Source organism: Musa acuminata, chromosome BXJ2-1, assembly GCF_036884655.1.
Source record: "Musa acuminata AAA Group cultivar baxijiao chromosome BXJ2-1, Cavendish_Baxijiao_AAA, whole genome shotgun sequence".
NCBI lineage: Eukaryota > Viridiplantae > Streptophyta > Magnoliopsida > Zingiberales > Musaceae > Musa > Musa acuminata.
In genome coordinates, this window is record NC_088338.1 from 2,301,901 (window position 1) to 2,370,237 (window position 68,337).

At 37.2% G+C, this 68,337-nt stretch overlaps 12 protein-coding genes across 15 annotated transcripts in view; 6 read left to right on the plus strand and 6 right to left on the minus strand.

The window, feature by feature from the left end:
* The window catches only part of LOC135598397 (protein OBERON 4-like), a 6,497-nt gene extending 3,711 nt beyond the window's left edge, over positions 1–2,786 (plus strand). Inside the window, exons 1-2 of the mRNA XM_065092121.1 lie at positions 1–232; positions 2,024–2,786. The exon at positions 1–232 is cut by the window's left edge and continues 3,711 nt beyond it. Of these exons, the coding sequence (XP_064948193.1) occupies positions 1–232; positions 2,024–2,574 (783 nt within the window). The 3' untranslated portion in view covers positions 2,575–2,786. The remainder of the gene's footprint in view (positions 233–2,023) is intronic.
* Positions 2,787–8,284: 5,498 nt separating this feature from the next.
* On the plus strand, positions 8,285–16,742 carry LOC103987253 (anaphase-promoting complex subunit 13-like). 2 transcript variants are annotated; one of them, XR_010481555.1, is made up of 7 exons: positions 8,285–8,446; positions 8,577–8,630; positions 10,555–10,635; positions 13,069–15,219; positions 15,286–15,414; positions 16,073–16,167; positions 16,311–16,742. XR_010481555.1 is itself a non-coding variant. In XM_065092123.1 (3 exons), exons 1-3 carry the CDS (start codon positions 8,365–8,367, stop codon positions 10,614–10,616), a joined length of 198 nt encoding a protein of 65 aa, XP_064948195.1. In that variant the 5' UTR covers positions 8,286–8,364; the 3' UTR covers positions 10,617–10,870. The 2 variants fall into 2 exon arrangements, 1 of the variants encoding a protein (XP_064948195.1); XM_065092123.1 differs by lacking the exons at positions 13,069–15,219; positions 15,286–15,414; positions 16,073–16,167; positions 16,311–16,742 and having other exon boundaries at positions 8,286–8,446; positions 10,555–10,870.
* On the minus strand, positions 13,060–15,264 carry LOC135597906 (uncharacterized protein C24B11.05-like). Its single transcript, XM_065091409.1, has 8 exons — positions 15,094–15,264; positions 14,468–14,537; positions 14,290–14,355; positions 14,029–14,126; positions 13,819–13,944; positions 13,495–13,737; positions 13,351–13,416; positions 13,060–13,212 (listed from the first exon to the last, which is right to left on the minus strand). The coding sequence occupies exons 1-8, from the start codon at positions 15,262–15,264 to the stop codon at positions 13,060–13,062; spliced, it is 993 nt and encodes a 330-aa protein (XP_064947481.1).
* Positions 16,743–17,119: 377 nt separating the features above from the next.
* Positions 17,120–19,371, minus strand: LOC135598398 (S-adenosylmethionine synthase 1). Its single transcript, XM_065092122.1, has 2 exons — positions 19,226–19,371; positions 17,120–18,571 (listed from the first exon to the last, which is right to left on the minus strand). The coding sequence occupies exon 2, from the start codon at positions 18,559–18,561 to the stop codon at positions 17,371–17,373; it is 1,191 nt and encodes a 396-aa protein (XP_064948194.1). The 5' UTR covers positions 18,562–18,571; positions 19,226–19,371; the 3' UTR covers positions 17,120–17,370.
* A 4,728-nt stretch (positions 19,372–24,099) lies between these two features.
* LOC135598399 (shaggy-related protein kinase alpha-like) lies at positions 24,100–29,323 on the plus strand. The gene is made up of 13 exons (XM_065092124.1): positions 24,100–24,376; positions 25,820–26,005; positions 26,131–26,223; positions 26,473–26,532; positions 26,743–27,015; positions 27,419–27,493; positions 27,787–27,843; positions 27,933–28,073; positions 28,164–28,214; positions 28,324–28,419; positions 28,526–28,609; positions 28,715–28,817; positions 28,927–29,323. Exons 2-13 carry the CDS (start codon positions 25,892–25,894, stop codon positions 29,016–29,018), a joined length of 1,239 nt encoding a protein of 412 aa, XP_064948196.1. The 5' UTR covers positions 24,100–24,376; positions 25,820–25,891; the 3' UTR covers positions 29,019–29,323.
* A 757-nt stretch (positions 29,324–30,080) lies between these two features.
* LOC103987219 (uncharacterized) lies at positions 30,081–32,865 on the minus strand. Its single transcript, XM_009405461.3, has 3 exons — positions 32,701–32,865; positions 32,507–32,578; positions 30,081–30,357 (listed from the first exon to the last, which is right to left on the minus strand). Exons 1-3 carry the CDS (start codon positions 32,842–32,844, stop codon positions 30,193–30,195), a joined length of 381 nt encoding a protein of 126 aa, XP_009403736.2. The 5' UTR covers positions 32,845–32,865; the 3' UTR covers positions 30,081–30,192.
* Positions 32,866–33,212: 347 nt separating this feature from the next.
* On the plus strand, positions 33,213–40,162 carry LOC103987206 (nitrogen regulatory protein P-II homolog). Its single transcript, XM_009405450.3, has 9 exons — positions 33,213–33,468; positions 33,571–33,616; positions 33,716–33,743; positions 33,819–33,906; positions 37,010–37,077; positions 37,657–37,726; positions 39,257–39,292; positions 39,566–39,661; positions 39,869–40,162. The coding sequence occupies exons 1-8, from the start codon at positions 33,270–33,272 to the stop codon at positions 39,625–39,627; spliced, it is 597 nt and encodes a 198-aa protein (XP_009403725.2). The 5' UTR covers positions 33,213–33,269; the 3' UTR covers positions 39,628–39,661; positions 39,869–40,162.
* A 570-nt stretch (positions 40,163–40,732) lies between these two features.
* Positions 40,733–41,305, minus strand: LOC103989529 (uncharacterized). The gene has a single exon (XM_009408402.3). The coding sequence runs from the start codon at positions 41,303–41,305 to the stop codon at positions 40,733–40,735; it is 573 nt and encodes a 190-aa protein (XP_009406677.2).
* A 1,872-nt stretch (positions 41,306–43,177) lies between these two features.
* Positions 43,178–47,899, minus strand: LOC135598400 (DEAD-box ATP-dependent RNA helicase 24-like). Its single transcript, XM_065092125.1, has 5 exons — positions 47,062–47,899; positions 45,010–46,238; positions 44,262–44,304; positions 43,740–44,112; positions 43,178–43,371 (listed from the first exon to the last, which is right to left on the minus strand). Exons 1-5 carry the CDS (start codon positions 47,669–47,671, stop codon positions 43,320–43,322), a joined length of 2,307 nt encoding a protein of 768 aa, XP_064948197.1. The 5' UTR covers positions 47,672–47,899; the 3' UTR covers positions 43,178–43,319.
* A 158-nt stretch (positions 47,900–48,057) lies between these two features.
* Positions 48,058–48,710, plus strand: LOC103987191 (calvin cycle protein CP12-1, chloroplastic-like). The gene has a single exon (XM_009405421.3). It carries the CDS (start codon positions 48,098–48,100, stop codon positions 48,485–48,487), a length of 390 nt encoding a protein of 129 aa, XP_009403696.1. The 5' UTR covers positions 48,058–48,097; the 3' UTR covers positions 48,488–48,710.
* A 3,892-nt stretch (positions 48,711–52,602) lies between these two features.
* On the plus strand, positions 52,603–58,506 carry LOC135598401 (probable U6 snRNA-associated Sm-like protein LSm4). The gene is made up of 8 exons (XM_065092127.1): positions 52,603–52,746; positions 52,831–52,872; positions 52,973–53,071; positions 53,186–53,263; positions 56,681–56,723; positions 57,334–57,492; positions 57,649–57,704; positions 58,253–58,506. Exons 1-7 carry the CDS (start codon positions 52,744–52,746, stop codon positions 57,669–57,671), a joined length of 447 nt encoding a protein of 148 aa, XP_064948199.1. The 5' UTR covers positions 52,603–52,743; the 3' UTR covers positions 57,672–57,704; positions 58,253–58,506.
* Positions 58,507–61,642: 3,136 nt separating this feature from the next.
* Positions 61,643–68,337, minus strand: part of LOC135598402 (putative GTP diphosphokinase RSH1, chloroplastic) — a 16,451-nt gene continuing 9,756 nt past the window's right edge. For 2 of the 3 annotated variants that reach the window (XM_065092129.1, XM_065092128.1), the window contains exons 10-24: positions 67,423–67,530; positions 67,198–67,295; positions 65,355–65,415; positions 65,183–65,245; positions 65,053–65,109; positions 64,872–64,973; positions 64,576–64,731; positions 64,326–64,457; positions 64,156–64,242; positions 64,007–64,078; positions 63,052–63,138; positions 62,517–62,973; positions 62,301–62,362; positions 62,145–62,213; positions 61,643–62,072 (exon numbers count right to left, since the gene is read on the minus strand). In XM_065092129.1, the coding sequence (XP_064948201.1) occupies positions 61,974–62,072; positions 62,145–62,213; positions 62,301–62,362; positions 62,517–62,973; positions 63,052–63,138; positions 64,007–64,078; positions 64,156–64,242; positions 64,326–64,457; positions 64,576–64,731; positions 64,872–64,973; positions 65,053–65,109; positions 65,183–65,245; positions 65,355–65,415; positions 67,198–67,295; positions 67,423–67,530 (1,710 nt within the window). In that variant the 3' untranslated portion in view covers positions 61,643–61,973. The remainder of the gene's footprint in view (positions 62,073–62,144; positions 62,214–62,300; positions 62,363–62,516; positions 62,974–63,051; positions 63,139–64,006; positions 64,079–64,155; positions 64,243–64,325; positions 64,458–64,575; positions 64,732–64,871; positions 64,974–65,052; positions 65,110–65,182; positions 65,246–65,354; positions 65,416–67,197; positions 67,296–67,422; positions 67,531–68,337) is intronic. The other variant, XM_065092130.1, reaches the window with a different exon arrangement.

Sequence of the window (68,337 nt, forward strand, 5' to 3'; positions counted from 1 at the left end):
CACCATCCTTCGGAGATGTTTGGTTTTTTTAAGGAGGTTTTTCAAACCTGTGCCAAGGATTGGAAAGCAGAGACTCTTGCTAAGGAGCTTCAATATGTCAGAAGGATCTTTTCCACCAGTAATGATAGACGGGGTAAAAGATTACATGAATTGGTCCATAAGATGCTGCTGAATCTGGAGAAGAAAGTTAATCATTCTGAAGTTGTTATTCACATTTTGACATTCCTTTCTGGTAAATTGATTTTCAGTTACAATATTATAGTTCCAGTATTTTGTCTTTGATGGTGCAAATCCAATACACTTATATAACCTTCATATATTGTCCTAGGTCAATTTTAGTTTGTTGCCTACTAATGTACTTCACACATACTATAGTTAAAAATTTCAACATCTATGGCCTCAGTGTTGACCATACCTCCTGTAACTTAAGGATAACATTGTGATCTGTTGCAACACATGTGCATACTCATATTTATGAAGTTGTCTTTACCAGAAAAAGTTTGGCTTAGGCCAGGGATTTAAATAATTATTCCATGCTGGTTTTGGTAACCTGTGAGATTAGTATGGAACTCTTATTGTGACTTGTACCACTATATGGACAAAAGTAATTAAAAAAAATGATATTTGTACTGGTATCAAGGTATATGTTAAATATTGACACTTTGATGGATCCGTAAATATTGGTTAGTATGTACCATTCCAGGTGATATTTACCAACCAGTAAATTAATATCTGATCAAGAACATATAGCTTGGTATCATTTAGTACATCATTCATTTTTATTTTTATTATTTTTAAAAGTGATACTATATGGTACATTGGTATATTGCTCAATATTTTGGTAGCATCCCAGTCTGACAACTTTGCAATGCTGGTATTGGACAGTATTTAAAACCATGGTCACTGTTTTATGCCAATTCCACCTCTCTTTTTTTTCTTTGTTCAAGGTTGTAAAATCAGAGTTGGCCAAGATTGACTTATTGATTTTGGTGGATTCCAATTGATTTGTGGTGATAAGGTCAAAAGGGGACAAGATTAGATCAGCCAAGGATGATAGTATTACGAATTAGGCATATCACATCGGAATCAGGCCATACCGTGAATTCTGGATAGTCAGATGGTACCTTACAACCGGGCCTAAGAATTGGGTCATTCCTAACTTTGGGAGAGCTATAAGCTTATATGAGAATCATGGGCTGGGGCCAATGGTGTGCTTGGTACTGTATACCCGGAGATTTTCCCAGCTTGCCTCCTTCATCTACAGCTAAGGTACAAGTGTGGTCACATGAGGGAGCCGATGTGGAGGTGTGTGGGCAATGATATGGTGACCAGGCTGGCTATGCTATTAAAAGTAATATATTGTTTTATGGTCCTTCACAGGATACTCATCTTGACTGGTTGCTACTTTCTTGTTGCAACAAAATGGATTTGAAAGTTGGGTTTGTTACTCCTTCATGGTAAAGCGTTACCATTTTTATCATGGGTATTATATGGCCAATGATTGGCAATGTGGTAATTTCTTTGAGTGTAACATAGAAGTGTGCCTATTATAGAGATATCTTAACTCTGTATTTATACTGTTCTATATTTTTGTTAAACAATGGTTGAATCTTTTTAAACTTAATGTAGCATTAGGACCTTTAAATTTGGCCTAAGCAGTGATGCTGTTGTCTTCTCATTATTTTAGTTAAGCACTATTTATGTTAGTCTCAAACTCTTACACATGTTGGCCAACTGAATATCTGAGTGATAGGGCCCCTTTAGTTCCGGCAGTGTTGATCTAACTTATAGCTTCTGCAATTGAAGTCATTCTCCAGAATTATTGCTTATCTGAGCTATTTTTTTCTCTTTCCACACATATAAACCACATACCAATTTATACTTGATTTAATTTTGGAAATACATTTTATCTGCCATGTAGGTTTGCCAACATTTGTGTGGCAAACGTTATCTTTATGTATCCAAATCTGGCCGTTTCACTAATAGGCAGAATCTTTCTAATGCATTACAAATTTTATTTCAGATAGTGAATCTAACATTGGCAGCTTCCTCTGCACACCCAAGGAGCCATCCAAAAATAAGGCTGGCCATTGCAATGCTATAGCTTGCTCAAGCAAAGACTGCTTGCCATCTGTCTTGCCAGAGAAGGCCTCCCTTCTTGCAAATTCAGGTCTTGTTTTAAGCATGGACTGTGACCAGGTTGGTAAGAAAGCTAGGGACATTGAGCTACGTCTTGAGAAGAAACCAGTTAGTGATGAGCTGGAGAGTCTCATAATGTTCAAACAAGCAGAGGGCAAAATGTACCAAGAACGTGCTGATGATGCAAGGAGAGAAGCGGAGAGCCTAAAACACATAGCGATAGCAAAGAATATTAAGATCGATGAAGACTACGATGGTCGACTTAAAAAACTACGACTGGGTGTGTTAGAGGAAAGGCGTAGACAAAAGTTTGAAGATCTACAAGCTGCTGAAAAGGCACACCGGGAGTTTTTCAACATGAAGATGCGGATGGAAGTTGATATCAAAGATCTCTTATTAAAAATGGAAGCTACCAAACAGAGCCTAAATACATGATTGGAATTCAAAGGCCAACACTTTCGGATAGTTGGCTCTCTTGTTAGATTACTGCAGTGATAGGTCACCTGCATATGTAGGAATCTTCCACTAAAGTTGTAAGTTGTAGGAGCTTTTACATTTCTACTCGTTTTTCTTGCTATCCCTTTTCTTGTTTATCTATATGCTGTAAAATTACCTATTCAAATGGATAAACGAGTATCTTTATCATATGTCTGAATGAGTTTGCATCAAAGATGTTCTACTTCATATGTGATTCTTGGTCTTCTGTGAAAATCAGGCTTTGTTTAGCTTGTCATACATGTTCATTTGTCTTGGTTTTCTGATGTGTTATTGGTGTCTGATTTTCCCCAACCTTACTTCAGCAATCTCATTCGTTTGTTGCCATTCTGTTTCTTTTTTAATGCTTCCTTTCTACAAGGTTTGCAAAGCTTTGTTGATTTACAATAATATACTTCTTGTTCTTCCTCAGTAATGCTATAACAAGGCTATTCTGCTGCTTTTTCTCAGTATTCATATTCTTATGGCTATCTATTTGGTGCAACAATAATGGAGTAAAAAGAATAGAGGGTAATGCTTTTTGTAATAATTTTTTCCATTTTCCATGATTCTGCTTAACAATTAAAATTTTCATGCTTGGAAACTTAATATCAGTATTTGTGCATGACAAATGTCAGTTGTAGCCACCAGTTCTAATTATCTGTTTGGATAATTTCCTCCTATTGGAATATTGATAAAATATTAGTCTATGAATTGCGAAGTTACAGAGCTAGGTGACCTTGTTAGTTTGGATAACAAATGACAATTTTTAGCAGTTATGAAGTTATGTGATATATACAATCTTTTCTTTCTAGAGGCAACTATTAATAAGATTCCATTCTTAAAAGGTTTTCTGGATGGTTATGCAATCTTTTAAATCAGTCAGTAGAGAAATTACACTCTTAGGTGTTAACTTATAGATAAAAGAACCACATGATAAGTTGATGCTTCTGAAATTGGTAAATGCAATTCCTCTTAGTTTGCCTAGTTGTATTCCCTAATTTAAAGGTTGATGGTGGAAAAAATCCCAAAGGTTGCAATTCCATACTCTATTGTATTTGTCGATGCTACCTTTGTGATTGTATAGGTAGAACTCTTTGAAGTATACATGTCCTTTTCTTTAGTAATCATTTGCAGAAGTTTCAGATATATCTTTTTCCAAGTGCTGTTGTGAAAAATCCTGCATGGTTCTAAACTTTAAAATGTTTATCCAATACAAGAGCGAAGTATTATAGTTGCAGTTTAAAACTCGAAAAATCCGGCATAGTTGCATTTTAACGTATCTATCTAATACAAGAGTGAAGTGTTGTACTGTTGAAAACTTTTCTCCTACATTTTAAAGTATTAATCTTTTCAAATTTCAGAAGCAAGCAGGATTTATAAATAATCATGTCTCCTTTTAAGTTCTGATTGACCTAAAATAATGCATGAAAGAAATTTTTTCTTACTGAAGTGCAGTAAGGGAAACACTTGTCATTGAGGACAAATTGAAGGTGGTAGTACAATAAGTGTAGTTTCCTGTTTACCTCTTCCTAGCTTGCATTGTGATGTTGATCATTGTGGAAGTGAAGACAGCTATATTATACATGTCACCATGATTGGACTTGGACTATTTGTCAAAGGCAACATCAAGCAGTAAGCATTATAATGTAGTAAGCACTATAATCTCCACTTCATCTTCATGGATTATAGTATATCCTATAATCACATATTTTCTGCTTAATATTCTTTTAATTCGACATTTAATTTTTTGTAATTGACTTGATTTTGCAAAAAGGAAAAAGATATTAACTCCAAAGTTTATGAAGTGCAGATACCTTGAATTGCTTGTTATAGGGATGGAGATTGTTTGTGTATGTATTTTTTTTATTAAGCATCAGTTATTAATAATATTAATATTTAATAGAATGATCTTATTTTGTTTCTCAAATTTCTTGCTGTTCTTTTCTCTTTATTCTCGACTGATTAATTTGATAAAAAAAATATAATTTCATTATGAACAAGTTAGGTATGTTAGCTCATTAGTTATTATTGTTTATTATTAATCAATCAAAGCAACTATTTATTCAAACACTCGAAAAAAAAAATCTGACATTGTCATATATAATATCATATATGTTGTTTAGTTTTCATTTACCATAGTAACACCATATCTTATCTAAGCTTATTGACGGTGCTACTTAAAATAACAGCTTTAGACTTGGAAAAGGTCTCGTTATGGTTCTTTTAGCTGAACTCATTGGGCAATTAGGTCACTGTGAAACAATGGTTAAGATTTTCTAATACTTTCGGATCGGTGAGATCATTTAAGTTATTGAATTCTTCATACAATTTGTATATTTAATTATTTATTATTAATGAGGTGGGTCAAAATAAAATCAGTCATTATAATCAATATGTAGAGGACAGTTAGTAGGAAATTCTTCAACATCAAAAGGTTTTGACTTGCTAGATGCATCCATATGTTCTCTAATTATTAGCAATAGGCTTCTTAAAGGTCTTCGTTCTTGCTAATTAGAATCCTAATCATCTGTCTCTCAGTTCTTCAGAAATAGGCTTGTTCTGAAGGTCACATAATAAGTCATAAGCATGCCATATCTGAGAACTTGTTTTTGTCTTTCCAACTGTAAATTATCTTTTAGTTTGACTTGCACATGGTAGTCAGGGAGATGTAATTTTTTCTTTTAAATAGTCACAAATGGCCCAAAATGTGGTTGCACTCATTTTATTCCCTGTGTTAATGATTTCACCAATAATTACTTGATTAGGTTTGCCTTAGAATGGATTTGGTTTTGCAAGGCACTAACTTCTTTTTTCCTTGTGAAATTCTATATTTGGTATTCATAAAAAAAATGAAACTACTTGTGACATTTACCGCGGTCACAATTTTGTTATATATTTCAAGGAAAAGGTATCTTTACATATTTGTGCGTGATAATATGTCCTATAGAGTCTCCGAAACTAACTCATTCAGCCTCCTGGGTTCATTATGGTGGCCTGCAGTATCATAATCAAGGGGTTTGGAAGTCAAACATTCTGCACATACGAGTATTCTGAGGTTCCTCAGAGCTGTGTTCAAGCAGATGCACTGACTACTGCTATCTTTTGATCTCCCTAACATGTTCAGGTAACAATCCATTGTCTTCCAATCTGGATGTCCTTCAGCAATTAAATCTTAAGTTTCTGAGTCTGTTCAAGATTAATTTAGTCAAGAAGTTATATCATAATTTATTGTAAATCTGAGACTAGCTGAAGTTTCTCATGATCAGATTCCTTGGCATCCATTTCCAATATCCATCATAAGTTGTAGTCACCTGAAGGAATCACTATGCTAAAAGTATTTTGGTCCTATTAACATCAGATTGGCTGATCCTTGAAGCAAATACCTAGCATGTCACTGTTCTAGTTATTATGGAATTGTCATCAACCTGGCCACATAGCTAAATTGATGTGCCTGCAAAATGAGGTTGCAATAAATATTAGTATATTACCACAAGCATAAGCATTGTACTTCCACATTTTTGCTGCAAATAGTTGTTTTATGGATCAACTATCAAATGATTGGAAAAACCTTATGAATTCTTGTTCTTTATGAGTAGTGGTCGCAGTTTTATCACTGATTTGAAGCTTGTTCACAGATTTTTTCTTAGCCTTCCAAACCACATGTACATGCAGAGCTTGTTGTGCTGCTGGATCAGTTGAGGGCAGTCAATCATTCCTTCAACACATGGAACCCTTCAGGTAGATCCGTTCAACTCATACAACAAAGCTTTCGAGAATCACAGTCACCATCGTTCTCGTCAGCCCAACTTCTAGTTCTAACTAGATTTATCTGTACCAACTTGCAGTGAAACATGGCGGAACACGGATTTCACAGCTCACCAACATCACTGGGTTGGAGAACAACGTGCTGCAAATAAAGTAAGTTTGCATCATAGAATACGATTCAAGTCAGGTGCTGTCAAGACAATGTTAATATAGATTATGATAAGATGTTTGCTGGTTTAGCCAGTAAGACTTCTAACTATTGATAACAAGATTTGGCAGCAAATCCAGTTCTATATCTGCAAAAGGTGTATTGTTCCTGTTGTAGGTGTAGGTGACATACACGAGAACTCCTTATCCATGTCTTCAATATCATGATCCCATCCTAGGAATCGCCATCATCCACAGAGGAGGCCACTCTGAGGACTCCTCTTGAAGCCATGATGTATACAATAACAGTGCCTGACTTGCCATGTGTTTTGAGAACTTGTACTTTAACATTCTTAGAGCATATCTCTACAGAGAGAGCTGAGAAGGGATCGAGATCGGATCAAGTACAGTGTTGCGCCGCAGCCAGATCTTGACGTCGGCCACCAGTAAGCCCTCCTCCACCACCTGCACAGAGAGCATCTCTCACACAGTACGTGAGAGAGACAGGAGAAGCATCATGCCATCTCTACTATCGTGGAAGCCTGGTAGCTGTCGAAAGGGGCAGCCCCAAAGGGGAAGGTATGCATGTGTCTGTATTGGTAGAAACTATCTCAAATCAGATCATGCATGTATTTATATGTATATGTACATATATTTCCAAACTATGTTAGTTTGTGTATCTTGTGATGTGGTCAACTTGATTGCACGAGAAAAATTCAAGCTTTGTGTATGAATTTTGGTCACCAAATGCATTTACTTAATGGCTTATCCTTCTAGTCATATTGATGTCAAAATGCAACGAACATCTCATTCAGTATATATTAGTGTATGGTTAATTATTAATTATTTTTTGTATTTAGATCTCTTTACCATTACGGTCTATATATTTAAAAAATTATATTAAAATTTTTTATAATTATAAAAATAAAATATATAATTTTATTTATTTTAATGTCATTGATTTTATCGTAGAAGCACGAAATAATGGATAAAAATATAATTTTAATAATTTAGTTATATATTTTATGGTGACAAACAACGACATCGTTGGGGGTTGTGATGGTAAAAGATGAAACAAAAAGAGAAGAGGAAGAGGACGACGCGGATGTAATGCATGCAAAACAGCGTTGCTTTACATTTGCATCAACGTCGATGTAGATGCAAGAGTGTCGACATTTGTATCGTCCTTTTTCTCCTTTCCCTTTGCCACATCTAGTGTTATCGCTCTTCCTCCTCATCCACAACAGTCACCCGCGACTCTAACGATATCATTCTTCGTCACCACTAAAAACATAATTTTGATGTTGAAATTATCTTTTTGCTTATCGTTTGTGTTTCCGTAAAACTAATGACTTTAGGGTAAATGGAATTAGATATTTTATTTTTATAATTATAAAGATTCTAATATAATTTTTTAAAATTTAGCATCAAAATAATAAAAAGGTGTGGAAGTAATTTGTAATTAGCCCGTGCATGCATTAATTAATATAATAAGATACCAAATGTAGCCTATCAAACTCCATTTTGCATCGATTATTAGATAATTTTTATTTTAATAAAAAATATAAAATTATATAATACATATCCTTGAAAAGTCACTCATTTTCATATTTAACTTTCCAATTTATCTTAAACCGGTCGAATAATATAAATATCTAAATAATTCCTACCCGTATCGGATGGGATATAGTAAAGGTCCGTTTTAAAGGAGTCGGATCGGGTAGACTCGTCAATCCCAAAAAACCCGATCCGCTTGTATCCCCTGAACTCGAACTGTTCTAAATAGAAGGCGGAAGAAAGGAGGGCGGCGGCGGAGAGTGGAAGAAGGCCAAGGAGATGGCAGAGCAGCAGCTTAGCATGGGCATTCTCATCGACATTGTGGACGAGGAGTGGATGCGTGACACTCTCCCCGACGATGGTATCACCTCTCGCTCTATTCACCCCGCTTTTCCTTTTTCTCTTCGTTTAATTCTACTTGAATCGATCGATCTATCCCGTTGCCGATCGTTTCTTGTACTGACGTTTCTTTTGTTTGTTTGCGTTTTCAGATATCCCGCTGCCGCCTGTAATGGTCGCCAAGACCGACGACGCTGAAGAAGCGCGTAAGCGAACCCTAAACTACTCCCCTTTTTCGTATAGCGGAAGATGCCGTTCTGAGTATCCGATTGAACCCTAGTTGGATTCTGCTCTGATCCAATTATTTACCCGCATTAATATTTGCTTTGCTCTTTCCCAATTCATGGCTAATACCTCATGTTAGTTGTAGAAGGTAATTTTAGTTAGATCTAAGGTGTTCTGTGATTGTTAACTCAAACCTGCAATTGGTAAATAATTGTCAATAGCTACTCCCGATATTTAATATTCATTAAGAAGTCAAGTTTGATAAATCCTTTTTGGAAATTGATTATATAGTTGACACATCTTGCAATAATACTTAGTGGTAGAGTTCTCATGGTGGATAGTTGGTCATATGCTTGGCGGAACAAATCCAAAGTGGACCACTAGTACAGATCATCAATTACTTCATTAGAGAATCAAGTAATTATCATAACAAAAGGTGCAAAAAGTGGACAAACTAATACAGATCATCAATTACTTCATTAGAAAATCAAGTAATTTATCATAACAGAAGTTACAATCTCCATGTTCACTAACATGCTTAATATCAAAATGTCTTATTCTTTAACGAATAATCTTAACTAGAGTAGTGTCAGGGCCATACAATGGCAGAACCTAAGGTTAGGGTTTAACCATTTAAGATTTTAACATTTTTTTGGAAAAATAAAATTGATGATACTAAAATGGTTTTGAAGCAGTTGTTACAAACTTGCTGTAGTGAGTCTTGGAACCGTCCCCTCTCCCAGATCAAGCGGGATGTTGCTTGAACTACATTCCTACTTATTGTCATGAACAGTAATTTCACAACACTTGGATTTCCTGAGCTTGTCTCGATACCACCCAGGCGGTTGCAACCTAGAAATCACTTGTGGGATGAGAGAGGTTGCAACCTCCCATGCGACCCATGTGATGTGGGAAGTTTCAACATCCTGTTGCGCGACCCTGATTTCTCCTATCATAAGAGAGGAGAGAAAGTGTTGTGTTTCTCCTTGTATTAAGGAGAAGATTGTACTTGTATTTGTTTATAGTGAATTCCTTCTAGCTTGCCCGTGGATGTTTCCCTCAAGTAATTGAGGGTCTTACCATGTTAAATTCCAGTTGTTTTTTTATCTTTGGCTTTATTGTTTTAGCAAGAACCTGTTGCTTGCATCCAGATTTTGGTTCTCTCTTTCTAATACTATTATATACATATGGTAGCGGTTAACACTTTAAAGAACTATAGTATAGTGACCACCTTCTAGAACAACTATTTTTATTAAAACTGCATAGATGTACAAAAATAATAATGATTTTAAATCAAAATTAAGTTTGAATATATGTGTTACAATTTTGAACCAACAAGAAAAGAATTAGAATTATTGTGAATAAGTTCTAGAATGTAAAATCTTCGGCTATATTGAATCTATATTTTGAATGACAAAAGGAGATTGAAGAAAATATTGTTAACATGCAAGGTGTGTATGCAATGTTGCATGACATTGGCTATTGATGATGCAAATCTCCGGTACTATAATATGGGGTGTACACCCCAAATCATGATTTGTTACACCCAAAGAATATTATAGTACAACCTGATTTCTTGGATGATTCAGGGTGTACAGCAAATTTCCAAGAGGAGACACCCGTTTTTAAAGTTGCGATAAAAAAATCATGATTTGAGGTGTACATAAGTTCCTTAAGAATTATTTGAACAGTTAGATTACTTTGGTGCTTGAATTACATCGAGAGCCAATTTCATCCAATATGCTAGAATATTCTATTCTGCCTGGTGAGGTGAGCATGAACATAATAATTTTTTTTCTTAATTTTGTGCTATTGGAGATTGATTGTTTTCTTATATTGGTTAAATGTCAAAGTGACCTACTCGCAATAGCTAGTTATTTATTTATTTTGTTTCTAACCATCCAGATCAGGAAAGTCAACCAGTTGAAAGAGATGTTTGGCGCGACCTTGCCCTGGAAAATGTGTAAGCACTTCATGTGGGACAAGGTATGGCCAGTCACCAAGCTTGGTGCCTTGAAGCTGCTCGATGATAGTTGACCTGTTTAAAATTTCAAGTTTCTATGTCTGTGTTGTATTTGTGGAAACAGTTGATGCTAGCTGGATCATGTTCCATGTTATCTCTAGATTTGTACGATTTTCTTTGCGTGTACTTGATATATAGAAATCTGGTATTGGACTTTGTATAATGTTCAATGGCATAACAATTATCTGTTCTTGTTAATTATTTTATTAAATACTTCTACGTTAGCAATATGAATGACTCAGCAACATATAGTCATCAATAACGTAATATGTTATAGGTAAGAACCATAATGGAGTAGCAGACTCGATGCTCGGAGGCCTGACATGAGCAATAGGTTTAAATGAATTCAAGACGAAAGATAGCTTTTTCTAGGTTCTTCTAAAGTTGAAAGAGCACGTATGAACAGATGAAAAAGGCGCATCATTGTTCATTGTTATATTCCTTCCGGTGCCAGAACATAATTGCAATAAGCTTAGATCATTGTTTTAGGAATCTACTTAATAGAATATGTTATGATGCATCGTGCCATCACCTATCCACAATTTTGTTTCTATTCTTGTTAAGTGAGAGTTTCTGTTTCCTTTTTGAGAATATTTATTTGCTTATGATGCATGCTCTCCTGATTCTTTGCTTGCATCGACCGGGCAACATGTATGTTCTAAGAATTCTGCCAGTAAGAGTGACGATCTGTTAGACCTCCAGAAATGTTGGTTCTTTCTTCGGCATCCATTAAGAAAAGAAGAAACCGTAGCTATTGACCATAGAGTTAGATTATTGCCTCCAGGTTTGTTTCTTCAATAGTAAAATTGGATGTGTTCTTTGTCATTACTCTGATATTTCCTGTCTTGGTTAATCAGTTCATGGAAGTTCTTCGTTTATTGTAGGCAATATCAGAGCTGCTACATGATATGATAACATAATGCAACTTCTTGAGCATGTGATTTTTCGGGCATTTAGATTTTTTTTCTTTTACGGTTTAATGTTATCTACTATTGTGTACATTGGATTGGGACCATTTCATCTGTCATTGATTAATGCTCTGCTGTTTTCTATGAATCACCCTGACAGGATGTCTCTTGATGATTTCAGTAATTCATCTGAAACAATTAAGACTATTTGCCACTCATCTGTGTAGAAAAGCTTAGTAGGTTGCATCTCCCAACTCAATTTCTTGTTGCTATTGCATATAGAAAAGCATTGAGTGATGAAACCTTTATATGATGATGTTCTTCTCTTTTTCTTTAAGTTTATGGTGTATATGTTGTTCCATCTAAAGTAGATCAACCCACGGTTAGATAATTTTGAAGATCCACTAAGGATTGCTTTAGTGAAGAATTATATCATAAGGTGCTCGAATCCATTTACCTTTTGTAAAAAATAAATAATTTTTTTATGATTAATGTACATTTACAACTTGATTAATTGTTTCACTTGTGTGTCCCTTGAATCATGCATTAATCTTCTATCATAACAATATTAGCCAATAAGGCCTTAATATTTTTTGACCATCCGAGTCTCATAGGCATCAATGCAAGTTAATGAAGAGACTTGCAGGTAGGGCAATGTGATTGGTTGCTATCATTTTGGTTGATTAATTGTTTTGGTTTTTGCAAGCATTACTACATGAACTGCATGGAGAACATGTAAGAAACCTGTTTGAGAATCCAAATCCAAATTCGATTATGTATTTGGATATCTATGAAGCAATTATGGTATAAATGCATGCATTATGATTATAATTTTTTTCTAAAAGAATATTATTATCTATAATTTACTAATGTAAGAGCCTATCCTTACCTAACAATTTAAATTTTTATAACATGTAATATTTACAACATCCAATTAAGATGCCCATCATAATAATACTAAGTAGTTTTTGAGTTTAAATCTTGTTTTTGCCTTTTTCTATTCATTAGAGTAGTTTGTGAGTTTGTATTTACCTCTCTCTCTCTTCATTAGGTTTTTAATTAATATTTAAGTAAGATCTTCCTAGCATTAAATTTTATATATCAAGCTGAGTCCAACTTGTATGGGAGAGGAGAGATTAGAACTTAATATACATTGTGCTTGCCAAACATTTTAATTTTTAATATCATTGGTCGTCCAATCAAAATCTTTATTTGTTGTACAACATGGATGGTTTCTGAAGAATCATCTAAAATTAGTTATCAATAATCTTAATCAGTAGTGAGGGTGGGTTTTGACACCAGGATAAGATTGTTCATGAGAGCCTTAAGAAAAGTAAGAGAAGTTTACACTCTGGTCTCCCAAAATGGACCAAGAGCATATAAAGCATCCACAATGCTTATAACCCAAGTACAATGTTATATATCCATACTTGTCATATATGTTGAATGGCTGTCCATTGATTCCTCCAATGATGATGCTCATGCAAGGACTGTGGTTTCTTCCACTGCGGTGGCCGCAATAACTGGTTTCGTCTGCTTTCCATCCTGCCATATCTCAGGCAATGCTTCTTTTATGTTGTAAATGCTCTCCAGTGCAAGATCAGCCCCTGGTACCGGCACTGACCTCCCAACCTGCACAATCGCCCAACAGTGACATGATTCTTGTGAATCCTGTGGATCTTTAGATATATGCTTGCTTTGTTTGCTTTAGGAGAAGAAGCTGCATGATCCTTAAAAACTCTGGAGAAAGAGGGGGGAGTATTGACTTACAAGGACAGTATGAAGACCTGCTGCCTTTCCTGCTGCAATGTTTTTTGCGCTGTCGTCAAAGAATATCTGCATGCCGGAGACTATCAATCAGTTCATGTCCGATTGTGAATGGATATGGGAAGTGATCTGTAAATTGTGGCCTACTGTTTTCTTGGGATCGATGTTTGCGATCCTCATGGCGGTTTCGATGGCTTCCAAAGATGGCTTGCAGAGTATTCTTCCCTCGCAATTGGCCCTATCAGTGTTTGATACATTGTCTCTGAGAGTAGTAGTGACCTTTTCAGTTGGATTCAGTGTCTCGAAGCATATGATTCCTTCAAAGCAGTTTTCCAGGCCCAGCCTGCTTAGAACTCTTGCAGCATGAGCTTTGTCTGCATTTGTGAAGATCTGAGAAAAAGATGGCAGTTAATCACATCAAAGAGGAGTAAATTACCAGAATTCTTGTTCGAGTTCGCAGTTCTCGCTTACCATCTTTCTCTGTGGCATTGAAAGAAGCAGATTCCTCAACAAAGGATCAGGTTTCAGTGTATGGTATGGCAATTTTCCATGAACATATGCATGGAACTCATCGTTGTCAAATTTGTAACCCAGTGCCTGTCAACAAAAAGAGGAACAAAGAAGATTCAGTGGATCACACGGCTAATTTGACATGCTTCTTGATCAAGTAGAAGTTCACACCTTAAGACCAGCTATTGTTGTCCCATACTCTTTGTACAATTCCAGGGACATTTCTGGGATTTGGCTTTCTTCTATTTGGAGATGGTGCAGCATGTAATCTGTGGTTCAACACAATTCAACCCTGAGATCAGTGTGATAACTCATTGCCTGGCTATATATTTATCTTGAAAGACCAGGATAATTCATTTCAGATAAATGGAAGTAATCAGAAGAGACTGGATTTATGGAATCAGATGTAATGCTGCTGCAGCTAAATTTTACCTTCAATGTTCTTGCCACAAGCGACACAGATGCCTGAACTAAAAGGATATAAGGTATCATCCAAATCTGAAAATTAGTGAATAGGTATGTAAGGCTTCATTAAAGATCAGATCAAATATAACTGTGTCTGAAGTCTGAACTCACCAAAGAGCAGACACTCGTACTTGGATTCACTTACAGCAGCTTCCATTCTCAAATTTTGTTCCCTCAAAGACTGAAACATAAGCACAATAATCATTAGAGAGCCCCTGAAGAATCAGAAAGACCATCATGCTTCACTCAAGATAGGGGAATGAGATCAACAGATCAAATGCAACATGAAAAGCTGAAACAAAAATGAGAGAAGAAAAAGAGAGAAGTTAGAGAGAAGCATCAACAATACCACCTTCACAGGAAGACCCTAATTGAAGAAACAAAGAGTATGCCAGTATGGATGATTAGAGTGATTTCTCATGAGGATCGATTTATACTAATTAAGGAATCAAGATTGTTGGGTATGGGGGATGACACTTGCAATTATTCCAGTGGGATATGGTAAGAAAGCGTATATTACTTTTATACATTGAATAAAGCAGTGGATCTGCTTTTGTGCTTTCCTAAACAGATCCAAGCGTTCACTCATACAGACTGAAGCCAAGTGTGGGAAAGAATACCCTCAAGGAATTCACTGCTACAGAGTCGATTTGTCCATGCGATTTGAATAAAAATAAATATAGAAAGTTGACTTGACTTGAACGGTCATGGAGGAACCTTTACATATGTTCAATGCAAGCCTTCCATTTACTTGGCATATCCAGGTTCTACCTCTCTTCTCTGTTCTTTGCTATATGGCCACTGACTGCTAAATTCCAACTTGTATCTAGCATCAACTTCTGGAATCGGGGAGGAGCAGTTTGCTAGGATTCTACAGAATTTAGCGGAGGATGAGAGGTTTATTCTACTTGTGCCTTCTTCTTCTTCTTCTTTCAGTGGCATGCTCTGATAGGACACATGCAGTGTGGACAACTAGATATTGTGGAACGAATTGGAGAAAAGGCAGAAAAGAAGGTTGGTCTGAGTTAGATAAGCATGGAAAGGAGGATGATCTAATACAACGCAACCAGCCTTTAATTAGCGGATCATGAGGTGCCTGTCACAACTTGATCTTTTCTTTTTTGAATTCTTGTTTTTATCTTTTTCCTGCATATCATACCAATATTATTATTTTTTCCACTAGAATGTTCATACATTCAAAACGACAAAAGTACCCTTAATCACTCCTTTCTTTTTTTTGTTTCCTTCTTTCCCTTTTTTAAAACTCGTGAACCAGTTTTTCTGGAATGTGGTGGTGTAATAGAGTTTCTTTTGTGCTTAAAGAAAAAAGAACTCATTCAATGAACCTGTTTGACCAATGCAAAATATAAAATAAATAATATTAACATCCATCCATTTATATTAATAAAAATATAAAATAATTATAGAAAATAAAACTTAGATCGGTCTTCAGTTTAAAATTCTAATTTTCTCACCCGTCTACACTGGAAAGCAAAGAAATGTTATTCAACGCAAAGATGTAGAAGCTCGTTCTTTGCATGTGTCAAAAGATTAGTTTAGTTATCTGAGTCTGGAGAGGCCTATCATCAGAGCAAATAATCTACCTGTCTGAGTCACTTCCAATCCTCATCTAAGCATTTTTTTTAGGTAATTAAGCATAATAAATTATTTTGTGCTTATTTTTTGTTGAGAACTGACTGTTATCTTTCCTATGTATATTTGCATAAATGAATTTCAAAACGTGGATAAGGTTGAAGATCCTAATAGACTGTCTGAGCAATTGGAGGAGCTCAGTCGGAAGACGAGGGGATGTAAGCTGTAGGTGTCAATCCACATTCCTTTCTGGTAATTTTGAGCATATCTGACAGAAATTTGTGCATATCTTTCTTAGAATCAATTAATGATGAGTTGAAATTCAATTGCCCAAGTTGGATATGACTCGGAGCCAATCGAGATCTCATTTCATGTCTATCTCTTGTTGGTATCAGGAACAACCAAATTCAGGAGAAGTCGAATCCTACAAAACTAAGTCGGGGGTGTATTAGGTAAAATTTCTTTGATGCTTGAGTTAGTTTGGGAGTTAGGTGTCGATGAGGAGCCGAGAATGGTAAAGCCGAAGGCACTAATTGAATGAGACAATCTCGCACTTGAAACCTTCTGTAGTGTGACTTAGGATCATTATACTGATAGACGTGTATTGATGTTGGGGATGGTTTCACGTATTCCCCAACCCAAGTGAAATTGTGTTAAATCGAATCTAGAGAATATGTAACGGGTCAGTAACATTTGGAGAGTGTCATCATGTCAGCCACACATGATGGAAGTGAACATAACATTGAGATATTAGTTATTTGATACTAAGATGTCGGCCATGTAATACTGAAGTATTGGTCACATTATTATTTTTCTATCGTCTCTTAGTTCTGATGCAAATGGATGATGGTATTTCTATTTATCAGATCCTATTCTAAATCTCTGATGTAATGCTTTGGGCGACTGGTCGAGGCAATGAGACAATTGAGAGATAATAAACAAGTAGATGTTGCTCATATTTAATACTTTAGTAGATTACTTCGTGAATGATTACAGCTTGTTGAAAGCTAATGTGATGAACATTGGGAAGATGTATTTGACTGGTACGTAATAAATAGTTTCAGAGTTAATTTGTATAAGGATTATTCAGTTCGTTTAGTCTTCTTTTTCTCTTGATTTAAACTCATAATTGGCACAGGAATTAGCAAAATTTTATGAGCATAGAAGAGAAAAAAGAATGCTTATCCTTCATGGTAATAATGCATTGAGATAAACTGCAAGATCCATAAGCATCATTTCTCAACTTAATAGAGTACAATATCAATGCCCCCAACACCTCTAGAAAGAGTAACGCACACTTCCTCTTCTTTCATCAAACCAACGACAAGAGCACATCAAGAACAGGTGACAGGCAAAATAACATGGAACAATTGGAATCAGAACTACCAAAAAGATTGGGAGTTCTACAACAGCTAATAAGAACGATGTAGATGTAAAGACATGCATGGTAGGTTTTTAGGCAGCAGGCTTCTCCCATTTAAGAGGCTTGACCACCTCCCAGGTGAAGTCGGGGTCGTCCCTTCCAAAGTGTCCGTAAGCTGCAGTCTTGAGGTACCTGCCATTGCCTCCCCTCTTCAAGTCGAGGTTGATGGTGATCATTCCCGGCCTGAAGTCAAAGTTCTCCTTCACAATCTTCAGGATCTCCTTGTCCGGGATATTGCCAGTGCCGTAGGTGTCCACGAACACCGACAGAGGCTCAGGCACACCGATTGCGTACGACACCTGCACAATGCAGCGGCGAGCGAGGCCACTGGCGACAATGCTCTTCGCCGCCTGTCGGACTATATAGGCGCCGCTGCGGTCGACCTTGGTGGGATCTTTGCCTGAGAAGGCGCCACCACCGTGAGCTCCCCAGCCACCGTACGTGTCGATGATGATCTTGCGGCCGGTGAGCCCAGCATCTCCGTGGGGACCGCCGATGACGAAGCGCCCGGACGGGTTAAGGTGGAAGATGGTCTTCTCGTCCAGGTACTTTTCGGGGATGACAGGCTTGATGACATGTTCCTTGAGGTCGGCAGCAATCTCGTCGTTGGTGACGGTCTCGTCGTGCTGGGTGGAGATCAGCACGGTGTGGACGCGGATGGGCACCATGGCGCCGTGGTCATTCTGGTACTCCACCGTGACCTGGGTCTTCCCGTCGGGCCTCAGCCAAGGGCAGGTGCCGTTCTTGCGGACCTCCGTGAGGCGGGCACCGAGCTTGGTGGCAAGGACGTGGCTGAGGGGCATAAACTCGGGGGTCTCGTCGGTTGCGTACCCGAACATGTGGCCCTGGTCACCGGCACCGATCTCCTCAGGGCGTTTGGTGAAATGCCCATGGACGCCCTGCGCGATGTCAGGAGACTGCTGCTCGATGTTGACGAGCACCTTGCAGTGATCGGCGTCCAGGCCAACATCATCGGACACGAATCCGATCGAGCGGCACGTTTCGCGAACGATCTTTTCATAGTCGATGTTGCCCTTGGTCGTGATCTCCCCAAACACCATGACCATGTTGGTCTTGGTGCAGGTCTCACACGCAACCTTGCTGTCAGCGTCTTGCGCGAGGCAGGCATCAAGAATAGCATCGGAGATCTGGTCGCAGAGCTTGTCAGGGTGCCCCTCGTTCACGGATTCAGAGGTGAAAAGGAAGGTATCGTTGCTGGCCATCTCGTTCAATCTGGAAAATAGTGAGGATAGTATCAAATCACATGATAATGATCTACGAAGTAATTTAATGGCATGCTATTGTATATTGCCATCGTGCATCGCATCGATCTTAAAGTAAATCTTATGATTTCATCAAGAAATCCTCTAAATCGAGCAAGAAAGTTGGATCTGATCTTAGTGTAAGCCACTATTTCATCAATAAATCCTTTAAATCAAGCAAGAAAGTTAGATCTGATCTTAGTGTAAGCTACTATTGCAACGAGAACGACCAAGTTGGGTTTCGACGCATGAAAATGAATTAGAAACTCAAGAATCCCAGGGTCCCGAGTAGATCCAGCTAAAAGCAAATCAAAACCATAGCATCTCCATGCTTCCTAGCAGATCTCTGCCGCAATGCTCAACGAAACCTAAAACAGAGCGGGCGTGGTGGATTCTTCTCAAAAAAAAGAAGAGATCTAAAACCCGAAAGAACAACTAGAGACAGCAAATCTGCGCTTATCAAGAGGAGCCAGCCATCCCTCTCCAGATCAAAGATCCAAAGAACAACACCACGAGAAACAAGAGAAGAGCATCGAAACTAAACGAACTAACGAAGAAAAGAACAAAGCAGCCGGAGATCTAAAGGCGACCGAAACAGACTAGGAGGAGAAGCAGAAGTCCTCACCTTTGGACGCGGATTGCAAGCTGTAGTCCCTCGAGCAACCCCTTTCACGGCCTCTTCCTCTCCGATCGACCCCGATATTTATAGACGAATAAATACTTCTTTGCAAACCCTGTAGTATCCTCCTCTGGTTTGTACCCGGTGGTTGAATCGCGTTATGATCATGGGGCCCGCTATCAAACCGGTAGGGGGCTGCTGGAGTCTGTGATTATACGTATCTTTTCCAAACTTTTTAAGACCCACTCCTCTCACTTACACAAAATGTAATTGGCAACAACGTGGACTCACGTGCGGGCCCCATAAGATCCACTCTGCTTCTGGCAATCACAAGACAGGCAGGTGAGGCGAGGAAACCGAAAACGGGTAACAGGAGTTTCTCAGATCCAGATCTGATGGCTGGAGGAACCTTTTTCCACCGCGCCATCGCAGCCGTCGGATCAGTTCGGATCCTGCAGTTGAGTTTGGTTGCAGTCGGCGAGGAACAGAGACCCGCAGCTGGGGCCCACGGATTCGGTGACCAACCGCGCAGGGCCCCACTGGGGTCCGTCACAACAATTTTTTAATAAGGAGATTTTTTTGGGGCGATTTTCCGGAAAAAAAAAAACTCTTTTTTTGGTTTTTCAGTACCCCTATTTTTATTTATTTTTAATGATACCTTTTATTTTCTTTGATCACATAAAAGTCTCTCGTCATAGCTTCTTGCTCTGCCTCGTCACTAGGCCTCGTCATCTCGTGTTGCCTATAGAGGTCTCACCCACGAAGATCTCATCATAGATCCGATAAGAACGATCATCATCATCATCCTCATCCTCGTTGTTTTGTTTTCGTCATGCTATTATCATCCCTCATTCTTCAATACTTGAACCTACTACTTTTGTCTTGTGCCATCGTTTTCGTCACATAAGGCTTTCTCTCTCTCCTCGACTTGTCCCATTGTACTATGCATCGTCTGTACCTTCTTTTTAAATTGTTTTACTTTCCTAATCAAACGATGATAATGGAAAAAAATATCTTAGCAAAAGTAATAAAGAGTGAGAGATAATGAATAGAAGGATGAAAACGTCAAGGTTGATGACTACGAGAGGGCTCGAGCAGGACGAAGGCGATGACGAGACTTACATGATTAAAAAAAATAAGAACATCATTTAAAAAATTAAAAATAAAAATATCTTTAGTTCGAAATTGAATATGTCGGGATTGGTTAAAGTAAAAATTGAAGCATTTTAGTATTAGTTTTTAAGAATCCACGTATATCCAATCCAATTAAATTTGATCATTTGTGAAATATATATATATATATATATATATTTATTTAAATGTCAGATTCCAACAAATAATGCTTGAAAAAAGGTCAACAGGACATCCAATGAGACGACTCCCCGCAAGAAGATGGTGGTGAGCCACTACTTGGTGGGGCCGTTTGTTCCGGATTCACCATGGCGGGGGTAGGTGAAGGTTAGGTGTGTGTGTGTGTGTGTGTGACTTGTGGTTTTCAACCTGTTGACATCACGATGCGGATACATACACGTCCACTCTTCCAAGCCACCATCTGTGATGTCCGCACCCTCTTGGCTCATTCACTAGCATGCATTACACATGTTAGATCTGTTTTGCTTTTGGCTGTAATCCCAAAAGAATGATACAATCATATTGATAATTTTTGGAGAATGATATCGATAAATTTTAGTATATTAATTAATTAATTAAATTATCATAGATTTTAATGAAACATCATAAGATCATGGGATCATATCCCACATTCTCTGTCTATTATCCTTTCAAAAAAAGAAAAAAAGAGTGCAATTAGGAGAAACGAGCCACTAATTAGATATGTGACTAAGAACTTTTTGAAGTGCGGTGGTTGGTTGCCTACTTGGGGATTGAGTAGTTGGGGATCGCCAAATTGATGTGACTTTGGAGGTTTTTGATCTAATTTAGGGCCATATCATATTTGTTTAATTGGGTGGGGTTCGATTTATAATTCTTTAATCGTAAATATAATTGAACCAAATTTGATGAACTATTGGTGTGAAGGGTCGATTAATTAATTCATAAGGATTATTTAAATTTTATTTAAAATAATTATATGATATATTAAATATTAATTATAAATAGATATTTATTAGAGGAAGAATCAGTGGCATTATAATTAATCCGATATGATTTGAATCTGTATACAGCTCATCGGGGTTTGAGTTTAAAGGACTTATGACTCAAAGGGCGACTTGTGTAAAGATCAATTTCTGTATATGATTACTCCAACATTAAGTTACTCTGAAATTACGGATGTTAATAATAAAAGATATTCAACCTCAATTATCGTGTCAAAAATGACTTTTTTACGTCAGATAAAATGTGAGGGGATATGCTATATAATATTTCTCAAGGGATAATCTATAATTACCTTCTTTTGGATTATTGTCTATGTAGATAACGAAGAGAGATAACTTGTAATCGTCGACTTACATTCATATGGGTGGATAAAAGAGATAGCTTTTGTTTTCTGCATTGACTAAATTGTTATGTCTATAGTTACATCGGACGATGAATGATCGATGATATTTCTCATATCAATATTATAAAAATATGATAAAAATAAAGAAAAGACTGATAGAGATAGATTTATGCAACTTCATGTTAATGTTTAGTTCATAGATAAAATTTGTCTTGTCTCAGGAAAATATTAGTATAAATCGTGAATAGACTGTCCAAATCAGATGTTTGTGTTTTGACCGTCAAGGTTCAATAAATTGCCTTCTCCTTGGAAAAAAGAAAAATAAAAAGAAAAAAATTTGAATAGCAAACAATTACGTAATCCTCGGAAAAATTAAGAGCGTGTTTCTTTTTCTTCCATATTTTTTCCTCCCCACTCCTTCGGTACTTCTTCTCATCATCCGTGCCTTCTTCTTGATAAAATATATTTTAGATCCAAGACATGTCACAATTGATATCACGTCGTGCTATAGTCAAGTCAACAAGGGAAGTATTCCTACACGCTAAGTCAGAATTCGTACCGAGATGCTGTTTGGCATGTCTCATCCCGAAAGCATCGTCTCGAGGATCAATCGCAACGTCGAATCCGTATGTGACCGACCCTTCCTCGTGTCAAGATCAAACGAAGACGTTGATTTCTTGCACTGTCTCCATGCGCTGCTGCTACTATTTCACCAACCTTCCTCGGATCATGATCAAAGGAAGACGTTGACATCTGTCAAACCACGTTTAACTCGGTCCCTCCTCATACGTTTCATGTTGGATCAAACGATGGCTTCGTGCGAAAGAGTTGGGAACATCTCTTCCATTTGTTGCCACGCTTGCAGATGCATCGCCGCTATCTATCTCTCTTACGCAAACCCAAACAAAAAGCCTTGGGAGGACAAGTCTTCTTTTGCGAGGCGTCACCATCTTCAACAACCCATTCGATTCCTTCCCAAGTCAAGCTTTTCTTTTCTTTTCTTTTATGAGTCTCATGATATTGATATTTTTTTGTGGTGTATAAAATGATGCTTGTTTAGTTTGGCTAAAAAATATATTTGTTATGGTTTTATTATTGATTCTAAAAATACATTATATGATTTAAACCCAAAAAATAGAGAGAGAGAGAGAGAAAGAAAAAACAATGGAAAAACGAAGATATATGTGAAGAAGTCTAATTTGCTATTATTATCATTGACAAATAATACTTACGAGTTTCACTATGTTTGAATCACCATTTAATTATCTAAAAATCGACGTTCGAATTGAATATTATTTATTTTATTCGAATCCAATCCAAACCTCCATTAGGGTGATGGAACACAGGCATTTTCTTCTTTTCAGAAATAAATTCACTCGATTAATTCAACCTAAGGGGAGAGAGAGAGAGAGAGAGAGAGAGAGAGAGAGAGAGAGCAATTCATTATATTTTCACTTGAAACAATTGGATGATTCACTTGAACATGATGGGTATTTGAGTTCCAAATTGAATTATTTGGCTTTCATGAGTTTAATTGGCCTTATACCTCTCATTGTTTTTGTTGTTTCATTAAAAAAAATAAAAAAATTATACGATATTAAATAATTGTCATATAATTATATGATATTAAATAATAGTATTTGGGCAAGGTGAGATGGTTCGAGTACGACGAAAACTAATTGAGTTGAGGATATTGTAACATCCCATTAGTCCCACATCGGAAGTGGGTAATGCGTATGATTGACTTATATGAGTCTGATGAGTATGTTATGTTAATTCTAATTTAAGCATTTTGGTATGTGATTGAAGGATCAATTGACTGGCTCATCAGACTCGGGTTGTGACAATAACATATTCATATGTTTACTTAAATTCGACATCTACCGTTTGTACAATAATACACTAACTATGAAATACCACACGCGTAAAACTATATGAGTGAAAATAAAAAATATTTATATTATATTTTTCTTATTTTTAAATGCCTATTTTGTTTCTTAAAAAGTGTTTGATCCCATTTTTCTTCACTTTGGTTTATTTTAAGAAAAAAAATAAACCACACAAATAGAACTTGGATCCATCACCTTTGAGAGATAAGATAAATATTTTTTTTAAAAAGTATTATTTGAAAAAAAAAAGAAATGATCGATGATGAAAATCTAAAACCCAATATTTTTTCGGTAAATCATCCAAAATTGAGAAATTCAACTCTATAATAACATTTGATTCTAATTATTACATAAAAATAAAACAATTTTAAACTCCTCTTCATTAAAAAAAGGAAATACACTAAAAAAAAAATAGAAAAAATGAGGGCAAATAAGTAATTGAGTCCCCTTAGGGGTATATATGTCATTTCATTCCACTAATTATTATATGGGGAGGCGTGGGATCCAATTTTGGAACGGCCCATCAAAAAGCAGCTCTCTTTTGACTGTTCTCACATCACTCCTCTGACCTCTCTCCACCACCTTTTCCTCTCTTTGCCACCAACAACAAGAAATTAGAGGTGGAAAAATCGTCTACCAAGCAATCGAGAGGCGCATTGGAGACCCCTCGATCTCTGATCCCTATCTGGATCACTAGCGCAGTTCACAACGAGGAGAAGAAGCAGCAGCAGGCAGCGGTCGTCGATCTGCGTCTCCGTGTGCGCGGTGAATTGGGAGGATGATTCCGGGACCGGTTGTTGGTGTCGTAAGGTCTCCTCCGAGCTCCCAAAGTTGCTTTCTTTATCTTGTTTCAGCGGTCGATTAGTGTGGTTCGCGACAAGATCGGTCCATTTCTTGGCTTTTGCCCTCGGATCATGCGTTTTGCTTTCTTGAAATCCTGGGAGCTTGATGCGTTTGTCCTCGAGGGAGAGTTTGGTTGAGATCGTTTCAGTGTGTCGTTTGTTTGCGAATAATTACAGGATTTCTTAAGGGAAACTAGGGATTTTGAATCTCGATTGGACTCTTTGTCATGTAGCTCTAGATCTTCTTTATTCTGAATTGTGAGTTACTCTGCTACTGGGTACGCTTGTTCTTCTTTTCAGGTTGCTGCAAGCATCACATTTTCCTGTCAATCTTTTCGTTTTACTCCTAATTTTAGTTTCTTCCTTGTTAATTTGTTGGGCATCTCTTTTGGAATCATGGAGATTCCTCCCGAACACTTCCACACAATTTTATTTGCTGGATCGGTATACCTTCCTGAAAGATTGGAAATGACTGAGGATGCCACTGAATTAAAGGTTCTCATGAGCTTTAGGTAACACCACTTGGTGTTCATGGCATAGATGCCATTGCGTTTGCTGGTAAATCTCAAATAAGTTGCTGAATATTGCTGGTTGCACACCAGAGGGACGATGTTAATATCAATAATTAAAGTTAGAGTTGCATGAACATGCAGTGAGACAATTATACATGTGATTGTGCACTGACGAGCTATTTATTTATGAGAATGCATCTATGTAAATGGAGACTAGTGGATGATGATTGAATTAGAAATCTAAGCCCTGAAGAGTTTTCCTTTTTGAATAACTATTTACTTAGTAAGTATGTAACTAATTTACATCACGTTTCTGAATTGCTCCATAGGCCACATGTATAAAATGCATTTTTGTTGGTTCATCACGTGATGTGTTTCGGTTGCTAGTAGCATGCTCTTATTTACTATAACTAGTACTGTGATATGCATTAACTACGACATTCATTTAGTTCTACACACCTCTTCATTTTCTGGCAGCTTCCTGATCATACCTATTAAACACTCAAGTTAATGATAAGTTAGAGACGATGAAGATCTTCAATTAGATACAAAGATTGTAAGTGTGGCATGAGACATGGCAGATCAAAATATTAGGATGCACCTCAGGGCACAAGTTCCAAGCAGCAAAGCCTATAAGAATTGGACTTCAAATTCTGTGAATGCATGAAATTTAGAATTTCTTTTTTACAGAATTTATCTACTTCTTGCTCTTTTTTTTGGGGTCTTTTTGTGCAAGTCAATTTAATTGAAATTCCTACAAAATGAAATTTCCTTGAAGTTCATGAATTTGTCTTAATCTTTTCCTCTGTTGCATGAGAACTTTTTCATTGACCAAGAGAGATACCGAGAGGAATAGTTTGTCGGCCTGCCTGCTGACATGTCTTTCGCTTTCTTAACAGGTAAATGAACAACTTAATTTTAATAGTCTTTCTTAAGACAAATTGAAAGGAGGGGATTTCCTATTGAAGTGGATGACTTCAATTAGTGTGGTGCCCTCGATGGGGCTAAGAAACACCAGTGGAACAATTGGTGCTGTGGACAGGTTGCCAGATGAGATGAAAGACATGAAAATAAGGGATGATAAGGTAGATGAGTAACACCAGTTATGCATCTAGTGACTAGTGCTTGTACTTTGTGTCACTATGATAGTAGAATACGGCCAATAAATTAGTTGTTTCACCAAATCAACTAATTTAATGAACTACTGCAGGAAGCTGAAGAAACAGTGGTTGATGGGAATGGCACAGAAACTGGTCATATTATTGTTACAACAATTGGAGGTAGAAATGGTCAGCCAAAACAGGTAAAAACAGCTTTTTTCAATATGCTATAGAAATGTAGGAATGCGTTTTAACCTATTTAGAAGAACTGGATTTTTTATATGAATTATGGAGGAAAGACTAAAAAATTCGATTGGCTCGGTACTATAGATAAATCGGTATCATACATGGTTAACATCTTAGGTTTTCTTCTTTATGCTTCAGCCTTATTTTTCTTGGATGAATGCATTTGCACACTCATTCTCTTAATAATCTGTTCATTTTGATGGCAGACCATAAGCTATATGGCTGAGCGTGTTGTTGGACATGGCTCATTTGGTATAGTATTCCAGGTCAGTTTCTAAACAATTGAGCTTACAAAGTACTTCTGTTTTTATCATCCTGCTTGGATGCCTAATTGCCCATTGTCTGGCTCTATTAGACAACATACAAGTGCACTTATAGATGATTGGTTTTAGCTGCATCTTTTGATAGATTGATCTTACAGTTTTATCTGCAGATGAAATAATATAGTAATCGGCGTTATTCTTTTCTGTTTATAGGCTAAATGTCTTGAGACTGGTGAAACAGTAGCCATAAAGAAGGTTCTGCAAGACAAGAGGTATAAAAACCGTGAATTGCAGACCATGCGCTTTCTTGACCATCCAAATGTCATTTCTATGAAGCATTGTTTTTTCTCAACTACTACGAAGGATGACCTGTACCTGAACTTGGTACTTGAGTATGTTCCAGAGACGGTTCATCATGTTATCAAACACTACAACAAGATGAACCAACGAATGCCTCTACTATATGTGAAACTATACATGTACCAGGTTAGCAGGAGTTTACTGTTGTTGCAACTTCTGTTTATTATTTGTTTTTTGGACCTTTGTTTTGGTTGGTGAATTTTCAACATATGCATTTCATTAAGTTTAAATAGATTCTTAAAAGTTATTATTGTTAAGTCCTCACTGTTCGAATAGTCATATACACCTAATTTTTTGGGGTCACTTTTATGCACGAAAGACTAATTCTTGAAGTAAATATTCTGATATTTGCTGCTGATAGGTGTATCTGTTGGCTCCACAATGCTGCAGGATGGAGATTTCATTTTATGAAAATATAGACAGAACATTCAATCTTACAAGCCAAATAGTTTATTTCTTTTTTTTTTCTCTGAACACTCTTGAAATCTTGTGGTGCACTTTTTCTGATTCTGTTTTGTTACTACAACAGATCTGTAGAGCGTTGGCCTATATTCATGGCAGCATTGGAGTATGCCATAGAGACATAAAGCCCCAGAATCTTCTGGTATATATTCACTCTATTGTATTAATTTAGTATTTATATTTTTTTTCATTTTAAACACCTTATTCCACTAAAGCTAATATAAATGTTGGTTGTTATTCTTACCTTGATAAATTAATTTTTTTATTGATCAATTATAAAGTTACATTTTTGTTTGCTTGAAGTTATTTTGAAATGGTTGGAGATATATGGTGCTTAGTATACAGAGACATTGATGTGGGTTTCATCTGATTTCATTACGAGTTTCATCTCTTATGTCCTAAATCAGTAGTGAACTTACATTTTACTTAAAACAGGTCAACCCACACACTCACCAGCTAAAAATATGTGACTTCGGGAGTGCGAAAGTCTTGGTATATTTTTTTTCTTTTCATCTGTCGAATTGATGTCAATCGATTTAATTCAATAGCATATACATTTAGCTTTTCTTTTGTTTATGCAGGTAAAAGGAGAACCAAATATTTCATATATATGTTCCAGATATTATAGGGCTCCTGAGCTTATATTTGGGGCTACTGAGTATACTACGGCAATCGACATCTGGTCTGCTGGGTGTGTTCTTGCAGAACTTATGCTAGGACAGGTAAACTAACATGGAAGACTTTTTCTGTGGATACTTTCTAGTCCTGCATACATTTCACATGCCAATTTACAATGGTTTGTTATTTGGTAGCCTCTCTTTCCAGGAGAAAGCGGAGTTGACCAACTTGTTGAAATAATAAAGGTAATACAACTGTTAACCCATGCCTCTACTGCTGCCTAAACGATATCTTTGTTTGAGTTTTACCATTTGCTACAGCTGACCTTTTATGATGTGTATTTTTCCAATTCAGGTTCTAGGTACACCCACAAGGGAAGAAATTAAATGCATGAACCCAAATTACAATGAATTCAAATTCCCACAGATAAAGGTTCATCCTTGGCACAAGGTACTATAATAAGTGTTTTCCTATGGTTTCCAACTATAACCTACTCAGGCTATTTGCTTTTACTTATCTGCTATAGAAGTCTTATTATTGTCATCTGTTTGCTCAGATATTCCATAAACAAATGCCTCTTGAAGCTGTGGATCTTGTCTCTAGGCTTTTGCAATACTCCCCAAGCTTGCGATGCACTGCGGTGAGTATAAACTACGGATATTGTGATCATCTTTATATCCTCATTGATATTTTTCATGTTTTTATCCAGCTTGATTATCGTGCGTCTTTGTTTAATTAAATGCAGTTGGAAGCATTAATTCATCCATTCTTTGATGAGCTTCGAAATCAAAGTACCCGCTTACCCAATGGTCGCTTTTTGCCCCCTCTCTTTAATTTCAAGCCTCATGGTAAGTCTTTTGTATGAAGTAGACTTCTGCAGGTCTTATTATCATCATCAAATCTGTTGGCCTAGAAGGAACTTAACGTATTTATTTGATATCCTTTTGTGACAACCAGAGTTGAAGGGTGTGCCAACCGAGATGGTCGCAAAGTTGATTCCAGAGCATGCAAGAAAGCAATGTGTCGGTTTAGGATCACAAGCTGGCTGAAATAAAAATGACCTGCGAATAGCAGATGCCCATTTGCCCCAGGAAAGATATGCACTTGTTATGATTGGTGAACGATGTATACAGCATAAGTGAATGCTGTTTCCTATGGTAATAGAATCCTTGTCCCTTCAAGCAGATAAAGAAGTCTCTGTTCATCTTCCAAAGTCCTAGAAGATCTTTGCCTAACGCCGCACAAAGTCAAATGTGTAACATCTATGCATGTTTAAGATTGCACTGATATGCTTGAACCATGGATCAGAATGTTCTTTTCTGTTCTGCTTCAGTGTGATTACCATATTGATTTATAGTTGGTGAAATGTCTACTGATGCATATATCCGACATTGTTCAGGTCTTTGATTATCCTGCTGGCGATAGCAAACCTTCTGTATAACTTGTAATTTCTTTGTCCTTATCGCTGAAATATAATCGTTGTAGCCATTGTCAAAGACATGCTATGGCAATTCCAATTCTTTAAAAGCATATCCATACTCATTGCAGCTTTTCATGCTCCTCCTGGTTTCAAAAATCTCAATAAAGTTGCCTTTTTTGTGATGCTCTTCCTATTCAGCAGACAAAAAGAAAGTTTTATTTCTGCTCACAGAACACCCCAAAAGACGTGTTCTGAAGATTGAATTCAAGCAACAAGCACTAGCTGATAAATATTAGACAACTTAGACTTGTTTGCTTGGCCAAAAGAAGTAGATTGACAACAAGCATTACCCTTGTTTTGTGTATGTGTTTTTTTCCATCCATGACTGTAGCTAACAGGAAGACTGCTCCCTGTTTTGCCCTGATAACATTTCAGATTACCTGCCTGATTTCTTTTCACTTTTTGGCATCAAGGATTCAGAGTTTAGTTCCTATTCTCTCTTCTTCTTCTTGTCAGATAGTAAAACTTCACACATCAATGTCCATGGAGCATCTGAATACCCATCTCGGTTGTTGCTCATAACCACATTGCAAGTCAGCAGAGGCAAGTTGTAATAGTTCATGATCTCAGACTCATTCAAGTGCCAAAGGTTCGGAAAAAATGGGGCTTGACCACCAAAACATAGATGACAGTTCCGCAATTTCAAACATTTTCATTCAAAAATCTATAAGTATTTTCATGATTACAATGGTTTGAAGCCGAATGCAAAAGTTTATCTGTGAAGTGAAGAAACAGAATCAGCTTCATGCCTGGTCCAGAAGACTGCAAGTGAATTCAGCATTTTTCAGTTCCAGCTTCTCCGCCTTGGAGACAACATCTAAAGAAAGCGGCCTAAAGCTCCGATCTGGGCCATAGAAATGTGGAAAGTAGGTGTCCTCAGCAGCTTCATATATTAACTCCTCACCAAGCTTTAATAGTAAAATAAAACCTGTGAGCTTGTTGAAGCTACAATTCAAGTTGTGTGATGATTTTATCTTATAGGGCAGTATAAAATGGCAGGTAAATATCCATGTACTCAACACAAAATAGTTATGACATTATGATTTACCAATTTTTTGTTGCATATTATAGAAGATAGAAGATGTTAAAACATCATAAGAGACATTGTGAAATGCTATTTAAAAAAGAATTAAATAATAATAATAAAAACAAGATAGGTTTGTGGCATTTGCATGGTACAGTGTTTCAAAATTTGGTTTTAGCATCAACAAATGTAATCTTAGGAATCACTTGATCAAGCTGACCTCCAGATTGCAATGTTAGAGATTGTGAGTACACATATGACAGTGTAAAATTAAATTATCTACAAGACCGTGTAGTAGTTAACTATCTTAAATTTAGTTCCCAAAAGCTAGATGAAAAAGAAAGAGCAATACAGTACAGGAGATCTGCCCAATGCAATGAAGCAGAGTGCAGTGGAATAAGTCCTCCAAGAAAATTACAAACATGTGGATATTCTTTTATCAAAAGTATCCTATGTGGTAATTTGCCTGAGACAAGTAATCATTTCTTTCTAGGCTGTGAATCAGAACTTCAAGGCAGATTTTGATAAAAGGTAATCTGAAGTACCATCAAATGTTTGGGAGATCTGGAGAAAGAATAACTTGAGAATGTTTCGAGAAGGGATGGGATTAGTTGGTATTGGCTGTTGCTGGAGAATATGATTCCAGTGGAATTTGTATTTCTGATGAAAAAAGAAATACTGTAGACATTGAAAACAACAGATTTATCTCAAAGCCACTTACAATTCTGATTTATTGTGTCATGTCAGTTTAGAAGGATGTTCTCTTTTGTTTGGCTTGTCCAGTTCTTTTGTCAGTCTTGCATGCAAGGGAGGGTGTTTGATTGCTGTTTGCTTTCAGCTCATTTGCAGGAAGCTTGCTGGCTTCATGTTTTGTATATATGGCACTCATATGGCAGAAATCGAAAAACTAAAAGTGAATTATATTCAACCTAGAAACTAAAGATTGGTTAATGGATATCAAGTAAACAAACTGCACATGGAAGAAGACAAGATCAAGGTATCCAATAGAATTTTTTTACAGGGAACACATCCAATATGACACAAATTTATATCGGATCACTAGTTCAGGTATCTAAATTAAGTTTCTTATGCTTGTGATCACATAGATTAGATGCTTGAAGGTGCAGTGGAAACTAAAAGCTGCCCATGAGCCAAAAGTTCTTATTATGATGATCAGACCTGAGGATCTAAAACACAAGCACTGGCATCCATGTCATCTTAGATACTTCGATTTAACATAGGACATAGAAGTGTGTTTTTATAACAGAGCTAAAAGTTGGCGATTAAACGTAGTAGTTGTTGCTGTTGTACAAACTCTTCCTCAAATGACGAGTGCATTGAGTTTCTGTACACTTCCAAATGCAGCCTTGCTACATGTTTACTTTAGCATACCATGTGGCAAGTCTCCAAACACAACTTCATAACCATGGTGTAGGAAACAGTACAACCTTTTCAATTATGGCAAAATTCCATTGCATGGCTTCAGCATTCATGGCAGAAAAATTAGTTAAAGTGAACAATGAACAAATGTATACATAATACTTGTAGATGAACCATTTGTCTTAAGAATAGAACAGATGTGCTGCATCTAATCTTTCTAAAAGAGCTAGGATCTCAACCACCCATGTCTATATTCAACAAAATAAACTATTTGCCAAAATTGATCAAAGACAAGGACAAATTCGATTGTCATCGAAAGTGCTCGTGTTCGACTAAATCTATATGTCAATGACCAACAAGTCAGCCAGAAATTACAAGTTCTAAAGACCAACATTTATTTCAAACATCATAGATGATCCATATACCCAATATTCCAACAAAGTAATCGATGGGAAGGCCATATAACACATAACGCATATATGCCCAGACAACAGAAACGTTTTCATCAGAAGGTACTGTAGGTTTTGACAAGCTCTTCACCAAATAATCGGTATTAATCCATCATATGACACAAGCATCCAGGGATTAGGCGAACGATTAAGGTGACCATTATCTTATCACAAAAAGAGTTCGAGTCTTGTGCCCTAACTTACCTTGGCCGCGTCGATTTGGAGTAAGTAAAGGTCCTCCCTACCGCGGAAAAAGTTGTTCAGAACCATCCTCACCTGCCCAAGATTGAAACTTTAAGCAATTTCATACATCAAAAAGATTAACAGCGAAAAGAAAACGAGACGATCAGATCTCTTTGTTTCACTTTCTGCGAATTTTCGGGTCCCGCTGTACCTACCTGATCAAGGTCACTGAGGTGAATACATCCAGTTCTTCGGTCGAGACTTCCGCCCAGAGTGGCGCCCGTCCTCTGCAGCTCCTCCAATTCTCCCGAGGTGCTCACTCTGTAGACGAACCCGTCTTTGGGGACTCTCTTCTCCATTTCTTTGCGCTCTCTTCTCCGTTACCCACAACGACCAAACTACATCAAAACGTGGGATGACGATCAAAACGGATACCCGTTTCACACTTCGATCCGACCCATTTCTCCGGTCGCGGATCCATACAACAGGGTTCAGCCGGCCGATTAGTAGCTTATCGAACTCTTATACTTGATTAAACTGGATCCGATAAACGAGTGTACACGTGTAATCCTTGTAATGTCTTCTTCGCCAGCTTAAAGGAAATCGGATCGACACGTGAAATCCGACAAGGATCCGAAAAAGAAATCACATGGGAGTATATGTGATATTTACGAAGACTATTAACATCGCCTTCATATCATTAAGCTATATATATATATATGGGTATAGTTTTGCGCGCAGTTGTAACGAGGTCTCAGGTTTTCACCTCCGGTCGAGTGAGGAGATGATGGCGACGGCGCTCACTTCTCCGGCAAAATTGAGGGCTTTCGACCCCTTAAGACCTTTTCAGGTCGGCTTCTCCGTCCTGGTTCCCAACCCCAAGTATCCCATTTCATCTTCGAGAGCTTCTCCGATCAACGGAAGGCTCGGAGGCGCGACGATTCGCTCGGTCCGCCCGGTGATTATAGCCCATTCCTCTCCAGGTACATCGCAAAGATGTGTTGTCGCTTGCGACCATGACGAGATTTGCTGGTTACGATGAATTCTTCTTTGTCCCATCTGATTCTTGACTGCGTTTGAAGCAGAATATACTCCGGACGCTAAATTTTACAAGATAGAAGCGATTATGAGGTAAGGTTTTGAGCTTTCTGTTCTCGATCAGGCGTGGAACTGTGTTTCATGGACTCGCTTTAAAAAAATTGTTCTTTGTGTGGTCAAACGGGAGTTCAGGTCATGGAGAGTTCCTCATGTTTCATCGGTAAGATAAAAGAGGAACTCTTGTATGGTTTTGATTGGTTTCAGAGAGCTAGGACTTAATTTTGTCATGACCTAGGGTTTGCTGCAAATGGGAATTCGGGGAGTTACAGTTTCTGACGTTCGAGGTTTTGGGGCACAAGGTGGCTCAACAGAGAGGCATGGTGGTATGTTCCTGTTCAGTGCTGCGGTCTGGTTTATCGTTGGTTTGACATGACAGTCATTCTGTCAATTCAGCTTGTTGGTTTCGGTTGTTTTGATCGAATATGTGCATTCTAGTATTCTTGTTTTGGTCATTTGCTTTGACTATGCAGTCGAAGGGTAGTTGCTCACCAGACATATTGCTAATATGTGCAAGACTAAAATTTCTTTTATTTCAACTCTGCTTACTGCTTGTATTTCTTTGTCCAGTCAAATAGATTCCTGACTGGTCTGGATCTCTGCTTTTGGATGTATTCTGTTATACTATCTTAATATCATACTTCTGTTTCACCAACTGATTGATTGGTACTTAAAGATGTACGAAATCTGGATCTTGTTGATGTCTAACTCCTAGTCTACCAGAAATTTCAAGTAATAAAATCTCCTACTAAAGTACTTGGATGTGTATCTATCATTGGCTGAAAAGAAATTCTTGTATGTTATTCTTGTTATGCAACATCTGGAATTAGTCTTTATGGTTCTTTTTAAACTACTATTGCAAAAGAACAATTGTTGTCACCCTGAAAATGATCTGCTTTCTTGCTGACAAAATGAGTCAAAGAGCCTGCTTAGTTAGCATATTTGAGTTAAACCAAGTCCATTAGTTAACTTAGTTTAATCAATAGTTACCTGATGGAGTTAAGACCAAATTTAGTGGATGGACAAATGGTAATATTATGGAATGCCCAACAACATAGTGGTGGAACACATAGCAACATCATAGATAGTTCATCAAACATGGTGGAACACTTTCTTACACGATAAGGTGAGATATGTCAGGATACCTCAGCACAGGAAATATTTTAGGAAATTATAGTGTCAATTTATTAAAAGGCCTCCTGGCTTTACGGCCTTTACCAATAGGGATCCTGCATGTCCATAAGAATGCGACTCTTATCTTTGTATCACATTTTGTGGAATTTTACATAGTTTCTTTTCTGTTATAACAATAGCATAAAAGTAGAAGTTAGCCTTAGTCTTAGGCTCTTAGCCTTGGTATCATCCATAGTTTTCTAATCTGAGCCTCAGGCAAATAGAGTGAAGACTCATTGCTGGAGTTTCTTCCTCTTTGCTGGATTATTTGATAGCTCCACAATGATAGCTGTTCACTTGGCAAGCAATTAAAGAAGCTATAGTGATGGTTTGGTAGGCTGATTGGCATTCCAACAAGCAAGAATGTGGTTATTGGAGTGAACAACAGAGGCACATTAAAAACAGGCAAAAGACTGATAAGTTAGATTCATCATTAGAAGAGGAATGAAGATAGAAATGGATGAATTGAATAGCCTTTCCTTGCTTACATATTCTCCATTTCCTTCTAACTCATAATTTATGCATAGGCTGTGTGGTTTCATTATCCATCTGTTGTTCTCTCCGTTTTGTTCGGTAGCATCTCAGTGGCCTCAATCTATGCTGGAGGTCCATTTTAATTGATCCTGTATTTGGGTTTGCGCCAAATAGATGGGATCCACATGGAAATTTGATGGTAGTATTTCCTAGAAGTTTAAGCTATTAGGTTATAAGACAATACTTCTTTTCTAATATGATGCATATACTTTTTTTCTCTTATTGTCTTGTATATCCTTTTTTTTCTCTTATTGTTATAAGACAATACTTCTTTTTTCTCTCTTATTGTCTTGTATATTTTTTTTTAACAAGATGGAGAGATCGATGAAGATACTATTCATAAAGTAAAAATACGATGATTAAAATAATGAGGGATATCAAGAGTCTTGTATGATTATCAGATACCTTCGAAATTTAAAAAAAAATTATAAGCTAGTTGTGAGACCAACAATGTTTTATGGATCTAAGTGTTAAGCAGTTAAGAAACAATATATACAAAAAGTATGTGTTGTCAAGATGAGAATTTTGAGTTGGATATATAGAGTTACTAGGAAAGATAAATTTTATTTTTTTAATTCGTGAACAACTAAGTATCGTTTTGATGGAGGATAAGATAAGAGAAAATCATTTAAGATGATATGAGCTTGTGCTTAGGAGACATCCAAATGTGGTGGTATTTAAGATGGTATGAGCATATGCTTAGGAGACATCCAGATGTGATAGTCAGAATAGGCGCAATGATTAATGTTAGTGATACGAGGAGAAGTAGAGGAAGACAAAAAAACATCGTAATAGAAACTATAAATAAATATTTAAGTACTCTAAACTTAACTAAACATATGATTTTTTATAAATCTCAATGGTGTCAAGAGATTCATATGGCCAATTCTAAATAGTTGGGACTTTCGGTTTTCCTGTTGTTGTCTTGTATATCCTTTTTTTCTAATTTTTTAATTAAAATTCTGAAATTGGATCAAAACTGTGAAGCTAACACCAACTGCTGCAACTGATATTCTTCGCTCACAACTGGAAAAGAAACCCAAATAAATTTTGTGGCCTTGCAAACAGGCACAGTCTTAGAAGCATATGGTTGGTTCCATTCATGACAAGATTGAGCTTCTACCTCATGAATTTCAGCAGCATTAAATGAAATATTGACATATTATTGATAAATTATAATCATCAAGTATAAGCTGTAGGATTTTTAATTCTTTTATATTGAGGCAAACAGGGGTTTCACATTCTATCCTGTCCCTTCCTTTAATCTAATATTTATTATACTTCACAATCTTGCAAGCAGCCTAGATATAGAACAACATGTAGCATATCAGTATGTGATAAAGATTAAAAAACCTCATTCATGTTCTTAATGAACATCATGAGGATTTATGAAAAAAGAAGGTGAATTGGAATGCAACAAAGTTATTTAATATGATTTCCTAAAGTTCAATGTTGTTTAGTGTAAAGATCGGTAGTCCTGTAAGAGCTGCTGTTTGTTGTCTGCTTGTTTTATTATCGAGCTTTAGAAAGAGCTATCTATTGTGTGTAATATATGTAATTCTTGAATCTTCTGTTGATTTGGTTATGGATTATTTAACATGAAGCAAGAATTGAATTCTTTCTAAAAACTTTGCTTATATATGCTATTGTACTTACTGGGAAAGCTTAATATTTAAGCATGTGCCTGTTCCTGGTAATAAATTTGTTGCTCTGAATTTTCAGGTTCTGAGTTTTCAGAAAACAGCTTCATAGCTAAAGTTAAAATGGAGATAGTGGTGTGCAAAGATCAGGTAGATAAGTAGGTTAGACATGTATCCTTTTTTGTTGTTGATTATGAGATCAAGATGAAATATGATGACACTTATGATAATTTTCCATATCTAGGGTGCTACATCTTATAATCTGTAGCCATGAGTAGATATGATCACTTTCTGACTGCAATTTATGCAGTACATATAAAAAGGATGAGAAAAACAACAACTATGGAACTATTATGCATGTATCTTTACAATGAAAATGACATGCTTTTATTGGCTGAAATGCCTTGAACACTTGGGTTAACATGAGAATAATGAGTTTTCAATTTTTGTGGTTGATGCCATAGAGATTTAGTTGAACTACATGATAATAATGTGATTTCAGAACTTGGTGATGTTTGGAACATAAATTCGGTTGAACCTGCCTGTGTCAAACCATAACTGCATAGTAGTTGGTAGAAGATTTAAAATTATTCTTGTTCTCTAATGGAGAGATGTTTAAAATCATTTAGATATTTTTTTTATCATGCGACCTCTTCTATATTTCGTATTTAATGATGTTATTTATTCCAATTAATTACTATTGCTCTTTATAATATGGTGATGGCATAGGTTGAAGCTGTACTTGAGAAAATAATTGAAGAAACAAGAACAGGAGAAATTGGTGATGGCAAGATTTTCTGTAAGATTAATTTCTCTGTTGTAGTTTAATTCTGATAATCGTGGGTTTCTTTATCTTATATATGATATACAATCCTTTGAGTTATTATATATGAGGGAAATTAGGGTCCACTATGGTTAAGTGTGCTAATTTCATGTTGTGAATTGATTTGTGACTGGCTGGCACATCACACATCCAGGGTGGGATCAGGAGTGGTATGCTTCCGGATTTGTGGTGACTCATGTTAAGTTGTTCACCGAGTCATGTTGTGCAGCAGTTCTTTTTTGCAAAACTACCTGGATAATTCTCATCATCTGCTAGTAGTTCCTTAGTTATCTCAGCCCCCAGGGATAGATGAAGTACTTGGTTGTTAGGATTCTTTTTCAGTGAGCACTATAGATGCTTCAGATATGGAATCAGTGGAGAATGTAGTTATGTAGTTTTTATCGGAAGTTTTAAATAATCTTCATGAACTAGCACCATTTAGATCTGTCTACTTCATTTATTTTTGCTATAGACAATTTGCTACTTCAACTACTTAACATAAAGTTGAAGTAGCAAATTGTCTACTTGCTTGTACAGAAAACTTGCTTTATTGAAATTGAGTTGCCTCATGTAAAAGAACTTTATGTAATCTTCTTGAAACATGGGAAGTGAAATTGAGTTTCCTTAACTTCTGTTACTTCAACTGCCTTGCAAATCTTCTTGCTTATACAAAAAACTTACTTTATTGAAATTGAGTTGCCTCATGTATTCTGGATGCCAAAAGTTGTTTTTTCCTTAACTTGGTCTTAATAATGCTCATGTTTCAATTCTAGTCCATATACTGTGTGAATAGACCTTCTTTGTGCTGAGTTCCTTTCATAATTGTTTTCTTCTAACTCATAAGAAAATGATTTTAAATTTCAAGCTGGATCTGTTCTTAGATTGTTCAGTTTGCATTGTTGTTAAGGCATGTATACTATGATTGTCTATTTGACACATCATATCTATTCATTACTGCAAACAGGTAAGTATTGACATAACTTTTAAAGGACATGAAACTTGGAACCCGGAATTTATAAGTTTTAAAAGAAACCAACATTTTTCTATTATTCTTTGGTGATTTAATTGGAGATTTATTTAATGCTGATTTAGATTTAACTTAAAATTTTCAGAAAATTCATATGGGAAGGGTTCTTAGCTAGATGTTGTGACTTGTAACTTCAAAAGTGACCATTCATAATAAATTTTAGTATGTCATTATGTAACAGAAATGATTTTTCAGCGACTTGTTATGACACATAATTATACTGGAATTTGTTGTATCACCATGAAATTTAACTTGCCGAATTTGCATAGACCTTCTCAGCAAATTAAAGATAACTTAAAGTTGATAACTTCAGGATGAAATCTGAACATTGTGCATTGCATCTGTTTGAACTTTGATTTCTTTAATCTGTGAAATTTAATCTCATTGTCAGTGTCATTATTTATAAGATTGGTTTTCAATAGTTACAATTTGAATTTTTTCTCCAGTAAAAACTTCTGATGAGATTTCATCTTTTTCAGTGGTACCTGTTGCGGACATAATAAGGATTCGTACTGGTAGGACATGCAAAAAGCATTGCTCTACTTTTTTTACGTGCTACTCATTTATTTTCGAGTTAATGCAGCTCAAATTTGGCCTTTGTAAAGGAAAAAAATCACCCAAGGGATGCTCATAGCTTATCTTACCTCTTCTTCATGCGTATTTTTATGTTTTCTGACTGATTATTTAACTTCTCATTATCAAAAATGTCATAAAATGCTTATCCCATTCAATCTAAATTACTAATACATAAAGTTAATATTCTCTCCTATTTGGTCTCTAATCGTCAGGTGAGCGTGGAGAGAAGGCTGAAAGAATGGATGGTGGACTAGTAGACATGATACCTACTTGACAATTTTATGTTATTGAAAGATTATGAAGGAATGGTAAGATAACAAGTCAGAGCATGATTTTTCTGTTATGATTTTTGTCATCATTCATTAATTTTCAATATTAAATGAATAGGAAAATATAAAAATTGTAAAAAAAGAGGAAAATTTCATGCATCTGCTTTTGAGATTTATGTTGTATCATAGGATCATATCTTGAACCTTCAGGGATTGCCATTTGTTGTAGTAAAATGTATTTGGCAGGTTATGCACTTTGATCGAGGAGCCAATTCATCAGATGCTGAAGATACAAGGCTGCAATTGCATTTTTGCTACTTTGCAGTGAGCTCAACATGGACATCAGTTTTCTTTGAGTTCATCTTTTCCCTTTAAACTAGTGCCACTTGGAATTAATTAGATATGCATTTGTTTATGCTTTCTGAAAGTAACATGCTTGATTAATGGAGAGCTTATTACCATGCATGTTTAAGACAAAAGGGGACCAAATTATATCTTCAAGATGAGTATGCAAGGGATGGTATATCTGTTATATCAACATATTTGTTATATCCATGCAATAAAATGTCATGTTCCTTTCATGTTTTGTTATATCAACATATTTGTTGTGTGTGGGGATACATGTCATGTATCCATATCCAGTTATAATAGCTTCCATGAATGGTTACTTGGAAGAATGTAATGGTGCCAATTAGGTAATTGGAATCTAATTTGGTGTTAGTTTGGCCCAAAAAACAATGAGAAATTTTGATGATTTAATGTTGAGAAACACAATTTTTAATATGTTTTTGTAATTATTCAACTTGGTCATTCTCTCTCTGCCAAGGCTTAGCCTCAGGAAATCATTAGTATTAGATTAATTGGAATTATATTCAATTAAAACTTTTTGCATCTTATATGTGCATGTGGTCTACTGATCCACAAGCATCAGCTTACTGATCATCCAATAACAGTCACCAACAAAAACTTGGGATAGGGAGATATTATAAACTAAGAGAGAGAGAGAGAGAGAGAGAGAGAGAGAGGTAGATTTATGATGCATTTATTCCAGTAGAACGATTCAGTAGGAAAGCAGACAAAACATCGGACAGAAGTTAGCCACAACCACAGCTAGTTGGCCAACAGCTTCTCACCAATGAGATAGGAAACATAAGCATCAGTAGCAGCATAAACAATCTGATCATGGCTCAGATGCTTTGCAGTCCAGTCACTGCAAGTCACACTTGCAGGCTTATCGATAGATATCTCCACAACAGAACGAGAGAGATCCACCAGACTTTGTCCGGCATTCGGACCATACTTCTTTGCAGCAAGAGGAGCAAGCTCCACCACGTTATGAACTCCCCAGCCGTAGTCCTCCCTAAGCTTCTGAGCATCTGAGGTGATGCCAACTCCAACGAAATCCACTGTTGGGTCTGCAAGGAAGCCCGCCAACGATACTGGAACGTAGTCCAAGTGATGCAGCTGAACGATGAGACACTGAGTGCCACTGCAGAGCTGGAGCAGTGCGGCCTTGCCATTACGGTCGGAAGAGAGCCACTCGACGTCAAAGCCTACGACAAGCTTAGAGTAGCCGCTGGCAGACCTCAGAGTAGGTAATTGAGCTAGCACAGTGGAAGCCACGCATGTGACGGTGACCGTCACATAGGAACCAGCAATGTGAGCTCGCACTGTGGAGGTCATGATACGATAGCCTTGGAGAAGAAGAAGAAGAAGAAGAAGAAGAAGAAGAAGACAACTTTTGATCGATGACAACATGAAAGATTCGGGGGGTACTTATAGGGAGCCCATCCATGTCGTTTCCAAGGTGGAGGAGTGGAATGACGAGATTTGGAAGAAGCCGACGAGTCGTGTTAACTGGAGGATAGACATTACGGTGGCTTGGGAACTCTACGCACCATGAATGCAACCTGAATGATCCTGTCGATAAAGCTCATGACATTGCAGGGTATGAACATTGGAAAGCAGATGAAACCGTGATAACGCAGTGGAAACTGTAATGACCCATCTATTATAATGAAATTATATATCTTAATTGTATAATCACCATAGCTAATATTTATCGATCTTATTAACTATTTGGGTTAATTACCTTTTACCTATTATACCCGGATCTTATTAGTATTGTGGTTCATGTACTTAAAAATTTATATTGGGAAGAGTTACTATGGTTGAAGACCACTCGATCGAAGAAAAGGTGACGATGAGACTCTCATGAAGACGGGGAGACCGTCGAGATGCTCAGGGCATCGTTGTTGTCCCGCTTGGCTCTTGGCATAGCGAGAGAGATCATAGTCGAGATGCTTAAGGAGTGATTGTCGTCTTGCTTGATTCCTGGTGTAGCGAGAGCGACCATTGCTGGGATGCTTAAGGCATGGTTGTCATCGTCGTTGCCACCAAGGTTATCCTCCTTGCAGTCGGCAACCCAACACACCGATTTGACAGCCAAGTAGAAAGGACGAGGCCCAGCGCTTGTTGACGAAAGGGGGAGAGCTTCTATAGTGATTTGATGCTATGCATCCACTTCCACAATAGCATGAGCTGGGCCACCTAGAAGAGGATGAAGGTGGCGAGCTTCAATTGCGAGATGGTGAGCTATGGGAGCGACATCACGTAAGGGGTCAATTGGAGGGAAGTCGAGAGAAGGAGGATGCCTTGGTCATCGATCCAAGTCTCGCTGTCGAAACCAACCGTAGGCAACGAGTGTGAGAACAAGGACGATGTGGGTGAGGTGGCATGGGCGAGGATCGAGAATGGGATGCCATGGTAGATGCTGAGTTGCCTCGCTACGAGGAGGGGGCTGCACTGACCCTAAGCATCCCGATGACGTAACAAGACGCGAACCAAGAGGCAAGGCAACTAGGCCTCCCCCTCTTTATGAGAGCCTTCGCCTTCTCGATCTCACCGACACCTCCATGGAGGTTATCTTTGACTATGCGGTCTCCAACCCTATCCAACTTCTCTTCGTGACCGACAACACACTCACCAAGTTGCTCACCGTAAAAAATAAAAAAAATAATTTTATCTTTTTATCTATGAAAAAAAATAATTGACGAAAAAAAACATGCTGTATTTTTCATCAATATAACTGACGACGTTATAAGATAAATAAGATTATTTATTTCACTTTTAAAATTATAAAAATCTCAATATAATTTTTTTAAACACAAAAACCACAATCTAAGTACATGAACTGCAATTAACCCTCACACATAATGGTAATCGTGTCATTCACAATTTTCACTTGGTCGAATCTTATTAAAACAAAAAAAAAGACCCCGTCAAAAGTTAATTGCTACTTTTATACTCTTGTAGTATTAATATGCCACGGTTCAAAACATGCAACAACGACGATACGTCTGATTCTATATGAGGAAACTCCAATATCACTAATGCTTTCAAAGATTTGTAGGAACGAGCCAGAGAATTTTGTACCACCCATAAAGCACGGAATGCAATCACAGAGCAGGCACTTTCAAATGTCAGGATAATGTTTCAACTGATGTAGTATTGGGTCTGCACATTACCAGCACATGCAGAAAGAAATGCAGTATATGGCTGAAAAATTAATCTTGATAATTGCAGAAGCAAGTACATTTAAACGCATTAGGTATCAATTAATCATGCCATCGCATGACCAGATTAACAATTTACAGCACGATGTTTACCGTTACATTGGAAAATTTTAAACAAAAGCTCAATTATCCCACCCGGAAGGCCGCTTTCTTTCTCTGGGTCTATCTCGAGAACTGCAATCAAGAAAAACAACCGATCAAAAAGAATCGATATATAATACACAGGAGCAAAAAAGTTATTTTCTGAAGTGCATAATCGGAACCCTTAACCATGGTATAAATCTTAAAAGGCCGACATTTCAAATTTCATTTACCAACTTTCAGCCGCTCTAAATTCTACTGGGTGAAATTTCCTAGAAGGTTTTTAATTGTGAAGCAGGAAGTGGAGGAACAATATCACGAAACTGGAAATATCAACTCCTCGAATCATCATAGTGCACCAAAAGTAAAACAATTAAAGTCAAGATTATCATGATTTTGCAGTTTGGTAGATGTGTAAATGCATCCTTAAAAATAAATTAAATCAATTTCTGGAGGCTAACCTTTCAGAGCCTTTCTGATTCCCATTCACTATTCTGCTTCCTTCATCGCCAAAGGCAGGAACGGCAACTGACTGTGCTTTAAATGCCTCTCCACCAATTGAACCGCCAGAAACAAAGCCCCGTAAAGCTGGTTTTGTGCTAGAGGATATAGGAACCTTAGAATTAGAAGAGGCAGCAACAAAATTGCTTTTGAATTGTGCCATCATTCCGGTTTTCAATGAATTGACAGCAGCTGACCGACTCTGAACAGAATGAGATGGTGCTGCATTTGCTGACTCAGGATTGTAACCAATGCCAAGTCCATAATCAACACCACGCACACCTCGCCCACTTCCGCTGCCACCTTTTCCTCTGCCTGCCCCTCTCTTTCCACCTGAGAAAAGGTTACTTAAAATTACTGAAAGTTATGCCAAAAAAATGTTTAATATACTAGAAATCATGTAAAAGTAACAAGCATGGAAACAATAAAAATATGGACTTTCTACTCCTTGGAATCACATGCAGTAATCTATATACACATACCAGATCCTTTTCTTGCATCACGTTTGGCCCTGAACCTCCCATCCTGAATTCAATTGAAACCTCAATGAACATATTTTGCAAAAAAAAAAAAAAAGATCTAACTTGACGTAACACCTTACACGCATATACTTGTTCTCGAGAACAAAAGGTTACATGCCTTCAAAAGAAAAAATGAATCAAAGGATACAGCTAGGTTAATATTTCTAAAAAGAATCAGATAGGAAAATCAAACAGCAACACCTTCAAGAAACAAGATGGATGGAAGAAAATTCACATCTGTTTAGGTTCAGAATTTGAGTTTTTAGCTGATTAGTTGATGCGTTATAAAACAAATGACATGCAGAATAAATACTCAACAGTGTTCTAAGTGCACACCCACCGACTACAAACTGTATTTTGTGTCAGCATGCAATTATATTTTATAGAATTAATGTTGGCTTGGGTTTAGCTGGGGAACAAAAAAAGCCGGCATCAGGTTTCATTGTTTAAATAAAAAATCTACTTGAATTTAGTTTGTGATGACCTGGTCGAGTTAGTTTTGAACAAAAGCACAACTTCAGGTTTGATTGTTTGGACTAGGACAGGGTGCATCCAGAGTTACGATGAGTTAGGACAGTCCTTCGACCTGACCCAGCATGCCAAGATGCAGAATTTTACAGAACATGTGCAAATTTGAGGATCCAGTACATGCTCCTATGTTAATTAATCGAAGTCCATAAACGATAAATCAAAATTTTTAAAGGCATACCTTCATAGCAAGATCCATCAACTCTGTAGGGACATCTTGACCAGCAGCAATCAAGCTGTTGACTAATTCACCTGCAAAACGTCCTTCCTTTTGTGTGATAAGTGTGTATGCGGTCCCATCTTTATCCCCAGCACGGCCTGTTCTACCAATCCGATGGACATGCATATCCATATCTCTAGCAATATCAAAGTTAACAACCGATTTAATTGACTTTATGTCAAGTCCACGGGCAGCCACGTCAGTTGCAACAAGGACATGATAAATGCCTGATTTGAACTTTTGTAAAATGTCCATGCGGGAGGCCTGGTCCTTATCCCCATGAAGTGCTGCAACTTTAAATCCTTTCTGAATCAACTGACCTTCAATCTCATCCACTGTAGTCTTCTTCGAGGCAAATACAAGAACATCCCCATCATCAACCATTCCAGGTAGCCTCTCAAGAAGCCAAGGCATCTTCTCAGCATCAGAAGGAATCACATTAACAACTTGAGTAATGTCCTCATTGGCCATTCCCACCTCACCAACTGTAACCCTTGAAGGATCGGAGAGAATTTCTCTTGCTAAACGTTCAACTTTGTACGGCATAGTCGCCGAGAAAAGTAAAGTCTGTCGATCTGGTCTAATTTGACCAACAATAGATCGTATCTGTGGCTCAAAGCCAAGATCAAACATCCGATCAGCTTCATCTAGTACAAGATAAGTTGCCCTAACCATTGTAACAGCCTTCATCTTCAGCAAGTCTATCAGTCTCCCCGGGGTGGCAACAACTATTTCACAACCTGCCTTAAGTTCTTTGAACTGATCAAGTTTGGACACTCCACCATACACAGCAGCAACACATATTCCGTAAGGTTTGGCAAACTTCTTAGTTTCTAGAAATATTTGATGTGCTAACTCCCTTGTAGGAGCACATATTACGCCTATAGGACCCTCGCCTTTGTCAAGTTCAGGCTGATCCAGAATATGGACAATCATAGGAAGAACAAAAGCAGCAGTTTTACCAGAACCTGTTTTTGCAATGCCAATAATGTCTATACCAGAAAGTACAATGGGCAGAGCCTGACATTGTATTGTTGTTGGCTTCTCATAGCCCTGCTTTGTTATCGCACCCATTAATGCAGTAGGAAACCCACAATCTTCGAAGAGTTTGATTGGCTTCGGCACATCAAAACCTGAGACACGTATAGCTAAACTTTTCCGATATTCGGTGACATCTTGATCACTCATTCCTATAAAAAAAAAGATATTAAATACATGATTTAGAGTATCTTTACTATACACTAGCTCTTACATAGTGCCTTGAAAGACAATACTAAGTTAACAATTACATAGCTGATAAGACCTCCTTCTTAGCTTTGGAAACTGCTGCAGACAAGTCTTTGAAACAAGACCAATACACGATGATTTAACTAAAAGCAACAAAAATGCTAAAGTGTTTAAGACTTTAAATCTACACCTTATGAGGATTAATGATGGAATAATCATATTACAGCAGACAATCATAAAATTTATAACCATATGAAGTGACGCTGCTCAAGAGAGGTGGATTTAACTGACAACTAACCTCATGTGAAAGAAATACTTAGTGAAACAAGGAAGAGTCATGTACTTTAAATAGAAAAAAAAGAAAACATTTTAATATTATTTAAAAGAATGAGCGGCAGAGACCAAACTACTAGTATTACTTCTCATCATAATGTTATTTTCAACATATCTCAGCATCTCAGACAGTTTGATAAAAGCTGAGGATCTTAAGTACATTCTCCAGAACATCAAAATCAAGTTTCATATTGTTTCAGTATCAAAAGTCTATCCTTAGCAGACAGTTTGGTTAGTATATCTCATTCCATGAATCATGTTAAGTTTCAAACACCCATAAAGCCTCATGTTTCAACCTAAATCTTATAGTATAGTAAAAACTCTAATAACAAGCAGCCATAGGCATCCATTAGCACAACAGAAAATAACATTACAATTCACCCCGAAAAGTGATACTACCATAATTGACCTTAACTCGGTCATCAAGAACAGCAGAAAAGCTACAAACTTTACCTGATATTGACGGTTTCTCCTCGTAAAAGTCCTTGTTAAAAGGCTCATAGTCTATATTGCTATGGTCCAGTGCCGGAATCGGCTCAATCTTCCTCTTATCCACGACAATGGGATTGTCATCCGAGTCATACTCAATCATCCCTGCATCCACCGCCTTCGCTGCCGCATACACCTCCTCGTCCGACTCATACCCAGCGTGAAGAACCTCCGATGCCAGAGTCAATCCTGCGTCCTTCTTCGACCGCAAGAAGCTCTCGACGGGATCATCATCGTCCTCCTCGTTGTACTTATCGCCCTTATCCTTGGGCTTCGCGGAGCCCGGCGGAGGCGCGCGGATCTCCTCCTGAATGCCCTCCATGAATGCGTCGAGGGGGTCGATCTCGCCGTCTCCGTCGCCGGCGCCATCGCCTCCGTTAGGGGGCGACTGGTCGGGGGCGTCAGACTGGTCGTACTCAATGTTGTCGAGGTCAGCGTCCTCGTGGTTGTCGTGTCCACCGACACGGGACGAAGGGGGGACGTAGAGACGCTGCGGTGCCGACGCGCGCTCGAAGTTGTAGGTGGCGGGGCGGTTGATGCCGAACCCCTCGAAGCCAAACTTCCTCTTCGACATGTCTGTCGCGAGATCGTGGAGAGGTAGAATCGAATGACTGGGGCTTGAGTCGAACTCCGGTAAATGGAGGGCGAGGTGGAGAAGCCCTAATTAGAGTTGGCGTTTGGGATCGAGAAGAAAGCTAACGAAAGCGAGAACAGAAAGAGCGCAGAGGCGGCGAGCGGAGAGGCCACCGACCAATTAGACCGGTTAAGGATTGGGTTAATTGGTCTAGTCGAACCGTAAACTCCTTGAGACTGGCTAATGCATCAATATGAAGCGATGATAAATTAAGAGATCATATTACATATCTAATTTTTGGCATACGTGGTACAATCCCATTGGCTGTTAGAGGATAAGGATTGTGTGTCCTCCCTGGCTTCTCAGACCAATTAAGAAATCTCCCTTATCACCATCACTGTTAGTGTAGTCACGGAGAGATTAGCCATGGCGACGGCACCCGCCGGTGTGAGCACCTCCGCCCGAGGCGTCGTCTCCTCGAAGGCGGAGCTCCCAAAACCACAGCTGTCTAAAGGGATGCTCCGCCTTCCATGGGCCAGCCGCCGCCGAGCGTCCTCCCGCCGGCTGGTGCTGGTGGCAAGCTCGCCGTCCACGCCGCCGAACATATCGGAGAAGGTGGTGGAGAGCATCAAGAAAGCGGAGGAGACGTGCGCGGAGGACGCGGCGAGCGGGGAGTGCGCCGCGGCGTGGGACGAGGTTGAGGAGCTGAGCGCGGCGGCCAGCCACGCCAGGGACAAGCTCAAGACCAGCGATCCCCTGGAGGAGTACTGCAAGGACAACCCTGAGACCGACGAGTGCCGCACCTACGAGGACTAGAAGCTGAACAGATGAAGTAGCAACGAACACAGCGCAGAAAGATGAGGTGATTGTTCCTTTGTTGACCTCAGAATCTAAGTCAAGGTTTGATGGTTTGCGTGTGCAGTAGGCTGGTGTTGCATGATGGCTTGTTTAAGGACCCTCAGGTGTTTGATGAAGTGTCAAAATAAGCAGTGTCTAATAGAACTCATTTCTTGCTCTTCAGTTCATAAGCCTTTCTTTATCTTGTGTTATAGTTTTATCCACTTAGGTTTCATCTGCTAATTGAGGGATCTACTTGGAGTTCAGTAGATTTAGATCTCTGTAGAGAAAAAGAACTGAGCTTCGCCAAGTATTCCACTGCTTCAGGAATTGTTATTGTGCTTGCTAAACTAGATAAAATGGGCCATGACATTACCTTCAGGCTCCTGTAATAGCTTCAATGTTCAAGACATGGGGAAAGAAGGCCTTAATAGTTAATACCAAAAGAACAATAAGAAAATCAATAATAAAAATATGAACACAGAAAATAACAAAGGCAAGATTATGTGATCCGGCACTCATTGCTTATGTTCACGAATAAGAATCAAATTCTTCGCCAAGAATAAAGTATAAGTTTCTTTTTAGTTAAACCCAGATTTAACATGAAAGCTCTTTGTTTGTTCTCTCACATGTGAGATCCTAAAAATGTTTCTTTTGCTACCAAATGACAGTAACAGGAGTATACATTATGACCCTTCTATGCTGAGTATAATATTTCAGTGAAAGATCTATGTATTAATTGATCTCTGTAGAGCTTGCTTAATTGTGAAATGTCAGACTAAAAGAGAAAAACAACTTGAAGAACTCACTTGGCCTTTGTCATCATTCTCCTTCATATGCACATGGAGGGTGAACTGACCATGTAATGATTACATATTACCCAGCAAATTGATTGCAGTATTTTCTCAAGATAGCAACTATATTTTGTGCATTTAGAGCTAAGGTCTTTGGTGTTATCCACAGTCTCCATACGTGTATGATGTAATTTGCTTTATGAAATATTAACTAAGAGTCTCATTGAGCTTCTCAAGTAGGTAGGCACTTAATTGATTCTTGTTTGAGTTTGGCTTTCAATAACAGGAGCAACATTACAACAAAGACAAACATTGTATACTGAACTACAGCATGAAGGAGCTCACAAACCTAGTTGTATCCATGAAACATAAAGAGCAAAACCTGAACTGGGGAACCCAATGGTTGAAGAAAAATGCTTGCCAGTAGGTTTGACATTAATCATCTAGAACTAGAAATTGTCAGCATTAACCATCATCAGATGCATAGGTCAGGGGAGACGCCTTGGCTTGAGGCATGGTTCAAAAGTTTTGTGTTGTAACAATTGCAGTCTTACTGATCACCACTGAGTACAACGACTGCAGCTTCTCTGTCGATTCAGTGAACTGTGCTCTCGTTCATTAACTGCTATGTTAGCAGATTGACTTGCATCTCATTCTGGTTGTTTTGGTTCTTGAAATATTAGTCTTTTCTCCTCTTTTCTGGATCTTGTTTTGATATCAGTTGTCTGTTTGTTGAGATGAGATAGATTCATGTTTCAGATTGATATGAACTCCTTTCTGGCAAAAGAAAAAGAAAAGCCTTCAACATTTGGAGAATGTGAAGTAATTTCGATTAATGAGGATGGAAAATAAGATATTTTCTTCTTCTTAATTGATTCTTACTGGCTAAGGAATTGCAAGTTTTGGACTCTAATTGTATGAAGGGGAGGTTTAAGATTCCTTCACCAGATGTCATCTGATTCCCAAAGAGTGATAGAAGAAGGAAAACTCTAATTGTATGATGTAGGACACAGGGAAGATTCCTGTGATGTAGGTTTTGTCCATTCTTTTGTCATTAGAATAAATAATATTTTATCATCAACTTTGCATTGTTTCTTTCACCACCACAAAAAGGAAAAATATTTCTTTCAAGGTTTATCATAATTCATAGGTGTTATTTTTTAATTACATTGATCTTTTTTTTATGGTTTTCTTTTTTTTCTTGAGCTTCTTGAGCTTTCACCACAATTAAATCATCCACTTTGATCCACCAACCTTCTGATACTGCACATGACCTTCATTCAATGGAGGGAAAGCAATGAAGTGCAAGAACAGATTAAAATTTTAATTTCTTTATTTGAATCATGAAAAAGACCGAATAACACATAATTTAAGAGCAATCAACATTAAGAAAGCATTCAATCTCATGCAGTTGGAAACTCCTAAACTTACTGATGGAATAAATAACCTCTAGTAGCAATTAGATAAGCTGTAGTTATCATAACAAGCAGCTTCAGTACACTTACCAACTACCTGGTGTCTGCATTAGGAGTTGGTATAGGCAAAGGCAGAGGGCTATGCTATTCTGACACTTGAGAGTAGCAATCAAACACTTTCTCTTTATGTAGGTATAATTAACAAAAATATGATTATGAACATAGCTATTATGTTCTACTCATATCACTGACAAGAATATTTAAGAGTACTTAAAAGTGTAAAAATTGTGCCAAGCCGAGAATATGATACTCTCTTGGTCTCTGTCACTCTTCCTGTTGAACTTGTTCTTACATATAAGAGTTTTAGGCAATAAAGCAACATAGCATGTTGGTCAATTTCCTCTGCAGTGGTAAAAATAATTTTCTTTATCATGCCATAAATTTCAACAGATTAAAGAGGGAAAGGAAACCACTATCAATATTATTTAATTAATATGATGAGGCAATTGTATTAGTCACACACCTTGGTAACATTATAACTTTTATTATTTTAGCAGTTCATAGATGATGATTATTATATCAACTTGACGTAAAATTAATATTTTCTGAATGAAGAACTAGACGAAAATATTTATGTGAAAGTCATGAAAGTATACTACATAAGTTGAAAAAAACACTTAAATGGATTGAAGAAATGATCACATCTATGGTACAGTGAAATTAAAAGTAAGGTGAATCTACTTTGTACCAAAAACAAAAACATGCTCAAGTATAATCATCATTGTTCTTTATATTGATGATTTTGTATTTGACATGAGTATAAAAATTGAGATTACAAATTAATATTTAGAGATATTTTCAAATAATGCAGCCTTGATTTATTCATATAGATGACCTTGAAGAAAAGTTGATGCCCGGAAAATTTACGATGATGATACTAAATAATAACTTACTAAAAAAAAATATTTTCCTAATTTTTTTAGTGATATTCTTTTAGTGATGCTACCCCATTAGGATCTTTTATATTCTTACGATGATATAGATGTATGTTACAAGCTTTTATTTTTAATCTTTTTCAAATCGATTATGGGGCTGCTTTAGGCTATATACATGTGATTTGATCACACATTCTTATCAAGGTCAACATGTTTACGAGTTAAGCTAAATTATAATAATTATTATAATATCATATTATTCTTTTTTTTCATTTAGAGTTTGACACGTGATGATCATATGTTCGAAAATGAGAAAGAGTCAATTGACAAATATGTCATGTTAGTAAAATCAAAATAAATAATATTTTTTGTTCGTTGAAAATAGATCGATTATAAAAGACAAAGACAAATAGCTACCCCGTTACTCACCTTAAAAAATAATAATTTTAGTATCGAAATGATCAAATCAAAACCCTCCTTGACATTGAGGGAAGCATCTCAAGTTCCACGATCAGTAGCCCTTAGTGCTTTGGGCAGCATCAATTCTCCTGATGTAGGTCGGATCAAGACCGAATCAGACTATTCATTTGTCTCTCTTTGGTTTTGGATCGGGCTCAATTGTAATTCATTAGAAATTCTATTCACATAAGTATATATCTTATTCATTTCCTGACTCATTCAATATAAATAAATTATGATAATATAAGCATCCTAATTAATATATATATATTAATTATATTTATAAAATAATAAAAAAATGGGAAAAAATATTGATGATATTATTATTATTATTATTATTATTATTATTATTATTGGGTTGGCGCGAGAATATAAATTATCCACCGACACGAATCAAAATAGACCAAACCGGACCCACGCGGGCCGGTGCGCGACGGTCCGGCTTGAATCGTCGGTATAACTAGGGTTTTGCGCCTAATTATTTCATCGTCTCATTCTGGGTTCCGTCGCGACGGACAACGTCGATCGCATCCAGCTCCGCTCGACGGTCGCCGGAATCGCGGCCGCGTCTCATCCTTTTGGTCGCTTGTTCTTCCGATCTTTTGTTGATCTGATCGTCGTGTCTCGCAAGGATGGTAATTTTTCTCTAGTTTTCTTTTCTCTTTGGTGAATTCTTCTGCGACAGATGTTGATGTTGACTTCTTGCCACTACGCTTCAGCTTCCGCTATCACTTCTCAAGACAGCACAAGGGCATCCTATGGTAAGAGGATCGGATGCCTTTAGCTTCTCTCGTTTTCGTCTTAGGTTTTTTGCTACTTTGTCGGTAGTGCTCGTGTTTGATGTGGCGTTTTGATGGGCAGCTGGTGGAGTTGAAGAACGGGGAGACTTACAATGGTCACTTGGTGAACTGCGATACCTGGATGAATATACACCTCCGTGAGGTTATTTGTACCTCAAAGGTAAAAGCTTTTTTCTTTCTTATTTTCGTCTATTTTGTTCTTTGTTTTCAGTTTTGGAATTTTGATGGTGTGGCTCATATTCATGTTTCTTATAGGATGTCATTCTGGTTGTAGGATGGTGATCGCTTTTGGAGGATGCCTGAGTGTTATATTCGTGGGAATACCATTAAGTATCTTCGAGTTCCAGACGAGGTATGCATCATAATCTTGTGATAAAAATGTGGATCTGTCTTTCTGTCTTTCCATTAGGTTGACTGCTTTGCCTTGTCTTTGTTCTTTGGCTACGAGCTATCAGATGTGGTAGATATAGTCCGGATGGAAGTATTCAGATTGAACGTTTTATGCCTGCTGATTGAAGAAACTTTTCTGCATAGTTTATATTAGACTGAATAACAAAGATCAGCTGGAAACTTGCTATAGTTGGCCATGTAATTGGTGCCAGGTCCTCTTTTTTTTCTTTTTTTTTTTTTTCTTTATGGATCTGGAAATGAACACTTGCTAAATATGTTTTGGTTCACAACAAATATCTTGTGAGCCTGGGTTGAGACCCATGAACTTTATAACTACTTATGTTTCTGATATAGTTGTATAGATTATTTGGCCTCCTATTAAGGTAGAATTTCAATTAGTTATAGTACTGATAGACAATTAGTGCCTTAGATGGCAATTGCAAAGCTAGATGGCAATATAGGTTGAGAGATTCAGTAGTAGGTGGAGGCATAGTTGCAATAACTAGAGTAATCATCAATTCATCAGAGCCTTAGGTCACAAAGAGGGGAGAATATGTGGAAGAGGCAGAGGGGGGATGACAAAGGAGGGCAGCAAAGAGAGGAGAGAAGAGGGAGGGCAGTGGTGGTGATAGTTGTTGGCTTTTGAGAGAGGAAAGATAAGAGAGGAGTTGAATAGGGAGGGAAGAGGGTGGCAGCAACGAGTGTTGGCCTCAGAGAGAGGAGAGAAGAGAAGAAAAGGGAGAGTAAAGGGGAGTGAGGAGACAGTGGTGGGGTTGCTGGTGAATAGGGAGGGAAGAGGGTGGGAGCCTGATGAGGGGCATACATAACTTCTTGAACTTATTCATAATGATATCACATATCAAGGAATGTCGTTTCAAGTATCAGACCCATATCGGTCCTTGGTCGGATCGATCGGCACCTGTGTACTAACCCCTATACACAAATGTAATGGTGACTCGAAGAGGAAGAAGGAGAATAGGAAGGGGTGATGGAGGAAGAGGATGAGGAAGGAGGATGAAGAAGGAGAAGGAAGGTAGGGGTAGAAAGAAGAGGAGGCAGTGGAGGGAGAGGGGTAGGAGGAAGAGGAGGGAAGTATGCTCGTTGGCGGTGCACAGTTTGAGGTGGACAACTGAAGGAGGTGAGCACTAGCCTTAAGGAGTATTAATTATTTTTTTTAATGGGTCGGAGTGAACTGCCCCTGTGAAGAGAAAGAGGAGAGAAGTGTACCTATTGGTGGTGCATGCTGAGCAACATATGACTGAAGGAAGAAAGCCTGAAAAAGGCTCGTGAATCGAGCCCTAAAGAACATTAATTAAATTTTTTTAATAGATCGAAGTGGACTGCTCAAAGCTGGGGTGGTTTGTGTACGAGTTCATAATTGGACCGATATGTATCACCCATTTTGTAGTGGTCCAGGTGAAACAGCGGTTCATGATATGTATGATATTCTCTCTCATGGTTGTAAAATATTCTTTTATAACTTTTATTAAATATTTAAAAATTTTCCAATGTATATTTAATAATATTTAAAGATGAAGCTTAAAATATTTATGGTATAAACTTGAAGCTGAAATTTTTTTTAAAAGGAAAATAAAAATGTTCAAATCAAATAGGGATGATGAGTATACCTCTATGCTTGCTAGGTTTTGTGAAGTTCATGGTTTTATCTGTGAAGTTACTGCCTCTTATGCACCTTAATGGAATGGAGCTCTGGAATGGGTAAAAAGAAGACAATGATATGGTTAATGTTCAATTTGTTAGTTTCAAACCTTTTAGTGTATGGGGGTTTGTGTGACTTTCTGCATGTTAAATCTGAGTTCCTTATGAGTAAAGTGACAAGACCTCTTATGAGCTTTGAAAAAATAGAACAAGAAGTTTAAAGGTACTTTAGAGTTCAGGGATATCTTGCTAGGCTAGCTATATGTACCAAAATGAGGGAATTAGCTACAAAAGTTATAGTTAGTGAATTTATAGGAAATTCCTAAAGTAATTAAGCTTGCAGGTTTCTAGTAGTTGAGATAAAAGTAAATTGTATAGAACCGAATAACATTTTAGGGGTTCAAGATGCATCATTTAAAATATCTTTCCTCTTTTGAGTCGGCCCTAAATCTTCATAAAATGAATGTTCTTCTAGTCAGCCCTTTGAGAATACCCTATTATTCTCAAAGGGGGAAGCAGACTGGCTCAAGAGTCTACCTGCAAAAATTCTATTGCACGCATTGCTATAGCTAAGCAGTTTTTGCTATGGCCAAGGGAAAACCCTACAATAGAAAGCCCATCAGATCGATCCACGTGAGGCATGAAAGAATTTAGTTATTGGATCAAGGCTCTATTTTTATTAATCATGTGTGATCTAATAATAACCTAACTGATTATTCAATTATGGGAATCTTTAGAAAAATAATAAAAAATCAAGGGGAATGAGGTTGGCCACATCGCATGTCATCTTGACAATCTAACCTTGTGATTGGGTACCCAAAGAAATGGTTCATTTGGTAAGAACAAATTGTTGAGCACTTAAATAATTTCTATAATCATTCATATGATGTGTAGTGCTATCCTGCAATTTGAGAGGAAGAGCTTCACTCTGTCCATAGCCTTCAAAGAGGGTTTGAATGTCCTTGAAGAACTCATCTATACGAGTGTCAAAGTGGTGCTGCTTTCTATGGGAATTCACTATTCCTTAGAGCACTTACGATGTTGGGATGCAAACCTGTAAATGTGATTGAAGTTGACACTATGCATATTGTATTTGTTATTTCTATGAATAACACTAAGTACAAGTCACCATGAATATTTCTGATTGATTGTAGCGACATACTTGTGACATTAACATTATGCAATTGTAGTGGGCATCAGTCACTTCCACTATTCACAGTTTTTTAATCTATAACTTTGCTTAATATTCTTATTCTTGTCCCAACAAAATATATAATTTTTTGTTGAGATTAAGTCTCAAAATTGGAAGAATATGTACCTTATCCCTATTCAAAGGTTACATATGATGGAAGAACTGCTGCAAGATTAAGAGAACAAGTGAGAGATGTTGGAACCACCACAGATTGATTTGCACAACATCCATGTGCCTTTAAGTTATTTTTATTTTTGACATGCTTCTAAACCCCTTTGCCTTTAAGTTATTTTTATTTCACAAACATAGGTTTCCTTCTTTCGTGTCTTGTTAAATATATTGTTGAAAGCCACATATTTGTTGATGTTCTTTTCTTTTTTTCTTTTTGGTTTCTTATCTGTGCGAGGTTTCTTTACTACTATATGTAGTAGCTGATGTGTCTGCAATAAGCACTTTGTTAATTTGAATTATTATGAAAATATGTTTCATGACCGACAATTTGATTGATCGTAACTTTTGCTGTTCTAGGTGATTGATAAGGTACAAGAAGAAACCAGCAAGAGTCGCACTGGTAATTTTTGAGATTCTTTATGCTTTAGAATTATTTATAAACCTAAGCTACTGTGAGATTCTTGATGTCCATGTTAATTCATGAGTTCATATGATATAATGTGTAGCACATCTTTTTCATGGATGACTACTGTGTACCAAAAATAAGGACAGTAGATGAAGAAAATGAAATTGTTGCTCTTTGGGCTCCCAATCTCTTTCATATGATATAATGTGTGGCACATCTTTTTCATTTACCACTCTGGTGGGCAGTTGTCACCATGGACCATGGTGTGTCACAAAGTGGGACATAAATGTCATCCTGTTTTAAGTCTTTAGTGTGAATCTGAAGGTGTGTGAAACATAGCATAGTAGATAATTTCATATTGGACAAAGGTCAAAAACAAAATATTAAGCAAGCCCAACCTCATGTGCTGTTTTCAGTCTGGTAGTTAAGGATTGTGTTGGTTCAGATCCTAGGCTAAGTAGCAAACCATATTTTGGCAGTCTAATTTCAACTTGAACTGGATAGCTCGCAGTTCTATTTGAGAGTCCATGCAGTTTCGGAATGCAGTTTTTCTTCGTGTTCAACATCTGGTGCTATTTTCATTTCTTGGATGTTCTTGCTGCAGATAGGAAGCCACCTGGTGTTGGTCGCGGAAGGGGAAGAGGTAGAGACGACACCAGTGGGAGGCCTGCCAAAGGCATTGGACGTGGTCAAGATGATGGAAGCAGCAAGGGCGGTGGTCGTGGAAGGGGTGGAGCTGGTGGTAAAGGTGGTGGTGTCAGAGGTAACCATTCACTGATTTCGTCCATGCATTTAATAGTTATCTGGATGATGAACCCAATCGGCCCTTTTTGTGCCCTTTTAATAGTTATATGGATGACGAACCCAATCTGCTCTTTTCATGCTCATGATCTTTTTATGATGGACTTCAAATTCACAGGTGGAGGGCGTGGGCGTGGCTGATACAAGTCAGCTAAAGAGACTGCTACTGCAAAGGCAAGTGTCACACTTAAAAGGCTCTTATTGTTTTGTTGCACAGTTTACTTGAATCTGAAGACGAATTTAATGTATTCTGGTTGCTGGCTTTGTGAATCTTTTGCTGCATGATTACTTTGAGGTATGTGGTGGAAGGGCTTTAGATAATCGCACATAAAACATTGAATTTTTATTTTTTTTCTGGTGGATGGCTATACTTTATATTGCGAGATAATTTTGGTGTTCTTTTCTGAACAAAAGTTGTGGCTTTGCAGTTATAGAACTTGTGACAATCAATGCATATCTTCCATCTTATTTTACTGAATTCACCATAAAGGCTAACTAGTTCATTCAGTCTACTACCGAGAAGTCTATATAATTACATAATTTGCAAACAGCTCGAATGCATATTTCACAGATCTAATTCACCATATATATCAAAAATGCTATTTTGTGTTTGCATAATTGTTCTTATTGGACATTAAGCAGGAAGATACTAGATGTAGGGTTTCAGTATTGAGCTCTTCTCTGCCTTATTCAACTTTTGCTTTTTCTTCTTTTTGTGTCAGAGAAAGGATACTTTTATTTGTGGACGAGTTTGATGGGTACAAACAGCTCCTTCAGCACCAGAGCCCAAAATGTCATCTAACACAGTAGAACATGTTGAGACTTATCACTCCTGAGATCTTCTTTTCCTAAAACATCATAGATATAGCTCCTCTCTATTTTTGAGGGAATTAATCCTTTGCTTTGAACATATGAATGAGTTGAATGGAGTCCGATGCATCGATGACTCCTGCAAAGTATACGATCTATTTTGTTACGAGAGATGTGATCTGTTGTTGCAAGACGAGAAAAGAACGATCAGGGAAGTTCATTTTGGATAATGTATTCCTAATGGATCATTTTGATTCATCCACCACTCATTGATAATCAAGATGATATCAACAAATTGTTTGGGGGATAGATGTTGCAGCCCAAACCAAATGGTTTGGGCGATATGAACTTGTCGAGGTCAAACCTCATCCTATTAGCTAATGCTTTGGCTGTTATCAGCTGATTAAACCAAAAACTGGATTTCTTGGAGGTGAAAATAAGATGAGTTTACCCCAGCATAGGGGCAACTTACTCTGTGAAAAAGGGCTAATCCCTTAAGACTCTATTAGCTGACCATATCCATAGACTATATTTAAAATTTTTAAAAAAATTTACATTTAGGATCTATATAGTTTTGAAAGCCAAATAAATAATTTCATTTGGTCAATTGCTTGAAAAATATAATCTGTAACATCACATGCTAGATTAATGAGAAAGTGATGAAAAAAAAATAATTTAATTTAATTTTTTTATTTTCAACATGTAAAATGTTGAAATTATTTTTTTTATCGATAATATCCTTAAAAATAGAAGTGATGTTAAAATTATTTTCTTGCCTATCAGTTTTATGTCAATACAGTACGTGATGTCACGTATTGTGTTTTCCATCGATGTAGCTGACGGCGTTAAGATAAATAAGATTATTTATTTTATTTTTAAAACTATAGGGATATCAATATAGATTTTTATTAGTTCCAATACTAATAAGATCTAGGGGGGTCATATATAATTAGTGGATGAAAAAGATAGTATATAATTAGTGGATGAAAAAGATAGTGAAAGCATCATGGATGATTTTGTTGAGTACGAATTAGACTCAAATTTTTTTGACTCAAAGTTCAATTCGATTCCAATCAAATCGAGTTGATATGAAGTTTGATCTTAACTAGTGAAGCAAGAGGTGACTTATAGATAGCAGCCCTATATCAGCATATCACTTCGTCAAGTCCTACTTGGAGTAGGGCTCGGCGAAACAAAGATGGTCGGTCAAATAAGTTGTGTGGGTGGAGGGGAGACACGCAACACGCTTGAGATACCCCTTCGCCCGATCACATTAGGAGTCCTTCCATCGCACCAGTGTATAAGAGAGCTAATTATTTCTATCCCTAGATTTAAAATTTTGACATTGAAATTCATATAATTATAAAAGTAAAACATTTAGCTTCATTTATTTTCAACGTCATAGTTACGTTTTCGATTGTGGCGGCCACCGACGTCGCTGGAGGTCGTGGATGACTATTATGAATGAGGAGGGAGAGCGACAGTGAGAGATGATGCAAAAGGAGAGAAGGAAGAGGATGACGTAGATGTTGATTTGCATTTACGTTGGCGCTCCTCAACAATTACATCGATGCTGACGCAAATATAAAGCGGATAAAGGATCGCTCGGTATTTGCATTGACGTCGACATAGATACAGATCGATGTTGTTTTGCATCTATTTCTGCGTCGATGTTGATGTAGATATCAAACGACATTATGCATCTGCATTTACGTTGGTGTCGATATAGTTGTCGAGTGGTGTCGACGCAGATGCAAAACATTGGCATCTGCGTTATTGTCTTCTTCCTCTCCTTTTATCTCATCTCTTATTGTTGCTCTCCCTCCTCATCCACAATAACCACCTGTGACCACCAATGACGTCGTCGTCCGTCACCACTAACGTCGTCCGCCACTATCCAAAACGTAACTGAGACATTAAAATTATTTTTTTACCAATTATTTTCGTACTTTCGTCAGTAAAACCGATAGTATTAAGATAAATGGAGTTAGATATTTCATTTTCATAATTACAGAATTTCTAATGTAAATTTTTAAAATTTAAGGATCAAAAGACTAAAGAAGTCTAATTACTACTTAGCCTCGTATAAGATAGAGGCCGTAGCCCTTTAGAAGCTGTTGGTAGATCACAACCTTCTTAAGTCGCAGGCTTCCCGGCAAAACCTGCAACTTCCTCATCTCTTCTTCCATAGTAGCAGTTGGTTTCTCTTCAGCGGTGAGAAGAGGAGAGAAGAAGAAGAGACGACGAGGGGAAAAAGATCAGACAGCAAGTGGCAGCATCACGTTCGATATGCTTTCTTCTTGATCGGAGCCTCCAGGAGAGTCTGAGAGAGATCAACTAACGTCAAACGCTGTTGCACCTTCTCCGACGATCATCAGCAATAAGAAGACGTCCGGCCTTCTTCGCCGACGCGACCAACAACCCCTCAGGCTTTTCTATCGACTTAAGAGCCTGTGTTCTTGCCCAGAAGGGGAGAGGAAGCAAGGGCGGCGCTACTGCGCTGTTTCCAACAACTACCGAGTTTGTTCAGCTTTCCAATTGGATGCCGAAGCTATTCCCTCCGCGGGCAACATCTTCTTCAACATCTCCAACAGCCTCGGCCGCATTGAGAAGCTATCATCCCCCCTTCGCTCAAGAACTCTTTAGTCTTCTTTAGGTAATTTTAATTCTTTGTCTAGTAGATTAATATTTTCTTTCAAAGCTATCATCAGCATTAGTTATCTTTAACATCTCGATCCTATTGGAATTCATATTTACGAAAGTAAAATATTTAATCTTATTTTTTTTTCATATCGTCAATTTTATTGATAAAAATATCATACATAATGAATGATAAACTCTAGTGTATTTTTATCAACAAAGTTAATGACGTGAGAAGAAACAAAATTAACTTTTAAAAATATAAAGATCGAGATATTAAAGATAATTAATTACAGGAGATAATTTATTATTAACTATTTAAAAAATAATATCGGATCGATAAATCGTCAAACTAAAATCCAATATAGATCATTAAGCCCCATAAGATTGAGAGATGCTTTGATAATGACAATGGAATGACAATCCAGAAGAACGCCTAGAAACTATCAAGGTTGCTTATCACTTGATAAAAGAACACAACAATCCAGAAAGATAATGATAATCCAATCAATCAATGGAAATAAGATCATGTGCCGTGTCAAAAGAACCCCTGCAAGTGCGCATTATTCATAGGTGGCAATGAGGCATTCCTCGAAGCACAACCTGCACAGCTCGATGATTTCAAACATATTTCTCATAAGTTAAGCTCACAGATGACGGACTCAATCAAAAGGATGATTTCATTCTATACTTATTCTATGACTTCATCAACTGTTAAAGCGAATGAAATATCAGCTTATTCCATCCTGCTTACAATAACAAGGCTCAAAATATGATCGTATGTCTTGTTTTATACTCTTTAACCTATGTACATGTTGCTGATCAACAGGCTAACTCAACCATCTGCTCATGTTTATTTGTATCGGTTTCAACAAATAAATCCAAAACCTCTTCGACTCTATCTACGCTCTACAACCTCATTACAAAATTAGTGCTGAGAAATACATTTCGTTCACTGATTACCATCATAACATTGCTGAGCTCCTGCAGTATTCACAAAAAATTGTGGTCATCCATCGGACTGGACCAGCTACAGCCAGCAGACCAACCCAAAACACCAAGGATCACATCCACACTCGAACATGCATTCACCTATAATCGCTTTATGAATAAGAAACAACATATACGGTTAGAAAAGAAAGAATTAAGATGAGCAAATCATACCAGGTTGTCCGGTGTTCCTTCAAAATGAAACAACATTACACCCATACCCCTTCTTCTATCAATTTCTGCCTGTTTTATAGAAACCTGAAGGTTAAGGCTGAAAATGCAACCATAAATCACAGAACTAAAGTCATAAAATGTTTGATTATCACTAACCACACAAGAGCATATCCTAATCCCAACAGCCGTCAGTGCTGATGAAACTTCAGCCATCATACCTGGAATGGTGTAAATGAATTAGAAAGTAAAGAATATATTTGCACCTAGAACATGGAAGTTGCATGATTCTAGATAGGCTTTCATCTTGACAATAGAGAACAAACTTTTCAGGTTGCATATCACCACGGATGGAGAGTGACAATAAATTGTTACCTTTGCGATCGATACATACTACACAAAACCACATAATTGAATTGCCTTCAACATGGTGCCACAATGCAATTTTGCCTGCTTTCCAGCTTTCTAAACCAGGTAACACCTCTTTATATGTAGGAATCTTTCCATATATAAACTCAGTAAAAGCATCATCTCTGGTCATTGGATTGCCATTGATCTTCATACACATTGTCTGCACAATCTTGTTGTACTTTCCATTGATTTTAGGCAAGTCACTAGTGTTCCGAACTGGTAAAAGGTCATGCTTTCTCTCTGTGGAAGTTGATTCCGTGGCAATCGCAAGCATCTTCTCCCATATGGATTTTCTTTTGTTCGGTGAAGACCTGGAAAACGTCTGTTCATATTCACCCCCATCCTTGAGATCGGCAACAAAATCGTTAACTGTATCTGCAGTTATTTCAGTTGCAGCAAGTGCAGCTTGCTCCCTCAAAAACTGATAGAAGACAAAGGTTCATGAAATAACCAGACGACCAAAAATATTCAATAACAGTAAAACTTAAATGACTCCTACTTTCATGATTTTGTGTCTGGCACTTCGAGTCTTTGCATGCTGCAGCCATTGCTGATGCCTTTGGAAAGCTGATTTGCTTGATAAAGCCTGACAAAAGATGAAATTACATTGAACTAATGAAATATGGCCAGTCAGAGACTTGAAACTTTGAAGAATGGCTTGATTAACTATAACTATCACTGGGGAATCAAGTCAAGGATTTATGTAAGGTGCTAAAGTGTGGAGAAGACCAATGTAAGAAATCAGCAGAAGGACTCTAAATTAGTGATAATAAGCAAAAGACCATTCAGCTCAGTTTCAATTAAGGCAACAAGTCCAACTAATAACATTGTGAACAACAATGCTTTTCTCTATATTAACATAATTTTATACTTTGTAAAATTTAGACACAAGTATAAGAACCATTTAAACAAATTGTATGAAGTATTAGGGGGTCAATCTTATATTTGACATGTCTTAGACCTTTATATAAATGATCTTATCATAAAAATCATACATTAATATCAGCTAGGAAGACTGTACAAGTATCCTGACATGTTTTAAGGATCAGGTAAGTTTCGGTGTTTAACATGGATTGCCACAGATGCGGTACAGCAAGCATTTTGCAGTATCTGAGCTTCATAATTACATATCCTAAAACTAATAATGTGGAGAGAACTGCAGGAATTGCAATGTGTAAATAGCATAATAAATAGCATAGTTGGGTCCACAGTACGTTGTCTCAGAAGAATTTGCCCAAGTAATTTATTAGTATGCAACCATAAACCTCCAAGTTTCATCACCATCTTAAAAATCATCTACTAAGTATTTGAGAGAGGTAAGGATAATGAAGAAAAAGTATTTACTTGATGCAACTATTATAATTACAAATAAATGCTTGTTTCCTGGAAAACAACCAACAAGAAAAATAGATATATAACACAAACATTTTAAGAAAAGGGTTCCAATTACTGACATTGTAGGTGATTATCTCGACAACTTCAGCATTGGCAAGGATATGCATGGGTGAAACAAGATTACCATTGACCTGGAAAGAGGGAAGAATTTCAACATCAAATTTCATTAGCAATGTCAAGGTCTAACCACAAATTTTTAATGGTGTACCTTCGCTGCGACCATATTGTTTCCAATATCAGTGTGAATCATATAAGCATAATCAATCACAGTTGCACCCTTAGGGAGGTTTTTAATCTACAGTAACAAATATCAAGTAATTGTAGAATATGAGGCTGCACAGTTGTTGCTAAAACAAAACTACTCCTTAATTGGCCCACCTCTCCTTTTGGCGTAAAAACAAACACCCGACTACCCAACAGGTCTCGCATGACAGTATCAACAAATTCCCTAGAGCTCATGTTACCAACAAACTCCTGCTGCCATTCTCTGATAGCATTGAGCCAACCAATCTGGAAAGTGTACAAAATATATTTTTCAAAAGAAATAGATTCACAAAGTACCAAAATAATACCATAAGGTGACTACTTGAATGCCCTCCTATACAACAAGCAAAAATAGCTTGCATACCCTGAGAGCAAAATCAGTATTGTTCAAGCAAGTGGTCTTTCCTTTTGAATTTCTCCCACCAGGTATTTCTTTCCCTACCAAACCAGGAACTACTCTTCCACTGTAATGAGCAGCTATACCTCTTTCAGCTATTAAATCCATGTCCTCTGTTCTTATCTGTCAATTTAAAAGTACAGAAACAAGTTATACTCTCAAGGCGATTAACTAGAAATACCATAGAGAGAACATTTATACACTGTAAACTTTCCACATCAAATTTCCCATGCAGTTATGAAGAACATGTGCTTTGAAATAACCTGAACCTCCAAATGGAACATGCTCTCATAAAGAAAGGGCATCACTGTGGTATGGAGGCTTTGGTAGCCATTGGGTTTTGGAGTAGCAATATAATCTTTGATCTGTCATGTATGAAATTCAGTTTATCAAACACTACAGCTGTGATAATTTCTTTTGAAAATGCAGCTAAGCGGAACTCACAGCTCGAGGTATGGGGGTCCAGATTTCATGAACAAGGCCAAGAACATGGTAGCATATCTAAATATTAAAAGAAAATAATAAGCATTGATCACAAAATAATGGCATGCTATGAACACATGTGATTTGCCACCTGTTGTGCACTACAGAGAGGTCCAACTCCATTGCAGGTTTTCGGTTTTATAATAATTCGGAGCTGGTAATAAACAACTCGAGTTAGCATTTGGAAAATCAGACCAGACTATGATACATAATAATGAAGATCAGTCTAAATTTATTTAAGCTGCTAAGGCATTTATTCGGACCTGTGCAATTTGGTTGATCTCGTGAATTGACCTCTTCGATTTCAGCACAGCTTTGTACACACTATCATATGCTCAAAAAATAAATCATCAGTCACATGAACGAATGATAAGAACAATCAAAATCCCCATAATAGCAACACTGCTGAAGAAAATAATTAGCAATGATGTACTTTCAGTAGTTTAACTACAAAATAAAGGATACTATACAAGATAAAAGATTGATCAGAAGGGAAGATTACATAAAATATCAGTGTCAGTGCCATAGGATAGCATGTAGTTGGTTAAAGATCCTTGACTCTTTAATATAGGTTGGAAGGCATATGTCAATCTTAATTTATATCAGTCATTACAAAATCAACCCATTCAGAAATGAGAAAGCTTAACACTTTTGCAAGACAGTATTAGCCAAAAAGTTGCATCCAACAACACCTGAAATCTAGGGTCTCCTCCCACAAAGTTGTGTTGGCCGATGGGTCTTTTCAAGCACTGAACTAGCGTGGTTTAATATCTTAAAGATAATGCATGGAAACCAGAGAAGGCGAAACAACGAAAGAAGCTAGAAAGGAGATTTCAGACTCTGAAAAGGTAAGTATTTTGGCTATTACTTATAATTGATGGCTTTTGTTCCTATTCTTTGTTTTTATCAGTTTCATTTTGTTGAATCACCTAGAAGGAAGAGTGATTCTTTAAAATATGCTGGCAGCACAGTATACTAGCTGCTGGCCAAAACAGGGAGTACCACTGAGACTAACAAACTTGGTTTTTAGTCTGACCTTTTGAAGAGCTGGCAATAGTTGCACTAAGGCTAAATGAATCAAGAGTGTAGATTTTTGAACTTATTCTTTTATAAAGATGAATTTGCCAATCCTTAACTTTACTATTAAGGAGACTACTGTAACTTTGTATGTGCCAAAAAGTGGCTATCTCTAATGAAATTTTGACCTGCTTGAATAAGTCTTTAAACCTAGTGGAAGGTTATAGAAAATGATTCTTCAACTTCTATTACTGTTAATTTCTAAGCATGAATAAGATAAGATGCAAGGACACAATCTCAATTCTCAACATCTTGTCATGGAAACCTAGCTTTCAACCTTCTAAGAGGCAATTCAAATCTTGACGAAAACACTAACTAGAATGACACTTAACTTTTTCAGGAGGCACAATTTTACATACTACTGTGCCCAATCTTTGCTAAAGCCTAAAAGCCTAAAACAAAGAACAAATGGAGACATGCACAAGACTTCAGTAGCCTACAGCTACAACCATAGACTAAAGCATTTTAAGCTATGCTGGAAAGTTCAGCTCCAACATGCCAATAAGTTATTTGGGTTACTATTAATGACATCAGAGTATATCTGTGGGTTTTGTGAAAGATAGCTTCTTCTTGCCTTCATAGATACCCTAGTAGTCCATCATCTGGAAGAAACAATTGATAATCTCTTCAAGATTGACTGGCCTACTATTAGTAAATTAGGTTTTAATCATTTTGGACTATATAGTCAAAATCAACTTCACATAATATACCAGAGAGTTATGAGATATGGAATGAGCACATGAGGCTACATCTGATCATCTTTCCTCCTCGATTCTCAAAACAAATGAAAATATGCATTGGAACTCATTCATTAAGATGCAACTATATTTGATACAGTGCACATTCAAACATAAATTGAATATCAAATTATTTATGTATTTAACAATGAGTTTACTTGTAAAATCACTTTATATAATCTTCCTCATCTCCACCTGAATATTCTATCTGTCTGCCAATTTGTGTGATAAGTGATCAAAGTAGATAACTCAAATATTAGAAGTAGACCAAGACTGAAGTCTTTGTATTGACCTGTACAGCTCTTTACAGACAGACCGCACTTCTGTTTTCACTGAAACAAGATCCAAAAATTGGTCCTCTTCGAGTCTTTGCCTTAAGATCTTCTTAGCCTATCAAGAATGAGTGTTGAAATAATTTTCCCTCTACAAACATAAAGGTTTATGATACCAAATAATTGCAATATTAAATAATAAATTATTATTTAAGTCATATTTAATTAAGATGAAAAAAAATTACCTCATCTAGTTCTTTCTCATAATCTCTATAAAGATCTTCAACTCTTTTCTTAAGCTCCGCGAAGTCACTAGGATTTGTATACAGGAAAGACAGATATTCTAGTTCTGACTGCAAAAAATATGACAGTTAAAGTTGTAACAATCAGAACAAGGATTTAAAAATAAGAGTCTGACAGCCTGAGTCATAAAATCAATCAAATGCACAAACAACTTTCCCAAATTATCTCCAGGCCTGAAAGAAATCAATGCGAACATGATTTCCATGCATCCATGTAATCAGCTTTCGCCCAGGCTGCTTCCTACTGGATGGTATTTGCCGGTCCAAGCCTAAACTGGCACACAGAAAATGGTTTTTCACTTAGCCAAGTTACCATCAGATAACCAGCAGAAACTGAGCTTACAGTCCAGTTTCTGCCATTATCGGGCCTGAACCAAGTGGTAAGCCGATCCCAGTTCAAGAATTTAAATGGCTTTATTCCCTCTTTCCTGTCCACGCTCACTTTCCCTCATTCCCTCTATAATTGTCACCCATTCCTTCTCAATTCCCATACAATCTCTCTCAAACTCACTTGAATCTTCAAAGGGATGCTTAATTTCAACAATAAGGCTGAATCTCAAAATCCAAACCGAATTTTCTCCCAAATTAGGTATATCTGAATCTAATTGTCTAATATAATCAACGATAAGACCATGACTTCTATCACGTTACTACATCAGTGGCAGACGATTTACCGATATCGGATGCTGTGGGAGTAGTCTTATACATCAGTCCTTCAAATGTACCTTATTGATCCATAGTGGAGTCGCATCAAGGGCAATGAACTATCTCTCATGGACTCACTACAATCATTTTGGTGGTAGAAGCTATAATTTCAGGTATATTATTGTATTTTACATAAAATATATCATGTTCAAA

Bases quoted from the DNA above. Each gene is read 5' to 3' on its own strand.
- LOC103987253 (XM_065092123.1), top strand. From the start codon at position 8,365: ATGGCAGAGCAGCAGCTTAGCATGGGCATTCTCATCGACATTGTGGAC. The intron at 8,447-8,576 runs GTATCACCTCTC...TTGCGTTTTCAG, and splicing joins TGACACTCTCCCCGACGATG to ATATCCCGCTGCCGCCTGTA. The intron at 8,631-10,554 runs GTAAGCGAACCC...CTAACCATCCAG, and splicing joins CGACGACGCTGAAGAAGCGC to ATCAGGAAAGTCAACCAGTT.
- LOC135597906 (XM_065091409.1), bottom strand. From the start codon at position 15,264: ATGCCACTGAAAGAAGAAGAAGAAGAAGGCACAAGTAGAATAAACCTC. The intron at 14,127-14,289 runs GTAAAATTTAGC...GTTGAACCACAG, and splicing joins TTGTGGCAAGAACATTGAAG to ATTACATGCTGCACCATCTC. The intron at 13,738-13,818 runs GTAAGCGAGAAC...TCTTTTTCTCAG, and splicing joins CAATGCCACAGAGAAAGATG to ATCTTCACAAATGCAGACAA.
- LOC135598398 (XM_065092122.1), bottom strand. From the start codon at position 18,561: ATGGCCAGCAACGATACCTTCCTTTTCACCTCTGAATCCGTGAACGAG.
- LOC135598399 (XM_065092124.1), top strand. From the start codon at position 25,892: ATGACTTCAATTAGTGTGGTGCCCTCGATGGGGCTAAGAAACACCAGT. The intron at 27,494-27,786 runs GTATATATTCAC...TACTTAAAACAG, and splicing joins TAAAGCCCCAGAATCTTCTG to GTCAACCCACACACTCACCA. The intron at 27,844-27,932 runs GTATATTTTTTT...TTGTTTATGCAG, and splicing joins TCGGGAGTGCGAAAGTCTTG to GTAAAAGGAGAACCAAATAT.
- LOC103987219 (XM_009405461.3), bottom strand. From the start codon at position 32,844: ATGGAGAAGAGAGTCCCCAAAGACGGGTTCGTCTACAGAGTGAGCACC. The intron at 32,579-32,700 runs GTAGGTACAGCG...AATCTTGGGCAG, and splicing joins ACCTCAGTGACCTTGATCAG to GTGAGGATGGTTCTGAACAA. The intron at 30,358-32,506 runs GTAAGTTAGGGC...TTACTATTAAAG, and splicing joins TCCAAATCGACGCGGCCAAG to CTTGGTGAGGAGTTAATATA.
- LOC103987206 (XM_009405450.3), top strand. From the start codon at position 33,270: ATGATGGCGACGGCGCTCACTTCTCCGGCAAAATTGAGGGCTTTCGAC. The intron at 33,469-33,570 runs GTACATCGCAAA...CGTTTGAAGCAG, and splicing joins TATAGCCCATTCCTCTCCAG to AATATACTCCGGACGCTAAA. The intron at 37,727-39,256 runs GTAAGATTAATT...CATCTTTTTCAG, and splicing joins TGGTGATGGCAAGATTTTCT to TGGTACCTGTTGCGGACATA.
- LOC103989529 (XM_009408402.3), bottom strand. From the start codon at position 41,305: ATGACCTCCACAGTGCGAGCTCACATTGCTGGTTCCTATGTGACGGTC.
- LOC135598400 (XM_065092125.1), bottom strand. From the start codon at position 47,671: ATGTCGAAGAGGAAGTTTGGCTTCGAGGGGTTCGGCATCAACCGCCCC. The intron at 46,239-47,061 runs GTAAAGTTTGTA...TTTTTTTTATAG, and splicing joins GGAGAAACCGTCAATATCAG to GAATGAGTGATCAAGATGTC. The intron at 43,372-43,739 runs GTTAGCCTCCAG...TCTTGATTGCAG, and splicing joins AATCAGAAAGGCTCTGAAAG to TTCTCGAGATAGACCCAGAG.
- LOC103987191 (XM_009405421.3), top strand. From the start codon at position 48,098: ATGGCGACGGCACCCGCCGGTGTGAGCACCTCCGCCCGAGGCGTCGTC.
- LOC135598401 (XM_065092127.1), top strand. The intron at 53,264-56,680 runs GTATGCATCATA...TTGCTGTTCTAG, and splicing joins ATCTTCGAGTTCCAGACGAG to GTGATTGATAAGGTACAAGA. The intron at 57,493-57,648 runs GTAACCATTCAC...TCAAATTCACAG, and splicing joins TAAAGGTGGTGGTGTCAGAG to GTGGAGGGCGTGGGCGTGGC.